This window comes from Cibotium barometz, chromosome 40 (genome assembly GCF_041138505.1).
Source record: "Cibotium barometz isolate CiBa-2024 chromosome 40, ASM4113850v1, whole genome shotgun sequence".
Lineage (NCBI taxonomy): Eukaryota > Viridiplantae > Streptophyta > Polypodiopsida > Cyatheales > Cibotiaceae > Cibotium > Cibotium barometz.
Genome location: NC_141085.1, coordinates 26,791,776 through 26,863,864, shown reverse-complemented (window position 1 = coordinate 26,863,864; position 72,089 = coordinate 26,791,776). Strand labels below are relative to the sequence as shown.

General features: G+C 42.7%; 1 protein-coding gene across 2 annotated transcripts; it reads left to right on the top strand.

The window, feature by feature from the left end:
- The first annotated feature begins 15,759 nt into the window (after positions 1 to 15,759).
- Positions 15,760 to 40,867, top strand: ELP2 (elongator protein 2). Of its 2 annotated transcripts, none has more exons than XM_086779452.1 (10): positions 15,760 to 15,964; positions 28,608 to 28,695; positions 34,456 to 34,544; positions 34,762 to 34,918; positions 35,013 to 35,173; positions 35,273 to 35,971; positions 36,356 to 36,689; positions 39,215 to 39,426; positions 39,576 to 39,753; positions 39,879 to 40,867. In XM_086779452.1, exons 1-10 carry the CDS (start codon positions 15,827 to 15,829, stop codon positions 40,445 to 40,447), a joined length of 2,625 nt encoding a protein of 874 aa, XP_086635578.1. In that variant the 5' UTR covers positions 15,760 to 15,826; the 3' UTR covers positions 40,448 to 40,867. The 2 variants fall into 2 exon arrangements, with proteins under 2 accessions (XP_086635578.1, XP_086635579.1); XM_086779453.1 differs by having other exon boundaries at positions 15,799 to 15,964; positions 28,612 to 28,695.
- Positions 40,868 to 72,089: the final 31,222 nt, after the last annotated feature.

Here is a 72,089-nt window from a genome sequence, read left to right as displayed (position 1 = left end):
AGCTTTGATTTAAAAAATCTTTCACTCTCAGACCAAGTATAAGTACTATTATTAAAATAGTTTTTTTGAAATAAACATAACAATTAAAACTTTAAAAATCTAAATAAAGATTAATATAGTTATAAGAAAAAACCTAGAATGTAAAAGCACCTAGGATAAAAACCTTTGAAATAGGAGAAGGAAATGAAAGAGGGGCTAGTAAATTCATATGTAAGAATGCGAGGGTCATGTGATTTTTATAATAGGAACATTATTTTGTAAATTTTTTTGGAAAGATTAAAAAACCCTACGGACCATCTAAGAGATGGATGTAATTTATAAACATTATTCGAGAGTCAGAAATACAAACAAAAACAAACATGCATAATGTCTCTTAAAAAAACCAGGTATAATCTTTAAAAAATATATTTTTAAGAGAGACTATACAACATATACTTTTTGTTTTGGCATGGGCTTAAATAATGATACCAAAGAAATCAGAATGTGCACATAAAACCCATAAGAGATTAAAATATGCACATAAAATGACATATACTTTTTGTTTTGGCATGGGCTTAAATAACGATACCAAAGAAATCAGAATGTGCACATAAAACCCATAAGAGATTAAAATATGCACATAAAATGACCCAGAAGAGATCAAAATGTGTGAAAATATTTATTTTTTAAAATCATAAAATACATCACAATGGAGTATATTATGTACAGTTAATGATATGGCCAAAATGTGATATGAATTAATTAATTATATATTTTTTACAAACTATATTTTATGCAAACTAATTCACAAGGGCTCTAGATGTGTGTACAAACAACACTATAGGAAATCAAAATGCAAAAACAACACTATAAGAAATGTTCCACAAGAAATGAGTTTATATATTTAAAATAAATATATTCACATACCAACTCACAAGAGATCACGATGTGTAACCCAAAAAGATGGGATATCTAACTAAATAATTTTTAAAAATAATACTCTAGTTTAAATTAGTTAATTTAAAAAGTAAAGAACTAATATTAAAATATCTGCTTGATAAAAAGGAAATAAAAAGATAAAAAAATGAAATGTAAAATTTTCAATAACTAAATCAAAAGAGAATTTTAAACTATAAATCTGAATTTTAAATTAAAAAGATTAAAAAATACTATTTTATTAAAATTAAATTTTAAAATTATTTTAATTAAAACTTGTTCTAATTACTATTATTAAAATAATAATTTACAATTGAACCATAAAATGATTTTTATGTCAAAACATTAAAAACTAAATAAATATTAAACTATTTTTAAAAAAATCTAGAAAGTAGAAGCACTAGGATAAAAAGCTACAAATAGAAGAAGAAAATGAAAGAAGAGGGGGGAGCAAGGCTAGCTAGTAAATTCATACAAAAGAATGCACACGGATTTTATAGCGAGAACATTCTCTTGTTCAAAAGAAATACTTGTACTAATATTTACATACGGTTTTTGGGCTAAATTTGGCAATCAAATTAAATTTGAGGAATTCACAAACTTTGAATAAGAATTTGACTTTTGAAATCATTTAAGCGAATAAATGTGCAAGCAAGAGTATCATTTATTTACCATGCATATTTATAGCTCTACCTACTGGCAATCCAATCATTCAAGCAAATAAATGTGCAAGCAAGAGTATCATTTACCATGCACATTTATAGCTCTACTCTTTCATGTGCTCCTATAATAGTGAGAGGATAAGGGAAATAAAGAATCATGCTCCTATAATAGTGAGAGGATTAAGGGAAATAAAGAATCATGTGACTCTTGTTAAGAGGACAACATGCGACATATACATGAGAGAACACTCACAAGAAGTATGATCTTTCACAAAGACAAAACTTCTAAACTCAAACAGCACAACAATAAAAGAGAAAGAGATGAGTACTACATTATTGAAGTGACACAAAAGATGGAAAAGCCCCACATTTGTGTGTCCTTGTGAAGGGAGCTTCGATGACTTATCCAAAATGGTTGTTATAGACAAGGTTGTATGCTAGTGAAGCTAGGGAGTAAACTCACAGGTTGCTCTTGTGGAAGGGAGCTTCGAAGGTTGAACCAAAATGGTGCTAAATATGAGGTTGTATGCTAGTAAAACTAGGGAGTAAACTCATAGTGATTGATTAACTGTGTAGAAAGGGTTGGTCATGTATCTATATAGGCTTTCATATGGGGGGCGGCCATGACATGACTCGGTCACATAGGTTCAGGATCATAGCTGGTGCCACCGTGTGCTCAATAATGGGTACTTCTCATAATGAGGGCCATACAAAAATGATAGCCGGTGCCTCGGCAATACAATATGAGGGCGGAGCATTGGTATCCAAAAACATCCATAGGTGTGACTCTTTATTATGGTGAGTGTATTATGGTGAGATGATGGAGTGTTTAAAGAGGTGAGAGTTACATGAGTAGGAACCTCTTAATAGCTTATGTTGAATTGACCCAAAGACAAGTAAAGTTTTTTATTTTATTTTTAAAGGTGGTAGTTTATTAAATCTATCTTCCCTATCATTCCTTCAAGTTATAGAGGGACTAGCTCTTTCTTAAACTACATGAAGAGGGGATCTTTCTTAAACTACATGATTATAACATGGCTTGCAACTTTTTAGGTCAGACAAATAGGCATTCCTTTATCCTTCCTTCAAATTATAGAGGAACTATACATGACGATAACATGCCTTGCAAACTATTTAGGTTAGAAAAATAGGCCTTCCTTTGTCCTTCCTTCAAATTATAGAGAGACTGTACATGATCATGCCTTGCAACTATTTAGGTGAGACAAATAGGCCTTCTTGTAATCACAACCAAGCAGAAAACCCTCTCATTTTAAAATTCTTGCTTTAAAATAAACCTCCCCTTTTAATTTCATTATTTCTTTAGTTAAGCAAAAAATTTCACAAGGAAAAGAATTCCTGCCTACTTATTAGTTTTTTTTCAACTTGGAATCCCCTCTTTTCTCTTAATTTTTAAAAAAACTTGGGAACCCCTCCCTTTTTTGTTATTATTTTTTCCAACTTGGAACCCCCCTTTTTCTACTATTTTTTAAAACCACATGTTTTTACATATTATTATCTCTCATAGATGACTATGTCTCTTTAAAAAAATTCAAAAGGAAAACAATTGCTCCCTATTTATCTCTTTTTTCAACTTGGAAACCCCCCCCTTTATTATTTTTTTAAAAAACCACATGTTTTTTACATAGTATTTTCTTTCATAGATGACTATGCCTCTTCTTCTAAAAAACCCAATATTATTTTCTCTTTATAGATGACTATGCCGCTTCTATTTTATTTAAATCAAAAAACAATGGGGAAAAATGAGTTAATAGAAAATAAAGAATAGACAATCCCCTTAAAAACTACTGAAAATTTAAAAATTTAAAATTAAATGAAAGAAATAAAAAATCCAAAAGCCCAAATGTAAATCAAATAAAAGCCCCCCCAAAAAATCAAAATTATCCCCTAACCCTAGATTCCCCCTAATCCTCATATGGGTAACATATTCCTCCTTCTTAAAGTCCCTTAATGTGTCACCCTAACCCCACCTCAAATCCTCAATCCCTACCCTAGTCTTTCTGATGGATAATCTCACTGGGAAACCTCCCCCTTCATTGTGCATCACCCTCCACCCTAAACCTCATATATTTGCCATTTTTTAAAAATGTGGTCAAAAAGTTGCATCTTTTGAAATGCATACTATTGTTGGCTACCTAGCTTTAATAATGTGAAGTTTCCCCCCTTTATTTAAGTCATTATCCTATAAATGCACCCAAAACTACAAAGAGTATTATGAGAGGATAATCATCTTTTCACAACATAGGAGGAAACAAAGATAAGGTGCTTTAGGGAGGAGGAATATTACAAAGGTGTCACTAAAATTTGGATTCCCAAGCGAAAGGAAGGGAAAAAAAAGAGTTGTTCTTGGAAAGAGATTATTCAAACATGAGAATGTAGATGGAGATGGATAGCTGGGTCCTCCACACTACGTCCCTCATCTTCACCATCTTTTTCGGCTATCACCTCCATCTTCACTATTCCATGGCCTTAATAGCCACTGCCGACTTCTCCAATCTCCTCGATCCCTCACCGTTGGTGCCCTACGACCTCTTCGGCTAGCCATATGCTAGTGCTCTACATGTAGCACCATATGACCTCTGTGAACTCTCCGATTACTCTGATCGCCATCTCTGCACTGATGCCCTCCAACCTCTCCAACTGCCCCATCACCACCTATGCTCTCCACCGCCTTCTGTGAGCTCTCTGGCTAGCTACCATTCACTGCCTCAGTGCCCTTTGAGCCCTCCGACCTCACTGTCTACCATCCCACAAGTGCGCTATGACGTCTCTAACTATTAACTCTACCACCGACCGTGTGCACTGATGACGTGCATGTATGTCTAGTAGACAAGCAGAGGGCTTGTAGTGAGCGATGAGACTAGTCATTGGGGGGTATACTTCCCAAAGGGAACCCCCAACTCCCTCCTCCAACTCCTTCTTCTTCCTTCTTGCATCTATATGTAGGAGAGCCGAGGCCAAGCGAGATCAGTGGAGTCATCTACATATAAAACAATAAAAATTTAGCGATCATGGTGGGACTCTCCTAGAGGTCAGGGACAATTCTCATTTTTTGTTTTGTGAGTAGTGTGCATGTCCTCGAAGATGTGGGACTCTCCTCTAGAGGTCAAGGACAGTTCTCATTTTTTGTTTTGTGAGTGTAGTGTATGTCCTCGAAGTTGTGAGACTCTCTTAGAGGTCAAGGATAGTTCTCATTTTTTGTTTTGTGAGTGTAGTGCATGTCCCGAAGACTCAAGCTTCTGGTGGCAAACTCACCTCTATTGCCTCCTCTTCAACTAGTCTCATAGGGTTCTTCCTCGCTCCCTTATTCTTACCCCATAATGTACTTCTCCTGCTCGGATCCACCAAGGCCAGAGCCCTTGGCTTTGTTCTTAGTCATGTACAATTAAATTTGCCAACCTTCAAAGGTGCTCTCACTAAAGATGTTGAAGACGATGGTGGTTTCTCACGATGTGCGACTCTCCTTGTGCAAATGCACATCTAGTCTTGTTCTCATTACATTGGAATCCCTGCCCAAGAAACTTCCAAAGTTACCCTAAGGTAGCAATTCTACCTTCTAGAGCTAGGGAACTATTAGGATCTCATCACCCAAGAGCTTAAAAAACTTTCCATGAAGGTGGGGAAACTTATCACGTGAGTGAAGGTGGTGGTAGCTTGGTTACCTAAAGACCCTGGAAATTACATGCTTTGACACAATGGGTGCTTCTGGTGGTATGCTTCAAATGTGGTGGAAGCGGATAGTACTAGTCATTTGTGTTTGGTGCTACTATTTCCCAAAGGCTCTCCACCAGAAATTACATGCTTTAACATAGTGGGTGCTTCTGGTGGTTTGCTTTAGATGTGGTGGGAGCGAGCAGGACTAGTCGTTATGTTTGGTTCTACTATTTCCCAAAGGCTCTCCACCCTTGCTCCATGCTTTCATTGCCTAAAGGCTCTCCACCATGCTTGCACTGTTTGAAAAGTAGAGATCACTACACTTGGGATTGCCCCAAACCCATTCCCGCCACCCCTCCAGTTAACATAGTGGAGGTAGCCCCTCTTAAGGTTCAATATGAGACTCTCATACTAGCGGTCTCTCTTAAGGTTAGTTATAAGAGGCAGTCCCTCTTCAAGTTCAATAAGAGCTAGTACCTCTTATGGAACCATAAAAGGTAGTCCCTCTTAAGGTTCACTAAAAGACTTCCATAGTGGCTCGGCAACATAGGTCGAAGGATTTTTGAGAGCCTTGACACCTCTCCCACTCTGAGGGGGGGCGTAAGTAGCTCTAAGCATGGCAGAATTAGAATAAGCGGAGGCAATGGAGGAGTTGCCACACTCCCCCCATTGTTATTGATGTTTCCCATCCCTTCCCTTCTCTCAAGCACCTTCTCAAACTTTAAAGCTATTATCCCACCCGAGCTCCTCTTCATCCTCAAAGGGATAGGAAGCCATATTGTCTATGGCAACAACTGTGGATATTTACCTCTCTTAGAGCTATGTGGATTGAGACTTGAGGGCTTGCAAGAATCTTCAAAGCTTGAAGTGGCTGGATCCCAATAGAATTCAAAGTGGAAGCTTGGTTATGAATTGGGTGGATCCTAATAGCATTCAAAGTGGAAGCTTGTCTAGTAGTGGTGGGTGATTATTTCACATCTCCTGAAGTAGTTGATCATTAAAGCCCCCAAGTGACTGTGTCCACTCAAAGGCTTGGACATCGTAATGAGACGACAATAGATTAGCATGCATGAACATCATGCCAAAGACAACTAGAAAAGCATTAAATGGAAATTCTATCGTTGGGAATGGTAAGTCATCTGCAATGTCCATGGGAGATGTCATATTAGACCTGCCTCTTCAGCCTCTAGTAGTATTCTCATCACAGGTACTAGGCCATGGTTGAAAGCGACCAAGGTAGTACATGATGATTAGGGTTAAGACATATACTCCCCCACTTGATTTGTGTACGAAGGGTGCCAACTTTACATGTAGACACATTTTTAGCTATAAAAACAAAGTTTCTAAAGCATATAAAAACATCTAACTTTGCTTTCAACAAATACACCCAAGTGTGCCTAGAGTTGTCATAAATAAAAGTAGAGACATCCCCCAATTGATGGTGTTGTCCTCATAGGACCACATATATCACTATACATAAGCTATAATTTAGCCATTACTCATCCGTCTTTTAGGAAGGATGCCTGTTGCATTTTGCTTTAAATGCATCCCTCACTAGTCAAAAATGCCAAGCCAATGTCCATGGCAGAAGCTGTTAGAATGGCAAAGGACTTTGCCAAAGCCTTCATCGTATAGAGATCCACTACGATTTTGTCAGAGAAGGTTTTGGAAGGAGACGTTGACCTTGTTTATGTTAGCACACAGGATCAAGTCGCTAACATCTTCACCAAAGCATTGGGTATAGAGAAGCTCCGCACATTCAGGGCTTCGCTTGGTGTACATGAGATGGAGTTGAGCTCGAGGGGGAGTGTTGAGATATCAAGCTCATCTAGCGAGGCGATGGACACTAATGACCCACCTGGGGGATAGGCCCCACACTTACTCCACTGGCATGGTTGGTGAGATCATGGGTGATATGAGGCCAGTGGGATGACAGGCTGTGTGACAGCCATTCTACTGGCATAGTTATAGCGCTAGCTCATTTAGTTGGGTTCACACTATAGAGAACCCTAGTATGTATTTGGTTGAGTACCTTTTCATATTGTGTGTACTCTTATCTTTGTATATGGTGTGTTGGTTGTTGTGTGAAGAAGAAGAAGAAGAAGAAGAAGAAGATTTTCAGCCTCTCACCTTGTGTGTTCTCTTTTAGGGTTTTGTGAGTGTGTGTGTTCTTGCAAGAGCTCAAGCTCTCTTCTCCCCTGAATCTTTTCAGGCAACACATAGTTGGATCTGCAAAGGGTATGCTTGCACCATCATTTGAAGGGTATCGCAAGCACCATAATGGTCCCATCAGACAATGGATGTGGTTTTGCCCTAATCACATGCTTCATTGCTATATTATAGACACCAACATAGACCCAAAGCCCAATTTGCCACCCAAGATATGGCCAATTGCTATGGGAACTAACCTCACAGACGAGGAGGTCTATTCATACGGAAAGGTGGACACTAGGTGGAGAGCAAGAATGCAAAAGGTGTCATGCCCACTCCACCTAGTAGCGTGGGGCTACAAGGTCCTTCACAAATAGCAACTACAATCACAAAGGTAGGTGGCTCAGGCATGCAAAATGGCATAAGAATCAAGTACTGCGTGTCGACAGAGGAAGTGGCAAAAACAAAGGCCACTTTGAAAATAAAAGCTAGGGTGGTAGAAGAAGTGTAGAGACTAGAGCATAAGCATGAAGTTTTTAAGATCGAATCACACGGGGATGATGCACACATTGGAAAATACGATGTGAATGTGAAAGACGAACCGTGTTGTACGTGTCCACATTTTGTGGATAGAGAATCCAAGAAGAACCCTTATCTTGCATGAAAGCACTTGTACTTCATATATTTGTGTGTTCTTGGCTTGAGCCAAAATGAGAATATGTTCTTATCTTTTTGGACTTGGAGCTTTATAATGCCTTGTCTCATAGGAGAACTTACCCTAATTTAGACCATTGAATGTATGGAATTTCACATGCTAAATTTTTTCTTATCCTATAGTATTTTGGGACTTCTGTAGCCTCATTGGAAGCAGCCTCATTGTAAAGGGTTTGATTATGCAATATCTTTCTCCCTTGCTCTCCCACTCTCTCTCTCTCTCCCTCTCCCTCTCTCTCTCTCTCAATTTGTATGAACTTTGCTATCCTGCTTCTAAACGAATTTTGTTAAGCTCTCATATTGTATTATGACACTAAAGTTGAGTTTTGTTGAATATTGTTAGTCCATTACATTTTCAAGTAGGTATTGCATTGCAGAACGTGGTCTTCTATTGAGATGAATGGTATTCGCATTACGAGCATTAAATGTTTAGAAATCTTAGGAAAATGAAAGGGGAAGAATGAGGAGGAGAGAGAAGCAAGGTGGGTCACAAATCTCATGAAGCCTTGAAACATGCAAGAAAGCTTTTTTGAAATTGCACGTACAAAAAGAAAAGATACATAGTCGCTCTTTCCCAAAAAATGGAAAGATGCCTTTATTATTGTGATCTAGAAAATGATGAAAGATGACTTTATTATTGTCATTAAAAAAGAAAGGTGTTTCTTTTTTTGCAAAAAGAAGACCAAAGTGATGGGCTTAATTGCGGTATGGTGAGCCCATGGTTTTATTGTCGATGATGCATTCGAGCATCTCTTGCTTGAGGAAGTGCAAAACGGATCAAATGTTGTTTGCTTACTTTGTGCATTCACCCCGAAGGACAAGCGACGAAGGCCATGGAAGTAAACAAGATTGTGTACTTCTTATTAGTATCTTGCATACCAACACTGAATAATAGTTGTGACTGAAGAGTTATATTTGGAAGTTGTATATGAATGAACCTGTTTTTATTTTCACTTGGTAGCAATAACCTCAATTTAGAGGATGTAATGTTGACATCTCTCTCTCTCTCTCTCTCTCTCTCTCATACACTCACACACACACACACACACTTAATGTTGACATGTCTCTCTCTCCCTCTCCCTCTGAATCTTTTCCTCCCTCTCTCTCTCAATGGAGGAAGGGAATCCTTTTGGAATCTGCTCGCCCGATTCCAAAAAAGCGCTTGCTAGAAAATGCACACAAAAAAAATCCCCCCTTCCTTGGCTGCACACCGACATGCATTATTTCATATAGTTTAATGTGTCAATACATACATGAAAGATCATATCCCATCTTGGAGCTCATAATATAGGTGTAGTAGCTAATGCTTATGTAAGGTTTTTGTAGGATTGCTATCATTCCTTACCCACTCAAGCATAATTAGCAATTTATATAAGGGATGGGCTAGATTCGCATAGAAGATATGAAACATCTATAATAGCCAACATGCCTCATAAACAATTGCATACCTTTGTAATTGGTTAGAAGTAATTATAAAATAAGTATAACCTTGTTTTCATTCATAGAATTGAAATCCTTGGAGATGATGTTTTGTCCCAAGACAACACCATATTTGACCCAATATTGACGGTTGAAAGGATTAAGAGAGGATCTATATAACCGACATCTCTCACGTAACTTTTGTAAGAATGCCATGTTAACACAAATGTCATCAATGAAAACTTCAAGGAAATCATCATGATGGCTAGATCAACTTTAAATCAATCTCTATACTAGTTGATCTAGCCATCATGTTAGATTCCTCAACAAGAAGCTAACCCGCTTATGAGATGTGCTTTCTAGTTAAAAAGGTTAAACTTTAGGTTAAATTTTAGAGTCTAATCCTTATTCTTTAGGTTTATATCCTAGCCATGCACAATGTAGCTTCTCCAAATGTAAGGTATCCAAGGATCACATCGCATTATCCTTGATGTCAGTGGAAGTTTATTGCAACATAAAGCTCATGATGACAAAATCTTGATTGTAAGCTCTCACAAATTTTCCATGGGCAACTTTACCATCAAATTAACTTTCTCCATGGGTGTAGTTTTCCTTAAGTCTCTTAGTAATTCTTGGGGACTATGTTGATACTAGCAACACAATCCAGGGCTCTTATGGAGACAAGATGTAGTATTGCATTGTTTTGTGATTTTTATAGTAATGTTCAAACTTATTGACATGTATCTTTGGTAACTTTTTTTTGGCACTTGTTTATTGTGACATTAAAGGTATGATTATGTTATACTTGTACGCTTCCATTTCCTTAGAAGTTAAAGCTTTGACTAATTCTTTTAGTCTCTCTCCTCTTCACTTACACTTGTGTGAGTACATTTAAAGGCATGATTATGTTTAAGCCTTTCTTAAGTGGTGGTATGAGAATCTTGTTGAGTTACAATTGTTACGGCTCTTAAGGCACAATCCTTATATAAATAATCCACACCACGGGCATGATTCACCATGAAAGCGTCTTAGGCATATTTTGTAGAACACTTGGCCATACTTTCTTTGGAATTGGCAATAATAACATTTCAATGGGTACCTCTTAGTGGTGTTGTTTATGTCCCGTTTCCATGGGGTTGTACACCTATCTAAAACACTCATATTAGAATATCATCATGTATAAGGATATGATAAAATTTTAATGGGCACCTCTTAGTAGTAGTGGCAATACTGATAACATTTCAAATGGGTACCTCTTAGTGGTGTTGTTTATGTCCCTTTTCCTTGGGGTTATACACCTATCTAGGCATGTATGTGCTTATACTATAGCTCTTGTGTGGTCCTTATGGTCTATATAGTCTATATAGGGTGGGAATGGGTTGGATATCATCTTTATATAGTTGTTACTATCCAAAACACTAATATATTAGAATTTCTGGTCTTATAGCCTATGTTTCAATGGCTTCAGAGTAAGCATAACAAACTTTGGATTCTTTGCATCCGACACCTCTTCCACCAAGACTTTGGATTCATAGGGGCAACCCTAGATCTTACAGCGGGGTGATAAGATTAAAGGAAATGAGGTGTAACATGTGTTCATAAGTGTGACTAGATTAGCCTAATTCAAGTTGCTAAATTAAAGTATGACTAGATTAAAGTTACTAAATTAGATTGTGCTAGATTAGCCTATTAATCCAACACTTGCATTTGCTCCTCCTAGCTTGGATTGTGTAGATCTAGCACCTAATGTCTGGATTATGAACATGAAACACGTTTTTATAAGTTCCTATGGTTAGACATAGACTGGTCATGGTTATTACTTTAGATACAAAAATAATATTATAAATATCATGAACTTACTAATATTGAGAATTTTCAAGAATTATCTAAGCCTCATTGGTGTGGGCTATGTCTATGTTGTTTTGGTTTGAACACCCTCTTAGTATGAACGCCCTCTTAGGTGTAGACGCCGTGTTAGGTGTCAAGGCCTAGTGCCTAATACATTGTACATGGTGTGAGTATTATAATTCATAATATAATCATTGTGTTCATGTGTAATCTCTCTCTCTCTCACTTGATTTCTATTGTATCTCTCTCTCTCTCACACTTGATTTCTATTCTCTCTCTCTCTCTCTCTCTCTCTCTCTCTCTCTCTCTCTCTTTGTAAATAGAAGATATATTACCAAAAATTTACTTTACAAATGGCCACATGGCCGCCATGTGATGTATTAGCTTTCCCTCACTAATTACTCCGAACCACACAAGTGTAACTCGGAGTACCCTCATCCAATATATAGCAATGTCATTCTCTACCAAATGAGCTAACCGCAAGGAAGGGACTTGCCACAATAGTAGCCCTTTTATAAAACCTATGTAAGCTGTAATACAAACTTTTGCATCAAATATGAAGGCATTCTGAGTTAGCCAGATATGCCACAAACTTGTCCACCTGAAAAAATGAAAGAAAACTGAATGTTCTAGGTTATCTGGCCCATTCGGAATCTTGCCAAAAGTCATGTCTTTAACCTTTACGAGTCTATCTGTTAATGGAGTCCATACGCGAGTAAGAAATCCCACACCTTCTTTGCCACACCGAACATGAAATAAAAAGTTACGGGCATGTTTCCAAGCGTGTAGTACAAAACACACAATTACCATAAGCAATCCGCTGCTTTTGCAATTGGTCCCCCGATGGTAGGCCTCCAACTAGCATGTAGTACAAAACACACAATTACCAGAAGCAATCCATTACTTTTGCAAAAACTGGTCCCCCAATGGTAGGTCTCCAACTAGCATGCGCCATAGGAACACCTTCCCTTGGTATGGAATCTTAGACCACTAGCCTAGTAAGATTACTTCCTTCGACCATGCCCTACTCTTCTTGATGTTCCATACCCTATTAGCCTTCTTAATGATCCAACGCTTATCTTTCACCATCATATGGTACACTTTATTTGTTGTACACTGGACAATGTCCTAAGGCTTTCTGAATGCCCAATCTAACCAAGGTTGCTGATCCTCCAACTGAGGAATATCACCAAACGGTGTAAGTGTTGCCCTCACCTTCTCTCATAATTGTACATATTCTCTCTCTCTATGTGTGTGTGTGTGTGTGTGTGTGTGTGTATCCATGTCCATGCTTCCACACATATATATATATGTGTGTGTGTGTGTGTGTGTATCCATGTCCATGCTTCCACACATGGCTTGATCTCTCCACCTCTCCTTCCACTCTCACTCACTCCCTCCTAGACTTGACCATGTTTCCAACACGGCATCAAAGCTAGGCTCCATTCCATCATCATGCTTCACTTTCTTCCCTTATTTTACATTTTGAGGGTTTATATTTTGTAGGATTTTGCATTTTTTGCCCTGGCCCATCAGCCTAAAAGGATGATCCAAGCATCTATTATGCTTGGAAATGTCACCCAAAAAGAATCTTCATAGACATATGTTCAAGGGGAGATCCTTCACCATCTTTTAGTCTTCTATTCTATGTTGAGTCAAGGGTTCTTTGCCTCAGTTGCCCCCCAAAATCTGAAATTTTGGATGTATTTTTGGAGTTTTTGTAATGCCTTGATGCTATAAAAGGCAAATATGTATTCTTATCCTAGTTACCAGTCGGGAGGAATGACTAAGCAATAATCTCAGCTTTGGTCATAAGTTGATTGAGGGAATCATTATGGCTAAGGAGGTGTGCATGGCTAGGTCGCCTCTCTCCAGCGATGCGATGGAGTTGGAGATTGGTTGCTTCTTTTCTGTTTGGGTCTCACCACCTTCGATCCAAAGGGGGGTGTTAGAATTATCTAAGCCTCAGTGTTGTGGGTTGTGTCTAGGTTGTTTTGGTGTGAATACCCCTTATTAAGGGTTCGGTCAAAAGATAAAGGGTTAGTGCCTACATTGTATATGGTGTGAGTACTATAATTTATAATACAATCATTTTGTTCATGTGCAATCTCTCTCTCACTTATATTCTATTGCATCTCTCTCTCTCTCTCTCTCTCTCTCTCTTCCATATCCAAGTCTGTGCTTCCACACATCATGGCTTGATCTCTTTACCTCTTTACCTCTCCTTCCACTCTCACTCCTAGACTTGGCCATGGTTTCAACAAGAATCATGTCCACGGGCACTCATGTAGTAATCAATGCATGTGACATGGAATATGTCATCAAGCTAAAGACCTATTCTTGAGATGAAAGGTATTATATTTCAAGCTTACACTCAAGATCTACATATTCCATGTCATCAAGAATATTCCATGTAGATCTTGTTGCATACTACCTAGACCTAGACTCTTACTACTTATAAGACTCCTACATGCAAACTAAATGCAAAGACATAAAACCAAGTGTAGACACATATCCACACTAATGCACATCTAGTTGTAATATACCCTAGGTAACCTAGTGCTATGATACTCCGAGGACTTTTAGAAAACTATAAATCCACACAAATTAGTCCTTTTAGCTTGGCTTAAGGCTATGGGGAAAAGAAGAGATACACGAGACTTCCCTTGAACTTACTACTATTAAAAATCATGTCCATGTGGCACTCTCACGTAGTAACTGATGCACGTGATATGGAGTATGTTGCATACTACCTAGAGCTAGAATATGCTCGTAGATATGGGAGACATGGAACATGTTATCAAGATAAAGACCTGTAATTGCCAATATGATAGGTATTATATTCCAAGCATACAATCAAGATCTACATATTTCATGTAGATCTTGTTGCATACAAGATCTACATGGAATATTATCAAGATAAAGACTTGTAATTGCCAATATGATAGGTATTATATTCCAAGCATACAATCAAGATCTACATATTTCATGTAGATCTTGTTGCGTACAAGATCTACATGGAATATTATCAAGATAAAGACCTGTAATTGCCAATATGATAGGTATTATATTCCAAGCATACAATCAAGATCTACATATTTCATGCCATCAAAATATTCCATGTAGATCTTGTTGCATACTACCTAGACACTAGACTCTTACTACTTTTAAGACTCCTACATGCAAACTAAATGCAAAGACCTATTTTATGAAACCCTATGTAGAGACCTATCCACACTAATGTGCATCTTGCTATATGCTACCCTAGGTGATGTAGTGCTTTGATGCTGTGAGGGATTTCAGAGAAGTAGAATCCACAAAATATGGCATATTACCTAGATCTATAATATGTTCTTGTAGATGGTAGACGTGGAATATGTTCTCATGCTAAAAACCTATTCCCGGTGTGATAAGTATTATATTCTAAGCATACTATCAAGATCTACATATTCAATGTCATTAGAAATATTCCATGTAGATCTTTTTCCATACTACCTAGATCTAGACTCTGACTATTTATAAGACTTCTATATGTAAACTAAATGCAAAGACCTATTACAAAACCCTATGTAGAGACCTATCCACACTAATGCACACGCTACCCTAAGTAATCTAGTCCTTTGATACTATGAGGGATTTTAGAAAAGCAAAAGTCCACATAAATTTTTCCTTTTAGCTTGGCTTGAGGCTATGGGAAAAAGAAGAAGAGATGCATGAGAATTTAAAAAGGCACAAACCTTTTATTCCTCTCTTTGTAAAGTTGTTCGCTTTACAAAATCTTGGTCTTCAAGCAAGTCATTGTTGAACACTTCATACTTGAACACTAGCCAATCATTGTTGAACACTTCGCCATAGAAATACTTGATCTTGATCCCTCTGGTCCATAATCCCTTGGAAACCATCCCAGTGAAATATATACATCTCAAAGTACTATGTAGAATACCTTTGTTGGCAAAGCTCTAAGAATGTATACCCTTAAGCTTTGTGACCTTGTACATCCAAGAATATCATCATGCACAAATCCTTAATAAGCATCTCATCATTTTTTCATGATTAGTTATATGACCCTTCAGTACCTTTATATCTGTGTCTCCAATGTCATTGGTGGCAACTTCATGAATTTGTCTATGAAGACTTTATCTAGAGCCTTTCATTATAGCACAGAATGTGGAGAGAAGTCATCCAAGACCTCATCTAGAAGTTCATCCTCATCAAAGATCCCCGTAAAGTGGTTCAACTTTTCATCTCCAAAAATGTCAACCAGTACATTCCAATAGTGAGATAATTGAATTAACAACACAAGTCATAGCACAAATATCCATACCAATACATCACATATGCCATCATGCTACGTTGGCATAAAGTGGAGGTCTAATAAAGACTTCTATTTAAGCCTACAACCTTAAATTCAGATGCAGAGAGAAAATTTTCAGCGATAAAAAAACATGGGTGAGCTCGATGTAGAGGTTGAGCCCGTCTTCATCAGCTGTGGGTGCAACAGGGTTGTGAATGCTGCTGCCTGGGGACCCTCCAACTTGGTTGCCTTTGGCGCCCACAACGCTGTGGCCATCTTTTGCCCAGAGGTATCCGCCCACAATTTGATCATATTTTGTTTATATCTTCTGTTAACAATTTTCTTTTTCCGTTGAAACTATTAGGGCTTCTATCCTTACATTTAATTAACACCACTTGTTTGTTTTGCTTGCCGAAAATATCATCACTACTGCGCTGCTCACTAAGTTGATTCCTTTTCCTAAAATTTTTGATTTACGTTATCATTTTTTCTTTCTCATCTTGTTAATTTTTGCTTTTTTTCTTGTTTTTTCAGCAATTTTTATATTTTGGGTCTAGTGAACAAATTTTTTAAAGCGATCTTGGATGGGTTAACAATGTGAAACATATGTTCTAGATATTCATTGATGGAAAAGCAAAACATGCCCAGATAGGTATTTTTTTTCAACATAACAAGGACCAAGCATGTGAAAAGAAAAGCTAAAAAAGCAAGTAGGTGTTGGGGTCAAGAGTCTTTCTTTTGGTTTTCGGTTGCCAACATAACAAGGACCAAGCATATCAAGCAAGAGTCTTTCTTCTTGGATAATCTAGTGTTGCTTTGCTACCTTTGGACCAACCTTCAATTGGTAGATCAGATTACAAGTTAGAAGTGTCAAAGAAAACACCAGATTTTGATGATTTATTAGACAATATTTCACGCGTTTCTAACCCCTCAACTTTTGAAACTTTTTGTTCCTATATGAAACACATTGTTCTTTTTTTTTTCCCGGAGAAAATGATCCTTCAATTAGTTAATGAAAAAACAGCCACAAATGGCTAAGTACAACCACGACGGGCTGGATACAACCTCACCTCATATAATGGCGGGAAACAAGTGATCATAAGGGGGAGAGATGTCAGAATACGCAGCGGAGATGATGACCAAATCTGGAAACACTAGAGTAAGAAGAGTGCAGAAAAACAGCACAAGAGAAGGAGAGAGTGAGGCGTGTAACTCTGCTCTATATACACAAGATCCCGGAATATACAAGATGAGAAATGGCAAGGGGTGTGGGGCCATTTTATATGGCTTCCAAGCAGCAGTCGGTCTGCTCCAAAGGTAGCCGACATCGGACAGTCGGCCAAGATAAAGGTCCTCCTGCCACTAGAAGACTGCCACCCAAGCCACAAAAAAATGGAAAAATATGGGGGAAAAATACGGGGAGTGAGGAAAAATGAGAAAACACCTACTATGGGCAGGCACACCCACAATAGAGGCCTTGGTGTCTAGGTAAAGACAGGAGATGACTTCTAACACCCCCTCTCAGCTCTTGGCTGCGAAACCAACCACAAGGAGCTGGGGTGCCGCCTGAGCAAAGTCTGAGATAGCGACTTCGTGAAGAGGTCTAGCATACTGTCCTCCGTCGAACAGAACTCTAGCAAGATGTCATCAGCAACGATCTGTTCACGAACAAAGTGCCTCTGGATGACCGTGGGTTCCTCCAGTGTAGAAACCCAAATCCTGCCCCCTGCAACCTCTGTAACCTCACCACCTCAGAAGCAGCACCACAGGCAGCCTGGTACTCTACCTTTGTCGACTACAAGGCAAAAGATGACTGCCTCTTACTACTCCAAAAAACTGCTCCTGGGCGTGAAGTAGATCTCCTCGTGTCTGGATCTCCTCCCCAATCTAAGTCACTCCAACCGTGGAGTCGGACTCCATCCATCAATCCCCCTCCTGTGTAAAAGAGACCAAGATCCTTCGCATGCTGCAGAAACCACAAGATACGCAATCCTGCCTCCCAAAGAGTCATCTGCAACCATGAGCTCAATAGCCTCATCAGGAAGCTCCCGTCCAATCTGGTATCCATCAACCAAATCAATGAACCATTCTGCTTCCGAGTCAAAGAGGCATCACACTGCTCACAAGGATCAACACCTGTTACGGTGGGAAGCCAAGTCCTGGAAACCTGCTGAAGACCACTCAAGGCCTTTGGAAACCTGTAACCAACCCCCTCTGAATCCGGAACCACAAAGCCTGGAGAATGTGCAACATCCACCTCCTTCTGCAAGTAATCAACTACCACCTGCCTGTCTTTCCAATAGGTCCCCGTGGAAAGAACTTCCGCATCTACAGGAGTTTCTTTGTCCCGAATACTACGAGACATTAGAGCATAAGTTACCTGTAAAGTTTCCTCTAACTGACGAACACAAGAACTACCAACATCTGTATTGGAAAGTTCTTGCCAACTGCTACCATCAACTGGCAAGCTATCCTCCATTTGGTCCCGAAAAGCCTGCACCTGCAGCATATCCACACTTAAGTGGCCATTACCAAACTGCCATTTATCACAAAACTGAGGACCTGGGAGAGAGAGTACTAAAAGTTTGTAAACTCCATTCTCCACTCCGCCTTCCCAAACTACCTGGCTTGTTGCCTTGTCCCGAGGAGCAACAAAATGCTCATCAAACTCCACCCGTATGCCAGTCTTGCAAACCCGATGCATTGACAACAGATGAAAACCAAGTGTGGGAACATACAACACTTGGGAGGAATGCTTCCCCCCTCTGCCGTTGGGAACTATCTCCAACCTGCTCTCACTGTGAATTGGGATAGTGGATGTATCCCCAGTAAGAATGTGACTAGAATACCTGCAGAGATCCTGTAAATCTAAACGGGAAGGAGTCATGTGCCTAGAAGCACCACTGTCTAGAATCCACTCCTAAGTATCCGTAGCGGCGAGTCCTCCAACCTCCTCCCTTCCCGAAGAAAATGAAACATCGGTGTCCATCACCTCCAGGTGCACAAAAGCTGGAGTCTTTACGATTGCTGCTAAGGATTCTTCACTCTTCTCGGTGTTCTGCTTGGGACACTGCCTCCAATAGTGGCCTTTCTCGCCACAATCATTATAGGTTCTCTTTGCCTTTAGTTTCTCGCAGTCAGCGTCGGACTTCTTCTCAAAAGACTTCTCCGATGAAGCCTTCCCTTTGCCCTTGTTACGGCCTTTCGATCGTTGGCCAGTTAAGGCCTCCGAATCTCCGCCCTGTGGAGGGTTCGAGAATCTTTCCTCCTGGTCCTTGACCATGGGCACAAGCTCCTCACAAAGATGGTGTTGAGCATGCAAAGATGAGTAAAATGCTGAGTACTGAGAGGGCAAATGCGACAGCAACGTTATGGCCATGTCCTCCGATGATATATATCTCCTTCCCAGCCTGAAGAACTTTCTGCTGAAGAGCCTGCAGCTTGTTAATATGCTCCCACATCGTCGGCGACTTTGCAGGGTTCATAACCCGCATCTGTACTTCCAAGGAAATCCTCTTCATGGGCGATACCCTGTTATAAAGAGAAGCTGAATGCTGCCATATACCTTTGGCCAGCGTCATATGCTTTACATGATTGATTACCTGCGGTGTGCAGTCGAGGAAGATAAATGAACGGACCCTGGCGTTGACAACTGTGCCTGTGCTTCCCAGTCCTTATGAATCGATGGTAACTCCCCTTTCTCTACTTCCGGCCGTGGAACCCCAACAACGATGAAATCAACAAGGTCGTAAGACTCCCGAACAGATTCCATCATAACCTTCCATATGCCGTAGTTGTTCCCGTCCAACTGACGGTCCCCCGAGAACATGGGGAGTGTAGGGATCTTCACATGCCTCTTAGCCATCTCTAACAAATCTGCCATTGCGGGGATGTAACTGAAAAAGGGTGGGTGGCTGGGAACAAAGAAGAACTTAACTTGCAAGTGGCTGTCCAGCAAATCAGCCCGCCGTCCTCTTGCTTCTCCTCTTCCCGAACAGTCCATCAATCAGCAACGCAACAATCCCCCTCTTGCTCACACAACTCCCAAGATCTATTAAGAGCCTAGGGCTTTGATACCATGTCAGAATACGCAGCGGAGATGATGACCAAATCTGGAAACACTAGAGCAAGAACAGTGTAGAAAAACAGCACAAGAGAAGGAGAGAGAGAGAGAGGCGTGTAAGTCTGCTCTATATACACAAGATCCTGGAATATACAAGATGAGAAATGACAAGGGGTGTGGAGCCATTTAATATGGCCCCCAAGCAGCAGTCGGCTTGCTCCAAAGGCAGCCGACAGGCCTATCTCTCCACGACCAGCATCTATACTGTTGGGGTAAAGGCATAATGCCCACCCTTATAGTGTGTACAAGCCCATAAGTTATAGTACATAGTACACTTAGTACTTTTAATGTACTAAGTGCACTATGTGTACTAGTGCAATATACATGTGTGATAGGGGAGTCACACACTCATGCCTCATGAGTTGACTTATCCCCACAACTCTCTCTCTCTCTCTCCCTTGTTGCTTCTCTGTGTATGTCTCCCACACATGAATTAACCTAACTCTAATTCTTCCTTCTCCCACACAACTGGTATCAGAGCCATCAACTGGAGCCATGGTCATTCTGCTGGTCGTACCCTGTGCTGGTTGTACCTTGTGACTGCTATCAGCTGGCTTAAGCAGTGCTGCTCTCCCAGGCGCAGGTGGAGAAGAAGGCGAATGCAGGGCTGTCAGCGCTGGGCAGCATACGTCAATACAACAGCAGGCGGGCGTCAACAGCGCGAATAGTGCAAGGCAGCGTTAAAGGCGAGGCGCCTGGCCACAAGGGAAGACACGCAGGCGGATAGGCGAAGGCGTAATCATTGGCGCCAGGCGTGAGCGAAGAAGCGTTGAGCGAAGGCGAGAAGTGTTGAGCGAAGGCGCAATCACTGGCCCTTCAGCGTGTAGCGAGCCACTGAAGCGAGCGTTGGCGAACAAACGCTGGGCGTAGACTGGCGCTAGGCGAAGCGGATGTGGAGGCGCTGCGCTGCTGTTGTCTGAACGACTCCTCCTGGTCTCGCCCGCCATCACCTTCTGATTCTCCCACACAACTGCTCACGCTTCCATACGTCATCGGCTAAAGCTCACACAACGCCTCCATCTCTGCCTCAACCTGTGCTTGAGAGATAAGCTCTCGCTTGTAGGCATGCGCATCTTCCTGCAACCCTTTGTTGCTGACCTGAGTCGAGTCAGACTTCTACAGCACGCCTGAAGAGCCCTCCATCTGCACAGTTTTCCAGCAGCAGCAGCAGCAGCATCAATACAACAGCAGCAAATTCAACGCCCCTTTTCTGCAGAAATTTCAGAGGTATTTGCTTCAATTTTTTATTTGGGATTTGCAATTGAGCAAGTACAGTAATCAATTGAGCAGGTACAGGTGCCCAATTGCTCAATTTTTGAGCAAAATTGGCAAAATTGGGTGACATTGGTCACAATCAGGATCAATTTGTAGGAAATTGGATGTCGAAATTTGGGGCTTTTGATGTAATTGTGCAATTAAGCACTCATACATGCTGTATGATGTGAGAAATCGCACATTTGGGCAAAATTGCAGCAAATTGCAGTGCAAATCAAGGGGCTTTTGTGTCGATTTGGTTGATTTGCATGCAGGCAATCGCATTTGATGCTGTGGATAATGTGTTGATGCCTTACAAGCACTCAATGTGCCTGTAAATCAAGGGGGTTTCATGTATTGGATGTATATGTGGCCAGGGGGAAGCATCGTGAACACTCTGGATGCCTTCATGTGCGTCAATGTACCATGTATGATCAGCAATTGAACTTAAATCAAGGGGCTTTTCAAGTTCGTATGCTTGTTGAGCTTGGCAAAGCAGCAGGCAAGACATTTATGCCTTGAGTCCTCAAAAATCAGCTTGCAGTCAAGGGGCTTTTGCCCAATTTCTGTTCGGAACTGTTGTATGCAGTGTTCGGGACTGTAAAAGTCTGATTTTCACTCATTTGGACAGCCAGGATAGCATTTATTGCTACTGTACCTGCTGGTACAGATTTGGTACAGTTTTGTACAAGTTTTGGCATGGCTGTACACTGTTTTGAGTGACCAAAAGGTTCAATTTCAGCTGCTGTACTTGCCGGTACAGGTTTGGTACATCATTGGTGAGCACTTGGTACTGCTGTACAGTACTTTGGAAGGGCAACAGAGCACATTTAAGGTGCTGTCCAAAATCTGCAGCAACCAGATTTTGGTGATGTCATCACAAACAGTGGGAGAAAAGTTGCATTCTTGCTTCCGCAGTGGGAGATAAAGCTTGGGAGAATAACTGTGAGCACTTTGTGTGCTTTTGGTGCAGTGTTTGCACATTTTGCAGGGAGTCAGGCATTGACAGGTTGCATATTGCTATGGCAACCACAGGTGAGAGCTCTTCATTGCTTCACATCAAGAAGCTTGAAGGCTCGCATAATTATGATATTTGGCAAACCCAGTGCTACAATGTGTTGCTCCAGAAAAAGCAGCACAAGCCTATCAAAGAAAGGGGTGTAATGCCCGCTTCTCTTACTGCTGAAGAGTGGGAAGATATGGATGAGCTGGCAAGATCTACTATCATGTTGTCTGTGTCAGACTCATTACTTTTCAGCATTCGTGAAGAGAAGACAGCTTGGGGAATGTGGCAGAGATTGCAGGACTTGTATGCCCAACAAAGTGCCTCAAGCAAAGTGTATTGGTTGAAGAAACTCATAGGTCTTCAGATGAAGGAAGGGGCGTCTATGACAGCCCATCTAAATGAGTTTAATGGTATTGTCAGCCAGGTCATTAATCAAAAGTTGGCAATGGACGATGAGTTCAAAGCCACTTTTCTGTTATGCACTTTGCCAGAGAGTTGGGACACATTCAGGACAGCCACTAGCAATTCGCATGCTATGCTGTCATATGCAGATGTTGAGGGTGCTCTTCTTCAAGAAGAGATGAACAGGAAAAACAACTCTGTTGGAAAGTCCAATGCAATGAATGCACGTGGGAGATCCCAACAAAGGGGAAAAAGCCAAGAACGGGGAAGGAGCAAGTCTCGCTCCAAAAAGGACTTGGAATGCCATTATTGTGGCAAAAAGGGACACATTAAAAAGCAATGCTACAAATGGAAAAATGATCAAAAAGAAAAGGGAAAAGGCAAAGACAAAGACAAAGCTGAAGCCAAAGATGTAAAGCCAAAGGGCAAAAGTGGAGTCAAGATTGAAGAAATCAATGTGTCACATGCAGGTGGCAGTGAGGATGAGGTCCTATTTACGTCTTCACTTGATGCCCATTCACTTCTTACAGGTGGTCATGGTATGCACTCATGGATCATTGATTCAGGTGCCTCCTTTCATGTCACAGGTTGCAGAGACTTGTTTGTCAGGTATACTGTTGGCAATGAAGGAGTGGTTTATTTGGGTGATAACCATGCATGCAAGATTCTTGGCAGAGGTGATGTGAGGCTTGTGTTTTCAGATGGCTCACAGCTTATGCTCCATGATGTCAGGCATGTGCCTGAGATCAAGAAGAATCTGCTTTCTACTGGACAGCTTGATGATGCTGATTATGTTACCACATTTGGTCGTGGAAAGTGGAAGATTAGTAAGGGTTCACTGGTTGTTGCCAGAGGCTCTAAGGTGGACACTCTTTACTTTATGCATGCAGGTGTTTGTCACCATGCTAATGTAAATGCAACCGAGCTGCCGGAAATTTCTATGTGGCATAGCCGGTTGGGACACATGAGTGTCAAAGGAATGGAGCAATTGTCTCGTTTGGGTTACTTGCCTTCTCTAAAATTTTCAAGTTTTCAGTTTTGTGAGCATTGTATGTATGGTAGGCAACTACAGTGCCCCCACAAGAAAGCTCTTGGACAGAAAGATGCTCAGTTAGAGCTTGTGCATACAGATGTATGTGAGATGCCTCAGCTTTCTTTGGGAGGGGCAAAATATTTTGTGTCTTTTATTGATGATGCCACACGCAAGGTGTGGGTTTATCCTCTTCGTTTGAAGAGTGATACATTCTCAGTGTTTCAGAAGTTTGTTGCTCTAGTTGAGAATCAAACTGGCAAAACACTGAAGGCTTTGCGTTCCGACAATGGTGGAGAGTACATGTCCAAACAGTTTCAGGACTTTTGTGATGCTAAAGGCATCAAGAGGGAGCTCTCTACTCCTTATGATCCTCCACAAAACGGGACAGCAGAGAGGATGAACAGGACCATTCAGGAGAAGGTCCGTTCTATGTTGTCACATGCTGCATTACCTCATGGTTTTTGGGCTGAAGCTGTTATGACAGCCGTTCACCTTATAAACAGGTCACCTAACACGAGGCTTGGTGGGAAAGTGCCAGAGGAAGTATGGACAAGGAAGCCTCCGTCATACAAGCACTTGAGAGTGTTTGGTTGCGTTGCGTACGTGCACATACGCAGGGAAATGCGCACCAAACTTGATCCTAAGTCTCACAAATGCATATTCCTAGGATACGGTGACAGAGGTGAAATGGGGTATAGACTTTGGGATCCCGTGAATAGAAAGATTATACGCAGCAATGATGTCATTTTTGATGAAACATGCATGTATAAGGAGCCTGCGAGGCAACAGGAGCCTGGCAGAGTCATCTTTGATGATGATGGACATCATGGACAACAACAAAGGGCTGTAAATCAGCCATTACAGCAAGAAAACCAGCCCTTAAATGGTGCTGAAAATGGTCCAAATGGACAGCCAGAGATGGCAGAAGATATCCCTATGGATATACCACAGTTAGAGGAGATACCGGGCATGATTTTTCAGCCTTATGGCATGGAACAGGAGCCACCAATGGGTGATATGCAGGCTGGACAGCAACCTGCAAATGATGGTCATTGGGTACGGAGGTCCACAAGACCCTCCAGAGCCCCTGACAGGTTTATTCCAGGGGTTGACTACTTGATGCTTACTGACTGTGGGGAGCCCTCATGTTATAAGGAGGCTTTACAGAGGGCAGACAAAGCTCTTTGGGAGCGTGCCATGAAGTCAGAGATGGATTCTCTGCATAAAAATGGAACATGGAAGTTGGTGCCTTTGCCTGCACGCAGGAAGGTTTTGCCATGCAAGTGGGTATACAGGCTCAAAGTTGCACCAGATGCAAAGCCAAGATACAAAGCCAGGTTAGTGGCTAAGGGCTTCAAGCAGGAATATGGTGTGGACTTTGATGAGATCTTCTCTCCAGTGGTCAAAATGACCACACTTAGAGCTGTGTTGGCTTTGGTTGCGCATGATGATCTGGACTTGATTCAGATGGATGTGAAGACTGCTTTTCTTCACGGTGATCTCCATGAGGAGATATATATGCAGCAGCCAGAGGGTTATGCAGTGAGTGGAAACGAGAAGCTTGTATGCAAGCTGAAAAAGAGTCTTTATGGGCTCAAACAGGCACCAAGAGAATGGTATCATAAATTTGATACATTCATGAAATCCCAGAAATTCAGGAGAAGTGACATAGATCACTGCTTGTACACCAAGAAAGCTTTGGATGGCAGTCTATTGATCCTCATCTTGTATGTTGATGATATGTTGATTGCCGGGAAATCTCGTAAGGAGATGGATGCCTTGAAGCAGAGGCTGCATCAAACCTTTGATATGAAGGATTTGGGTGATGCAAATCACATCTTGGGTATGCGGATACTTCGGCACACAAATCAGCATGTGTTGTATTTGTCTCAGAAGGAATATATTGGCAAAGTTTTGCAGAGGTTCAATATGGACGGGGGGAAGAAGACTAGTACTCCTTTGCCTCCATATGTGAAACTCAGTGCTATGGACAGCCCACAGTCGGATAGTGACAGGGCTGATATGGCCAAGATTCCGTATGCTTCAGCTTGTGGCAGTCTCATGTATGCCATGGTTGCTACTAGGCCGGACATTGCATTTGCAGTGGGAGTGGTTTCTAGATATATGGCCAACCCTGGCAAGAAGCATTGGGAAGCAGTGAAAGGTGTCATGAGATACCTGAAGGGCACACAGGATATGTGCATATGTTTTGGCAAACAGGATGCATTAGTGCATGGTTACACGGATTCGGATTATGCCGGTCATCTAGATAACCGGAAGTCTACTACCGGTTATGTGTTTACATTCACAGGAGGTGCTGTGTCATGGATATCCAGGATGCAGAAGTGCATAGCCTTATCTACTACAGAGGCCGAGTATATTGCAGCCACAGAGGCTTGCAAGGAGGCATTATGGCTATCTCGGTTAGTGGTTGATTTGGGTTATACAGGGGATATTCCATTGTTGCATTGTGACAGTCAGAGTGCCATTCAGTTGGCAAAGAACCCTGTTTTTCATGCAAAGACGAAGCATGTGGATGTGAAGTATCACTTCATCAGAGAGGTGATAGAGAACAAGCAAATTCAGCTTGTTAAGATTCATACGGATGACAACCCGGCTGATCTGTTGACAAAGAGTTTGCCTCCGGAGCGGTTTGCTCATTGCAGACACTTGATGGGCATTGGATGATGAGGCCATTTTCAGCCTTGATATGGCCTTGTATATTATCATGTACATGCTGATTTTTTCTTTTCCTTTACTTAAGGGCACTTTGCCTTTAAGTGGGAGGTTGTTGGGGTAAAGGCATAATGCCCACCCTTATAGTGTGTACAAGCCCATAAGTTATAGTACATAGTACACTTAGTACTTTTAATGTACTAAGTGCACTATGTGTACTAGTGCAATATACATGTGTGATAGGGGAGTCACACACTCATGCCTCATGAGTTGACTTATCCCCACAACTCTCTCTCTCTCTCTCTCCCTTGTTGCTTCTCTGTGTATGTCTCCCACACATGAATTAACCTAACTCTAATTCTTCTCTTCTCCCACACATATACCAATCGGCTAGAACTATGCACTGTCGGCCTGCACCAGAAAGGTGTCCACACACAGTCGGGTACAGTCGGCCAAGATAAAGGTCCTCCTGCCACTAGAAGACTGCCACCCAAGCCACAGAAAAATGGAAAAATATGGGGAAAAATACGGGGAGTGAGGAAAAATGAGAAAACACCTACAATGGGCCACAACAGAGGCCCTGGTGTCTAGGTAAAGACAGGAGATGACTTCTAACAAGAGATGCTTCTCCTCCGGTTGGCCGCTCTAACAAGAGATGCTTCTCCTCCGGTTGGCCGCTCTATGAGGAGAAGGCTATCTCATAGGGGGGGGGGTGCGGGGAACAACCACACAGGTTGTCTGTAGTGCCAAATGGGGTCACTGCCTCTATCTGTGAGGAAAGGGCTAGGCCTCCAAAGTCTCAAGAAGGTTTCCCACCGCTTCCGCATGCGGTCAGAACCTCCCTGTATTTTCCCCCACTGACCGCAGAGGGTGTGAATGATATCAAGCCATATACTCCTGATGGGTACCCTTGATGGCGTCACTGCATCTAGCATGATAGATGTGTCAAGCTGCTATGCTACTGCAAATCTCCCATCTCTGGCATGAGCTTGGTTGCCAGTCACCTGTCGGTGGGGCTGTGACTGGTACTGCTGCAATAAGATGGTGGGTGACCTGAAGGGCTAGTCCTCCCCCATCCTCCTCATAAGTCCTGACCACTCTAGCCTCAGTGGCCCAAGCGACAGTACCCCAAGTGATGATCCGGGTCGATGCCCTGTCAATAGCGAAGATGCAGAGAATTTGCTGAGCCTTAAGGCAATCCCAAAGGCAATGTTGTTGAGACTCTTGGGGGTGGCCGCACCGCGGGCAAGCTGTTGACCGACCTCCAACTGCCAGCCAAGTACCGACTGCCAAACTCCTGTGTGCCATTAGCCAAAGAAAGCGAGTGATCTTCCTCGACCAAAAACTCTCCCAAGGCCTCTTCCAGAAATCTGAAAGGAAGTGCTGTGATAGGCCTTGAGACTGCCAGCGTGTTGCTGCTGTCGGATCTTGGAAGGACAACGCTGAAGACCACTGCTGAAATGCTGACTTCAGATGCGATGATGGACTGAATGTGATGTGTGGCTGAACTGCTGCTCCCAAGGCTTCCTGGAGGAGAAACGATGGAGAACACTTTGCTGAAAATGGACTTGTGGTGCTGAATGGAGAGGCGCCTGTTTATATATGAGTGAGGGCTGCTGGTCGGCCAGCCTACCTGCTGTCGGCCAGATGCAAATGCTCACGACTGGCATAAATGCCTTTATCTGCATGTCGGCTGCCCCAAAAATGTGCCTAAAAATTGCATAAAATAAACCATGTGATGCAGATGATGTTTACACTGTTGTAGGTGCCATTCCAGCCCAATACAATGATGTACAAACTGAAATAAATGCTTTTAATGCTTGATAAATCATACATAAATATCTGATAAATATTTGATGATGATTCTGATGCTAGAAATGATGCCATGTCACTGTACACCTGAAGGGTGTGCACGTGCCATTTGTCTCCACTCCAACAAGAAATGGGTGCTGGGGAGTAGAGTTGGATGGTGTAGTGTGGGTGTTAGGCAGCTGGTCAGGGTTCTAGTAACTGGGCAGGCTTCAGAAATGGGCGGCCGAGTCGCTTTGGCCAGCTCAACTGGCCATTTATGTCGGCAGGCCGACCTGGTTCGATTAGCAGCAGTCGGGGGCCTTGGTAGCTTATGATTAGGTCTATGCCTGCTCCCTTTTTCCATCACTCAGCATCGAGGTCCCCAGTAATTGGAGAGACGCACAAGAGCAAAGGCAACTTGCATCCATGGGTTTGTCCCAAAGCAGCAGCAGATGTAGTTTCTTGTTCAGCCTGCATGTAGCTGCAAAACTGATATCTTGGCTTTATAACAAATATTTGCTTATTTATTCAACAGTATATATATGGGTTTCTTAACAGCTTTTCAACTTCTTTTTGTTCTATTTGATCTCATTTTCCACTGTTCTCTGCAGTGTCTCTCACATGTAGCCTTTTCTGTTTCTTTATAGACAGCTAAAATTGTTCAGACTCTTCCTGGTCACAAAGATCTGGTAAATTGCATTGAATGGCTGCCCAAATGTCAAATACATCAGGAAGGTAATTGAAGAATTACACTATTTTATGGAATTTTTGTTTTGTATAGGTTCTTTTCTCTTTCAACATTGAAAGTTTGTTTTTATCAAGCGAAAAAATTATTAATCAAAATTGGACTTGAAATACCCAATGAGGGATCTAATGGCAGACAGCAAGCAGGGTGTGGTGAAGGGGCAGCAGATTTGGCACCAAATGAAGTCCCTATGTTTGGGGAGTCAAGACTGAGCAAGCATCAGCAGGTGGCTACAGTGAGGTTGTGGGGAGCAGTGGGCTGGCTGCATATGGGCAGCAACTGGGCGCCCCTGGGGCAGCAAATGATCCACTAGGAGAGGGGGGCAACCAGCAATTGCCTGTTGGGTAGCAGGCCGGCAGTCAGCCTTGTCAGATTGTTTGCTGAGGCGGATTTGAAGTCCTAGGCCTGGCTCCTTACCCACTTTATCCTGCAAATGACAGAAGGTTGTTGGGGGTAGTGGGCTGCATTTTAGCTGCATGTGGGTCCTCTGGGACAGCAATGATCCCCTGGGAGAAGGGCCCCCCAGATGAGCAGCAATTGCGTGTTGTGTAGCAGGCCAGCACTCGGCCTTGTCAGATTGCTTGCTGAGGCGGATTTGAAGTCCTAGCCCTGCCTCCTTTTCCACTTTATCCTCCAATTCTGCCAATCATTGCAGGCAGCCTTCCTCATCTCTTTATTCTGTTGTGCATCTCAGGGTGCATTGTCTACTATGTGGAAGGATCCTTTTGTGCTAGTGTGAGGTGGTCATACCACCAAGTTTATCTTTTCCCAGGGAGTTAATGATACGAGTGTATGGAGTTAAGATTTCATGCACTCTGGTTTTTGTTGGCCTTTGAGGGCCAATGGATATATGTAGTTGTCCATACGGGATTGAGGGTGGGGTTGTCTGCAAGGTTGGGTGGCAAAAAGATGCTACTTCTATTTATATGATGTTTGGATGCTGGTCGGCTAGCAGATTTGTCCTCTAACATAACATGTGTTACTTAAAATGCCGAACTCTTCACCATAATTATTGATAAATGCTGCCGACTCTCACACAATGCTGTCGACTGATATTCTACTGCTGCTGACCTGATATGTGTGTGCTGAATTGCTACGACCTGATGCATGCTGATGAAGATGCCCTAAATGCCTCGAATATTGTTGCCTAATGAGGGATATGATTAGGGATTAGACATGGCACTGCCTTGTGCATGTGACATATAAGTGGAACTTGGTCATAGGTGATGGAGCAAGAGCCAAGGGAAGATGTCCCTGAGGTATCTGTCAGGCAATGGAATAAAAGAGTTAGGCAAATGTTTCATCACATATCCGTTAGTGTATTCTATGATTGGTCTCATACAGTATGCTCAAATTCCCAAAAATGCATAGTTTTGAGTAAAGTTTTAATGAGTTTAAGTGAACTATGAAGGTCTTGATGGGTTTGGGCATCCATGCTGGAGAGACCAATGTATCAAGTACAAGCCATTGAAAATGGAGAAAAGTGCCTTAAAAAAATGCATCATTTTGCATAGGATCTTGACATGTTTTACCACTCATGTAATGGCCATATGGGCCCGGGAATGCGTGGAATCACCCCCATGGGCCTTGATGCTGGTAAGATGTGTATTTGACTCATGATTGTCCATGTGATGAGGTGATAAAACACATTCATGTGTTTCACTGCATCCTTGGTGTTCCGAACTCCTCTGCTCTCACAGTCCACTATATACAATTCTATTTACAGCAAAGGCATCATCCATCACTTCATCATCCCCCTGGCTCAAAGGGGTAGAAAACCAGCCTCCAAAGCCATCCAATTGAACTGATCCACCCTCTTGGATCAAAAAGAATAATAGCCTCAACATATATACTTTCCTTGCATATCTTGGCTCCACTTGGATCAAATGGCATCTCAAACATGCCCAACCCAGTGCTACATATAGGAGAAATACCCAAAATCATTCACATGTCTACAAACATTATCCCATTTCAGTAAATTAAAACACATAGCAGGGATCTCCCACTCCACTTGTGAAAACGTTTTAAACATCTCATCAATATTACTATCCACAAAAGAGTTTCCTGGCATCCCAAAAGACACAACCTGCATATCCAGCATCAGTCCAGAACTTGAATCACCTCCCATCTCATCCTTGATCACCTGCGCAATCATATGCACCTGCATATCCTTATCAAAACTCACATCATCACCAGTCTGACAAATAGTCTCTCCATAATCACAAGCCTTAGCTGACACTCTTTTCTATGAGCATCTTAAACCAAAAGATCATCTAAAACTTCATCCAATAGGTTGCCATCATCATTAGAATCTGCCGCATCATATCCTTGAGTATTATTACATGGAGGTGTCTTCCTCTTACTTTCATATGCTACCAAGTCCTGCAATGCCTCATCTAGAAACATATCCAAGTCTTGGTCAATTTCCACATCTGATGTATTTGCATCAAGTTCACCTGGGCACTTATGCATGTCATCACACACAATAGCAACGTGCAACTCACTTAACTCCTTGCATGCAACCTCGGCATCTCCATATTCATCAAGTATACCATGCAATCCACCATCAAACATATCTTCATACTCAAAACATGCATTTGAAGCATTTGTGGCTACTAACTCACCATCTTTTGTTGGATATGTGGACCAACACATTGCAAGATCATCAACCACACTTACTCCTTTATCCTCAGTCACGTGCTTTTGCTCCAAAAAAACCCTTCTTCATTTTTCACATTTAGACTTTGTCTTCTAGCACGCTTCTTCCTCTTCAAGATTACTTGCTCTTGGTAACATGCATGATGTACTGCCTCCGCATATGTATGGCATCGTTGATGCAACACCCTGTCCTGCAACTTGTCATTCAAGCTTTGAATGAAGCTAACTAATTGAAGCATCTCATGCACATGATCTATCTCGTCAAAGAAAGAAACATAATCGAGCCAAAGCTCCTCAAATCTGATTATAAAGTCGTTGACAGGTTCACCAGCTTCCTGGATCAAGTTTTCCACATCCAACCATGTTGTATACTGATCATCACTAACTTCAAACATACATATGGGACCTTCGGATAGAAGCCTCAAGCTACATTTGATCTCAACATGTAAGTCTCGCCACCACAAGAGGGCATACTTCTTCAAACCTTGTGCAAGGAAGAGTGCTTTCCTCCTATCATCCTTCGAGCTACGTCTGTTGTCAACATATTGAAATGCATGGACATTCTCATGTCCATCACCATGAAAATACCAAACATTTTCCATGCTCACTAAGGCTTGAGTCAAACTTGAGATGGATAGAGCCTTGTTGATCCTCAATGGGGCCACCAAATGATGTGTGGTGGTTGGGTGATGGCCTCTACTACACCACCAGTAGGCACACAAGAAAGAAAAGTAAAGGGATCAGAATTGGGGGATACTTAAATCTCAGCTCCAAGGGCTCCAACCAGACCTCACATGTCCTCTTACCTCAACTGACTCCTCTGGATACCTCAACACCCTCCCAACCTCCCTATCAGTCTTAGCTGCCTTCTCCAGCTGTCCTCCAAGGTCAGTCCTCACCTCCAAAAGCTTTGATCTTTCACCTATAAGCCTCTCCTGACCACAACTGACACCCAGCTGACCAAAACAAGTCCGAGCTAACACAGAACAGTCTGATTTTGCCTCTGAATGCCTCCACTAGTCCCCAGTCAGAAATCACCTCCATAGTCCTCTATCATCAGCTGACTTCACATCCACATCCCGAGGGTCTACTTGGACACTCTGCCGACCCTCTTCTGACCCTTGTCTGATTGAACCAGACTGAATTCTGCCTCAGCAATCTGACACAGAACCGTCTGACTTAGAAGTCTTTGTTAAAATAGAATCTTCCTCAAGTGTCCTCTGGTATCCGTAGGCCCACATGCTACACTAATCTCAACAAGATATCATACTATTGGTTCCCTGCTGACAGCTGCAAGCTCACAGCTGACTCCAACCTCTCAAGGACGGCTAAATTGACTCAGCTGATGCAGGATTCCTCTTTTCTGCGTCCGCTGAGACCTCAAGACACTCTGAACACTCAAACTACACTAGTATCCATCATATTAGACACTCGGTTGACAGCAGTTGACTCACAGCTGCCACATAAATATCACCAGACCTCTAACCCTTCTGACTGATGATAGCTGATAGTCCCCAGACTGTTAGACTTGATACAAAACCACCTCCCTCCAACCCATACAAACTAAAGCAAAGCCATTACACCTTTAGATGATAGATCTGATGCTCAGCTTTCACCTAGCTAACACTATACCTTTCCAACAAATTCTGACTGAGTTAGAACCGGTTCAGAATCTGTCCCCAGTCATCAGATTGACACCCTCAGGGGTTCACCTCCTCAAACTGTATCAAATCAACTCATTCATCATAGCATAAACCTTAAAACACTCTGCTTTCATCAGATAGGCAAAAACATATCATTGTCTCAACAACCTTGAGATTCGAGTTCAAACAAAAGATGAAAACACCAAGAAAACGGGGAAAGTCTCTGCAGCCAGACACTGGAGGTCTCCACCTTCAAATACAGCAAGGAACAGTTGAGCAAAACATTGAACTGGTCCAAGTCTCTAACAGAGCTGCATCTCAGGGATCCTAGGAAACACACCTCCTACAAGATCCTCTGCTTCTCCTTCACCCTCTGCTGTAGACGACTCCACGCTTCCTCACACTGTACTACCCCTTTGTTTGCAAAACTTCAACAACTGTAGGAACTCTAGCCTGCTAACTACAACCAAACAAGATTGACCTGTAGAAACTCACTTCGCTGCAGCTTGACTCCGGTGGTCTCTCAAGCCTACCCCTTGCATTTGTCCTCTTGAAATTATCTTTTTTCGCTGTCTTGAGCTCGTCGGCGTCCTTGATTATTCTGGAACGCATCACCGCCCGACTTACTTGGTCTCCCATATCCTTTCTATTTTCATTTTACGCATGCGCTCTTATCCATTTAGCCACCATGTTTTTTGTCACTTGGATTGATCACATACCATCATACATACATTTTACTTATCTACACACCATGTTTGGGAGGGGTCATGGATTCACCTCACAACGGTCAGAACCACCCTGAAGCTTCCCCCGCTGGTCGCGGACATTAACTTGACCTTATACTCATAACCTGAGTTTTCAAGTGAGGACGCAGAGGATTATCTTGCAGGAGCCATTGGTAAATGTAGAGGTCCACATTAGAGGTGTAGGATGGTGAGGCAAACATTGGTCTATCTTGGAGAGTTTGGATCTTCAAAATGCTTTATCAGAGATTTTCTGGTGAGTGGGGTCGGATTGATATGATCACTCCCTACTTTGTCCATACTGTCATTATGAGTGGTTGATGGAAGTATTTTACTGCTTCCTCTTGGGTCCCCACTAGGGGACTCATAGGGAGAATCACTGTTTCAATAGAGCCATGCAGGCTGCTTTTGGAGGAGGCTATGGAATTCTGATAGAAGTTGGAAGGGTACACTAATCTTGCTGATAGTCCATGATGGACTGCGTGCCAACTAGCAGAGATTAGTGATGTCGGACATGCATAGAGGCCTAGAGAGTATACAACACAGGATTGCATTGCTTAGGCCACCATACTACTTAACCTTGGGAGCAGTTGTGTAGCTAATTTTTTCTCAGGATTCTAGATGTAATACTATTGTGATTGTCCTGAAAAACCATTGCATTGTCTAAGGTCATGGTATTGTTGCTAACTTGGGGGATTTTTGACAGGTGAACCCACTCTTAAGGAACAATATCTTCTGTCTGGAAGTGCTGATGGGGTTATTATTTTGTGGGCTTATAATCACAGTAAGAACAAGGTATGGTATATCATCTTCATGGACCCAGGGAATTACAACACACCCTCCCCAACCCCCCCCCTCCCTCCCTCCCCCCCCCCCCCCCCCCCGCCCCCGCCTCCCCCAAACACACACACACACACACACACACGTGCACATGCATGTACTTGCTCTTCCCCTCTTTCTTCCGCCTTTTTGATTTTTTTAACACCTAACTTGATTTTGCTCTTGTTTGCAGTGGAGAAATGTCATGCAGGTTCCGAATTCACATGAGAAAGCTGTTTCCTGTATTGCAGGAGTTATGCTGTCATCATGGGAAGCTCTTTTTATCTCTAGTTCTTCTGATTGCACAGTGCACCTATGGAATGCATTATTACCCTCAGCAGAGGCTGAAGGTATTCTGACAAAATTCTCTGCTAAATTTATCTGGCTTTAACTCTATATAAGAGCATTGTTGGAATCATCATCTCTACATGTTTCTGCTGTTAGGAGAGTGTAAGCTATCCTTTCTTCAAAGCATTTCAACTGGCTTGAGAGCTGTCGTAGCTGTCGCTTTGGCTCTACTTCCAGGCTCTACACATGATGTTTTATTGGCAATGGGTGGGCTTGATAATCATATCCGTCTTTTCTGCGGGATGAGACATGGACAGGTACCCTTGTTTAGCATTAAGTGTGCTTTTGCTGACAGTGTACACTTGCTTATGCCTGTGTTTATGACTCACTGGTTGTGTTTTGTCATGTTGATATAGTTTGTACCTGCATGCATCTTAAAAGGTCACCAGGACTGGGTTCGCTCCTTGGACTTTTCACACACTATACCGGATGGAGCCAAACAGGCCATTTATCTGGCAAGCTCTGGACAAGATAGAAATATAAGAATATGGAAGATTGGCTCTAGAAGTCATGGTGTGGGCAGTGGTGCAAGTGACGATTTGAAAAAGCAAGGCCTCAGCATAAAGATGTATATTGAAGGGCCCGTTTTCAAAGCAGGATCGATTCTATGGCAAGCTTCCATGGAGTCTTTGTTAACTGGTCACGATGACTGGGTTTATTCGGTGCGATGGCAATGGCCTCTGTTCGAGTGGGCAGAAGATTCTACCGGGAAGAGGCATGCAAGGAAAGTTCAGCCAGTGAGCATTCTGTCAGCTTCTATGGATAGAACTATGATGATTTGGCGACCTGATCCAACAACCGGGCTGTGGGTGAACGAAGTGACTGTAGGAGAACTGGGTCATACTGCACTTGGGTTTTATGGAGGCTCATGGAGTCCATCTGGAGATGCCATCTTAGCTCATGCATTTGGCGGGTCTTTCCACCTGTGGCGGGATGTTGGAAAGAAAATACCTGATTGGCAGCCTCAACTTGTACCTTCAGGACATTCAGGTCCTGTGGCCGATGTTGCCTGGGCAAAAAACGGCCAGTTTCTACTCTCAACAAGTCATGATCAGGTGCAGGAAGAGGTCTTTTATAAATAGTCATCATCCGGTAGGTACTGGCCCATTGGGTATGGTACTGAATATTCTTCATCAGTGAAGACCTACAACATAGCACATCCTCTTTCTAACACATGCTAAGTCTTATCCCCCTCATGTGATGGTTTATCTTTGTTGACAGTGTATGTTGTGTTTTACGTTGTGGTGTATTTCATTGGCTATGGCTTTTCTACCTTTCTGTTGTCTCTTTAGAAAACTTTCATACTCTCATATACCTCTTTCTGTCATGTTATCATTGTGCTTGGCACAGGTTTATCCATGCGTAGCTAGTGACATAGTTTTCATCAAGGTATTAAGTTATCAAGATACTTATGCTGACTTATTTACTTTCTTTGGCAGACTACTCGTCTCTTTGCACCATGGGATTGGAGCAAGCTGGATGAGGCAAGGAAGACAAACTCATGGCATGAGATAGCTCGTCCTCAAGTTCATGGACATGATTTGAATTGCCTCGCTGTACTGAAGGGTATGGGCAACCACCAGTATGTAAGTGGGGCAGAGGAGAAGGTCGCAAGGGTTTTTGAAGCTCCAGCTTCTTTTCTCAAGACTCTAGAGCATATTGAAGGGTACACATATTATGCTAGCCAAGAATCTGTCAGACCGGAAGACATTAAAGTTCTTGGAGCTAACATGTCTGCTCTAGGCTTGTCACAGAAACCGATATATTCTTCAGGTTTTTATCATCTCATGCCCCACATGTATCATGCATTTGAAATAAATCTCTATGATCATCTTCCACATCAAAGGCAGACCACTTAGCCACTGGTTTCTTAACTTAGATAAAATTGAAATCCTCACCTTAGTGATGGGATTATCTCAGGCATTCTTTGCCTTTGCATGTGGGCTGCCATCCCATGAGACAATAACTATTACAGACTAGTCTCTATACCTGACTGCACAACATAGTTATTAGGAGTTTATGGTTCACCTCCACTAGCCTGCCCACATGCGAAGGTGCTCAAAGGAGTAATTTTTTTGATGGTAACGAATGAGCATTATGACTGGATAGATCTAGAAATTCTGGAGTGTCCCTCATTCCTCTTCTCCCTTCTTCCCCATCCCCCCCTTTTCCCCTTCTCCTCCTCCTCTTTTTTCATCTCTTCTTCTCCTATTTCTTTTTCTTCCTAAGTCTCTATCTTCTTCATCTCCTTATTCAAGAATCAATTATTTCATAAATTATGATCACAAATTCAGATACACTTTAAATGCCTATATCTTCTTTTAACTTCTGAAATATGGAATGTGGATGCTATCACTCTAAATGCTTGAAGTTTCCTCTTAATTTGTGTGTTTTTCTATCAGCTTAGTGATCACACTATGCTTCCTAGTAGTCTCTTATATATATCCTTACATCCATGCATGTATGTATGTGTGTATGGATATGTATTATTATTATATGTATAATGAAACCTCGGGATTTTTTTTAGCGAGGGACGAAACATTTCGAAACAAAACTCCAAAAGCCTTGAAATGTCAAAAACGTTGAAAAGTTTTGTGTCTGGAACTTCTGGGCAGCAAGAAATGGTGCTAACAGCTTTATGGGCAGTGTAGGTAGGTGTACAACAGCTTTGGGTAGTATGTGGGCACTGGGCAGAGGTGTATGGAGTAGAGTAGCCTGTATGGAGCAGGTACAAAGGATGTACGGGAGTCAATCAAAGTTACGGGTGTTGTTGGGTATTTTGGAGTCTCTATGTGTGTAACCATCATGTACGTGTACCCCTGTCTATGTCTGTGTATGAACATTCCTTGCATGTGTGTGTGAACCACCTCTTATAGCCGTTTTTGTGTGAATGTGATAAGCAGTGATGTCATTGGCCTAGCCAAGTGTCATTGCCTCCTTTCATGTGATGTGATGTGTCAAAGATAAGTATGTACGTGTACCCTTGTCTATGTCTGTGTGTGAACATCCCTTGTATGTGTGTGTGAACACTCACTAAGTATGTGTGTGTGAACAACCTCTTATAGCTGTTTTGTGTGTGAATGTGATAAGCAGTGATGTCATTGGCCTATCCAAGTGTCATTGCCTCCTTTCATGTGATGTGTCAAAGATAAGGCTTTCTAGCCTATAAAAGCGTGTACTTGATACAAGGTTTCATGGCTTCACGCCGACATGTATAGGGTATGGGTAGGGTCATGGTTAGGAATTAACCCGTCTTGTGAGCCCTATCATCTAGAAAGGGACAAAAGCGGCTGTGTGAATGCCGTTACTGATTAATTCAAGTTAATGCGCCCAACGCAAATTGATGCAAATTTAGCTGACTTAGTTGGCCTAAAGGAACCTTCTCCTCATTCTAAACATCTTCTACAAGCCTTTTGGGAGTAAGCAAGAAAGAGAGAAGGTCAAGTCAAGAAGAGTTGCAGATTCAGCCCAAACATCAGCAATAAATTCAAATCAGTTCAAGGCTTTCAATTCAGTAGAGTGGAAGAAGGGTTTCTTGCTCTTTTTGGAGAGAAGTTAGGAAGAAGTTTAGTTTCCAGTAGGTCTAGTAAGATGCAGTGTAGATATTTTTGGTTTTGTAATATAGAGTAGCTGAGGTTGAGAAATCCAGTCTTTTGCTGCCATTTCCTTTCCTCTTTTTTTATTCTTTGTATATTTTCAGTTTTGTGCTTTTAAGTAGTTTGAAGAATCACACTTTGGTTAGTGCTATTTTGACACTCCTTGAAAAAGAGAAAGTATTTGAAGCTAGGAACAGTTGGATGGGGCAATTAGGTCATTGTGCTGATGAGTGCCTAGCATAACTGGGAATGATGGTTGTTGCACCAATGAGTTGGCAGTTATTAACCATCTCTTTATAATGGTGCTTGATGACATGAGTGCCTAATGCAGCACCTCAAGCATTTGAGACCTTAGCATAGGGACTTGGCTGTCCTGTGGCATCAAAGCTTATGAGTGGGCCAACGTGGATAGTTCCTTTAATGACTCATATAATTGGTGCAATACGGAACCTTCCATAGATGTACTCGTAAATTCCCAACTCTGAGTTTATGGACTTCATTGTTTTGTGCTTAATCTTAATTAATCATCAGTTGCATAAGATGTAACCTCTGTCCATGAAGGTAGGTTATGTTTAGTTACCTGTGTAAACGGTGGGCTATGACCTTATGCTTGCAAAAAAGAAGCCCAAACTGAAGTAAACAGTTATTTTGCAATATTTTTCTCTTTGTTATTTACATGTCTGTTTAATGCCTTTCCGATAGGAGGTCAAAGTACCAGAGGTGTTGGTTTGAATGTCGAGAACATAGAAACAGTTCCTGATGCATTACCAGCTGTGCTTACCAAACCACCGCTCGAGGAACATCTTGGCTGGAATACATTATGGCCGGAGTCTCACAAACTTTATGGTCATGGAAACGAGCTGTTTTCAATGTGCTGTGATCACCATGGACATATTTTGGCTACGGCTTGCAAGGTATTTGGGGGTTATGTGCCACTTGGTGCCCATCTTGACATGGTGGTAGCTGGGAACCCATCTTGACATGTTAATGTTGTGAGATTTTCTTTCAAAAAATCTTGAGAGAGAATGATGAACATCTCATGCGCCCCCTGATTTCTTGGCAGGCACAATCGGCAAATGTCGCAGAGATATGGCTTTGGCAAGTGGGCTCTTGGAGAGCTGTTGGGCAACTACGTTCCCACACCCTGACTGTAACGCAGATGGAATTTTCACATAATGACAGGTTTCTCTTATCGGTCTCGAGGGATCGCCATTTCTCTCTCTTCCGAGCAACAAGAACAAGTAAGAGAAATATACTCCGTGTGCATACAGAGTGTGTCCGGTGGCCTGACTGTTTGTTGTACGTGTGCTGGAAGTGTCGCTTTGCCTCTGTATCAAAGTTAATTGCCCTCATTTTCCTTTTGTAGATGAGAAGGGTTCAGATGAGCAGTCTGCGTATGAGCTTGTGTGCAGGGTGGAGGCCCACAAACGCATCATATGGGCATGTTCTTGGAGTCCTTGTGATAGATTCTTTGCTACAGGTTCAAGAGATAAGAGCGTGAAAATATGGGTTGTGTGGGATGGCGAAGGTATTTGTATAGCAAAGCAGATGGAGATTTTGCCCCCGTTGAAGAGCAGTGTGACAGCATTGGCTTGGGCTCCAGGTACTCTTGGTAAAGGTTATCTGCTTTGCGTAGGAATGGAAGACGGGCTTCTTGAGATTTGGAAAGTAAAACCTGTTTTGGCAAGTACAGTAGACGGAAAGAGCACCCCACACACATGTACGGACAGAATAGAGGGATTCGAAAGTAGTCGTTTCCTTCAGTTTGATGCATTTTCGTGCCATGTTGCGAGCATCAACCGCCTAGCTTGGAATGAGCAGTCCTGCGGCCAGCATGAGAAGCAGGGAGATGGAGCTCCAGTTTTGCAACACATGCAACTGGCTTCTTGTGGAGCAGATCATACTGTAAGGTTGTTCAGTCTCACGTGCAGATGACAGTGTAATCTTAATGGGTGATCATGGTTGCGTGAGATGACAAAGAGGCCTAGTTTTACAGGGTTACTACTCCGTTTTGGTTCTAAGGCAATCCAAGAGCTTTGTAAACAAAAGGCTATAGAACTCTTTGTAGATTATGAGTAGCTCCTTTTATGATATCAAGCACTGTGCAAGGGGTGGGCTTGGAGGGTGGTTGCTTATGAGCTGGTAGTTTCTTAATGCAAATCTCAAAGTGGTGGTATGCTATCACATGAAACTTCAGTAATCATGTAGGCCTTTTTTGGCTTTCAGCACGCTAAGGCTGGCTGCACAACACTTGCCTGGATGAGCTCTATCTGACAGGAAGTGCACTGTTGTAGCACCGAAATTGTGTTGGGGTTGAGATTGGCTTCAATCAGTAGCTCGACGCAACTTTGTGAAGCCAGCTTTTTAGTCACTTTCCATTTTGACCGGAACATCGTCATCATGCTAGCATATCAATGAATCAACAAAAAAAAAAGAAAAACCAAGTTTCCTGTTAGCAATTAATGTGAGCAAATAGACCCATATAGCCACATTTGAAGATTATTGAGTCGGCACATCAACAAAAGTTAAAGTAGTGTAGAAGCCGTAGCACAAAATCTAGGAAGAGCAAGGGGCTTACCTTTGAATGTGACTTTGGAGTTGAGTAAATGGTGCTTCCTTGTGTGTGCGAGTACTAAGACTTGTAATATCTCGTGCACCTTTCTTGCACAACCTTGATAGAATAGGTGGCTTGTTGTGCCTCTGAGAAGTGTGTTAAGAATATTGCACCTCTCCCTCTAGAGGGGAAAGTAGTGTGCTGCGGGGACGGGTTGGGGGGGGGGGGGGGTTGTTTGGGGTACCTCCATCGTTGGCTGTTCTGCAAGGGAGATTACATACGAGGGAGTGGGAGGAAGAGTCACACTGGGGGCTTGTGGGCATCGTGAGATCCCATCCTGGTCTCTAGATAGCAAGGTCCCACAAGTGCCACTGGCAATGGTGATATGGCCTTGCCGATGAAGCTGGATCTGACTTGCAAGGTGGGCCGAGTAAAAGAAGGGAAGGGTGTATGAAGGGTTCAGTTGGGACAGGGGTGGGTTCTTCCAAATCCAAGAGGAGTTTGCCGATACCACCACAGGAGAGGGGTCGGTATGCAAGTGTGGCTGTGGAAGTACAGTCACCCACTTATGCATGTGGTCCTGTTTAGAAGACTATAGGGGGATCCTCATCTTGAATGCCTAATGTCACAAATGGAGGTGATGACATGGGAGAGGACGATTTATTGGATTCATCCACTCTCTGGAAATGGATTGCGTGCGACCAAAACCTCACTGCCTCCATTGCTATCATCTCCATATGGTACACAAACGTTACTGCGTTATTGTAAGTTCGGAGAATTGGCTAGAAGCAAATGGACTCGGCAGGGCCAGTATCTAGGTACCCCTAGAAATGTAGGAACGTGGGCTCAGCTGGTGGCCAAAAGGAAACATACCAGCAGTTTCAAATCGATGGTCTCTTTTCCTATGTGCTGGGAGGCCTTAGAGAGAGCTGGTCTGAGCTTGTCCTAGGCTCACATGAGGCTAGCTGCAAACGTGGAGGATGAAGGATTGGGATGGCAGACCCGACTTCTGGTGTCTAGGGCCTACCCTGTCTGGGAGCGCAATCTGCTATGGGAGTGGCAAGGAATGTTTTCAGTCTAGATTCTACTCTCAACCTCTTGGTTGATGATACCTAAGCCCACATGATGTAAGAGGGTAGGATGATGATGTTGCAGGAGACACTGGCATGTGGTTGTTGCTGCTGTCTTCTTCTGACCTAAGTCAAATCTAGATCAGGCTCCAAATCTGGCCAATGCAGGAGTGGGAAGAACAACAGAAGGTAACATGGTGAGGAGACCTGAGACTATGGTTTCTGGTAGTAGTCGAGCGCGACTGACACACCCCGCCCCCCTTTCGCGCATCATCCCCCCCCCCCCCCCCTTCTCCCTCTGCGCGTTCCTACGCTGCCCCTCCCTCTCTGCGCCCCCCCTCCTTCGCCCCCCCCTCTTTGCGCCCCCCCTCTCTTCTGCCCTTCGCGCCTGCCGCCCTGCCCACCTCCCCTTTCCCTTTGTGTCTCCTGTTCCTCCCGACCCTGTCTTCCCTCTCCTTCGCCCCCGTCTTCCCTTTCCCTTTGTGTCTCCTGTTCCTCCCGACCCTGTCTTCCCTCCCCCCCCCCCCCCCCCCCCCCCCCCCCCCCCCCCTCTTTCCGTCCTCCATGTTAGTTTTCAGCCTTCTTTCCTTTTCCCCTCCCGCGCAGGTTGAGCTATCAGTTTCTTCAGGGTTTTACGCTCATTTCGGCAAGTTTCAGCCTATTCTGGTCTTCACCCTCAGGAGGACTCCATGGCAGCTGCTCCGTCATCCATCCCTGACTAAGGCTGCCATTGCTTGCATTTCCTTTTCCGAAGCGGATCTTCAGACTCTCGCCACGACTGTTGCTACATTAGAGGCCTCTACCTGGTTTGCAAAATTGTTGGTAGCCGCCTTGCGCGCGGACAGGTCATGGGTCTTTTACAGGCGAGCCTCATTGGTGAGCCTGCAAAGATCACAGATATTCACCCTCTGGGGCGTGGATACTACCAGGTGGAGTTCGACTTGCCAACGGCGTCAAATTGAGTCATGCAGCTGAGCCCCCTTGCATTGCGTATGGCGCATACCTTCTTTGCGCGGTGGCAGCACAGCTCGATCATGCGTCTAACCCTTTGGCTGGCATTTCGGGCTTCCTAGTGTGACAGTTTGTTTCCTAGGCCTTTGGAAGAAATACCTTCCCCTTCTCCCAGTGATTGGTGGTGCCGGAGCCCCCCCCCCCCCCTTCTCTACCTTGGCCCTCGCACGAGCAGTTGGGATTCCATCCCTTCGCATCTGTGTTGCCTCGCTGGATTTTGTGCCGCATTGTATATCTATTCCTAGCCTCTGGGGTGACCCCATCCAGCAGCGTGTGGAGTATTCAGGCCTTCCTGGTCAATGCTTCATTTGCAAGCGGATGGGTCATGTAGCCAGAGCGTGCTCTCGGCGGCAGTCCAAGAGACCGCATCCGGTGGTTCCTACCCCCGTTCCTTGTTCAGATCCTCACTAGGGGGTAGAGAGAGAGCCAGGTCCTCAGGCAGCGGAGCATCAGGCCTCGACGACATACGACCCAGCTGCCGGCGAGTGGCGGACGGTTGGCCCGAGCCCAGGCCCCCAGCCGACCACTAGAACCAAGCGCTGCTGTTGCGTGCACCAAGCTGGCAGAGCTCAAGAGGATTCGGTTCTATTGTAGAGAACCGTTTTGAGCATTTATCTTAGCACCTTCCCGTTGGCGATGTGCCCCGTCTTGTCACGGAGTGGTCCCCTCCGGCCCCACCGGTTTGGCGGCTGATCCCTCATCGAGATCCCCCCTGCGGGGCCCTCAATGCCCTGTGAGGTCGGCTGACCTCTTTGAGCCCTTGGCAGGCCCCTGCCCTCCCAGCAGCCTACCTCTATGATGGATCTCTCACAGCAGCACCCCTCTCCGCCCCTCCGCCCCCCCCCCCCCCCTCCCCCCCTCAATCCTCGAAACCGACTCTACCGGCATCAGTTCACTCTGCCCCGTCATCCTCATCCAAGCCCCCCCTGCCTCTTTAGAGCACTTCTATCGCCCCCAGCAGCCCCTGACCTTGAGCGGAGGTAGCCGGTGAGTTCCGTCCGTCGCTTGATTCACTGCTTTTTTGAGGTGGTTGAGATGACCATTGTCACCTCCTCGGTGAGGGCTCCCCCGCTAGAGTCCCCAAGTGGGGCCCCTAGGATCTTGGGGTACCCTGTGGATTATAGTTTATTCCGATGTCTGCCCGGCAGAAGGGACATATATGTTTGAGGAGTCAGTAGTCACCATTCGGGTATGTGTGGTTTTTTACCACTCTAGACCCTCTACGCTAGATAATGGGGCAATGCTTTCCCATTGAGTGTAGCCCCGGGGACGGAGTGGGATTTAGAGTTGGTGGAATCTGCCATCCAGGGACAGGTAGTTGACCTCTCCCACCATCTCCACAATCTTTGCATCACCGACATTCTCACCCATTTTTGGCCTTTGGCTAGGATGGAGCTTGGAGGCTCAGCCCATCGAGACCAGGACGGGGAGATGGTGGCCTCTAGCCTGGAGGTTTTGCTTTTTGTATTCATGCATACTTCTGCGGCAATACCTCTTCCCCCTTCTTACAGATACCTCCATTGTGATCGATGGTGTCCGGAGTATGCATACGCTCGCGCTCGGACAGAGTGGTGTCACATGGAGGACAGGATTGGTGCCCACCTGGCGCGCCTTCGTCCCCGAACGGATTGTGACTATTCCCCATCTAAACCCTCGCCCAAGACTCTTTGAGTGGAGGGCATTTCCGCTAGTGTCACATCACACAGAGATTGATATGCGGATTGTATCATGGAACATTCAGTGTTTAGGGGGGCCTTAGTGCTTGCAGAGACGAGGCGTCCTCAGAGGCGAGCTTCATAGAGCCATAGTTGGGGGACCCATCGACATTCTATTCCTCCAAGAGCATCACCTTTCTGACCCACTGATGCGGGAACATTCTTCCAGGCAAGAGTTACACTTTCTAGTCTCCATCCTTCGGCCCCTCGGGGACGTAGGGAGAGGTGTGTTTCTGTCAGTGAGTAGCTTTTGCTGGCAGTGACAGGCCCAAGAGTCATAGTCCCAGGACGTGCACGGTGGATTACTATACTGATCGGAGAGGATAGCGTTGGCTTACTCAATGTTTATGCTCCGAACGTCGCTACAGGTAGAGCCCTCTTTTGGAGCATAGTAGCTTTTGCCGGCAGTTACAGACTCAAGAGTCATAGTCCCGGGGCATGCACAGTGGATTACCATACTGATCGGAGAGGATAGCGTTGGCTTACTAAATGTTTATGCTTTGAACGTTGCTGCTGCAGGTAGAGTCCTCTTTTGGAGCATAGTCTGGTAGACCTCCCCCTAGGCTGACTTTTGGTGCTTGGGTAGTGACTTCAACACGACTTCAACATGATAGAGGTAGCAGAGGACAGACTTGGAGGTGGCACGGCCATAGTTTCAGGAGCAGAGTATTCGGCTTGGGAGGAGATGATTCTAGTACTTAGGGGACATGACACTTGGCATCTTCCAGAGTTTGGGCGTAGCCGTGGGAGTCTTAGCTTCTCGAGATCACATAGGAGGAGGTCGGCCCCACCTCTCTAAACTAGATAGGTTTTATGTTGGTGAGTGGGCTTGTAGCCGTGGGAGCATGATCGGTATCCTAGCAAGCACTATTTTTTATGATCACGCCCCGATGATTCTGTTCTTAGAGGACCCTCGGAGGCATGACAAGCATGTGAGCTCCAGGATTCCGGACATCCTCATTCAGGACTCCGAGATATGTAGTAGGAAAGAGTAGATATGGGCGGGATTGGACTTTATTTTAGGCTCTGTTGCGTGCACATTGGATGTGGGCCTAGGAGAGATCAACAGTTTCTTGCAGGAGGCAGCCCAGAGCCGATTGGAGGGATTCCGGGAACAAGAGAGGAGTCTGAGGAGTCGTCTAGCCTCTTTACAGCGGCTTCAAGACAGATCCCTCGATAGCTAGTGGATCGAGAGTCAGCTTGCTACCATAGCAGCCAGGTACGGGATGGGACGTATAATACGGCAAAGTATAATACGTGTATAATACGTCGTTTTTATCAAGCCAAAATAAAAAACGCCATTTTTTTAATAATAAAAAACGTGTGTGTGTGTGTGTGTGTGTGTGTGTGTGTGTATATATATATATATATATATATATATATATATATATATATATAATGTATGTACATACATACATACATACACACACACACATATATACATACATACATACATACACACACACATATATATATATAGAGACACACACACACACACACACACACACATACATATATATATATGTGCGCGTGTGTGTGTACATACATATATGTACACACACACACACACACACACACATGTATATATACACATGTGCATATACAAATATATGTACATATAGACATAGGTGTTAACATGCATACATACATGAAAAAAATCAAAAAAGGTAGATAGCCTTCTCCTCACAGAGCGGCCAGCCGGAGGGGAAGTGTCTCTTCCCCTTTTGATCATTTGATTCCCGCCCTTAAATGAGGCGAGTTTGTATTTAGCCCTTCGTGGTTGTATCTAGCCCTTTGTGGCTGTTTTTTCATTAACTAATAGAAGAATCTTTTTCCCGGGAAAAAAAAACATGGTGAGGAGATCCACCATGGTGTTGCCATCCTAGGATAGATGAGTTGTGCTTCAAAACATGAGTTTCTTTTGCATGCTTGCAAGAAGGGGGCCCTTCTGTTGCTGTGTTGACACATGCATTCCCACATGGCAAGCAGTGCACGTGCATGATTGGAGTGCCCCTAGGATCACTGAAGACCCAACCTTTGCTTTCTCGGTTGGTAAACAAATACCTGCTCGTTCAAAAGCGACGGAAATTTCTTCAATCGATTTTAGCACCTGAGTGAGACTGTAAATTTTTATGGCTGCTGTAAATCTCAAGTTACCTTGGCCACCTGCGTAAACACTGGGAGGGATTAGTAATGTAGAATTGTCCACGTTTGGGACCAAGAGTACCGAAGAGCTATGCAGATGTGTATCAGTGCACTGATGTCTGGCTGAGATATCACCTGGGTTGGAAACCACTGTGAGTAGTCAACTCGGCAGCCCACTCCAATCTGGGAGGAGTTCTCTGAACTTGAAGGGGGAGAGGCCTGATCTCTTGATTGGTGAGGGCACCTAGAGGAGCTCCAGGGTGTGTGCATGTGCCTTATCTGGCTACTGTTTAGAGAGTCCCTAAAATGTGAAGCGCCAAATTAAGGCAAGTCATCCCGCCATGGGATAGAAACATGCTGTGGGAGCCTTTTTGAAGAGGGTACAATTAGCTTGAAAGATGAAATCATGGCCGCGCGTGCAAGGGTGAATGATGCGGTCTACAGAGTACTCCAACACTGAGCCTTGCTGATGGTGTGTCAATTTTCCATGCGCCTTTGTGTGCGCACACATGAAGGCAGAAAGAGATGGATTGTCATAGCATTTTATGGCCGGGACAGATTATTCAGCACACTGACATTGTTTGACTCTCGGAATATCCATTAGGTTGGAATATGTCTCATCGAACTGCGACTGATTGGGTCATGCATAAACTGGAAGTCAAATTGGATTAATGGCACTTCTCTACTTGGCCTCTTCATGTGCGACTCAGAATTATGCAGTCCATTCTTATGGCTTACATTCAGTTCTTACCGCTTTTAATATGGTCAAAACAACAAATTTCTACCTTTATGTCAAAGACCATGGAGGTCTTACGGCAAACAAAACATTATCAGAAAGCACTGTGCCTTCTAAGATTTGAAAGAAGATGGAGTTTGGGTATACATTACATTGACCAGAATGCAAAGGCAATGATGAAACTTATGTAATGGGACCTGAAACTCAAAGAGGATCTAAGAAACAAGGGTGTTTTCCCGACGATGACGGCAAAAATATTATGGGCTACTACACCTCCAAGAAGAAACTCAATGCATTCACCTTTGGAAAGAGCAATAGAACATAACTGTCGTAGGACACTTACCAATGCTTCGAGCTCGCGTCCCTTGAGGTCTCTAAGTTCACTTGACTGATTGGGTCATGCATAAACTGCAAGTCAAATTGGATTAATGGCACTTCTCTACTTGGCCTCTTCATGTGCGACTCAGAATTATGCAGTCCATTCTTATGGCTTACATTCAGTTCTTACCGCTTTTAATATGGTCAAAACAACAAATTTCTACCTTTATGTCAACGACCATGGAGGTCTTACGGCAAACAAAACATCATCAGAAAGCACTGCGTGTCACCATTTGGTCCATCTCCATTTGTGGAGCCACTTCTATGGGACTTTCACTCCATAGAGTGGTCAGATTTGTGCCATGTTCACATGGGGCCAGGCCAGTGTCCCATGTGAAAGGGTGAGTTTTATGGTGTCACATGGACGGGAGCCAGATCAGTGCCACCCGTGTGCGACCAATGCTGCGTCACATGGACAGGAACCAGTTTCGTGTCACCCGTGTGATTTGCTTCGTGCTATATGGACGGGAGCCTGTTGGTGCCACCCGTGTATAGCCAGGATGGTGTGTTACCTATGGGAGTGTCACTCCATAGGAAGACCAGGACATATTTATTTATATTTGTCGCGTCAGTTTTGTGCCCGATAGGAACCTCTTATACAAGTTTCATGAAAGGGAGATTTCGTCCACTATTTGTGCACATGCATTTATGCCTGCATGCATAAATTTGTTTTTGCATGACTTGTTTGCGTGTTTGCTTGTTATGTCGTGCCAGTACACTGGACGGGGACGTCCCTTAGTTGTACTTGCTTGCAGGGCTGTCCACGCCTGTACCTACTTGTGTACCTACTGGCTGTCCACACGTACTTGTTGGCTGTCCATATGTACCCGTTGTACTTGACTGTACCTGCTTGTTGAATTCATTGTACTAGTTGTACAAACAGTACCTGTTGTACCTGCACACATGTGAAGTTCTTGATGTGCTAGATTGTACCTGCTATAAATTGTACCGGTTGTATCTGGATTGTACTCACCGTACCAGGTGCTCTCATACTTTTCTACCGGTTGTATCTGGATTGTACTCACCATACCAATCTCATACTTTTCTCATTTGAATAAATCTGAAATTTGTAAATTTAAATTCAGAGAATGCTTTAAGTTGTGTAGTGCAAGAGAAAAGTATGTATATGCTGACCATGCTCAGGAATGTTCTTCCTGGTGTGGTCAGTATATTTCCTTGTGTGGTTGTTAACCGCGCTCTCAGAGCTTCTGAGAGCCAGTGAAGGTTAGACTCACCAGGGAATTTGGGAGCAAAGCTCATTGGGGAGAACCAGGCCACGTTCCCTCCGCGGTGTTCTCCTTGGCTTACGTTAGTACGGGCGTGCCTGTTGGTGCACAGTCTCGGAAGACCAGTGAAAGGCAGGTGTCCACCCAGTGAAGGTGGGAATGAGCTTGTGATTTGGGGCTACTCCGACCAACACCTCTTCATCGACTTGAACCAGTTTTATTTGGTTGTTTTCACTCCCTTATGGAGAAATCTAGCCAATCAGGTCCGTGACACTTGTACAAATATAAATACTCCAAGAAATACAAAAAGTATTGAGGGGGGAGGTCAGCCCTTTCCGGCCCCAGTGCTGGTGTCATTTGTATTTTCAGTATTTCGAGTATTTGTGTTGCTGATGTTGTTTCCATTGTTTAATAACAGTTAAATTAAGTGTTCTAAATATGTGTATATTGTCTTCCGATCTGTAGGCCTCCTGTAGGGAGCGGTCACACTGCGCCTTCTAAGATTTGAAAGAAGATGGAGTTTGGGTATACATTACATTGCCTTTGCACTACCAGAATGCAAAGGCAATGATGAAACTTATGTAATGGGAGGTGAAACTCAAAGAGGATGGAAGAAACAAAGATGTTTTCCCGACGACGACGCCAAAAATGTTATGGGCTACCACATCTCCAAGAAGAAACTCAATGCATTCACCTTTGGAAAGAGCAATAGAACACAACTTATCAATGCTTCGAGCTCATGTTCCTTGAGGTCTCCAAGTTCACTTGAGAAGCTTCAATCCTCCAAGCTCCACCTCCACGCTATCACCGTAGAGTCGCTCACACCACCACACAAGGCAATTACTCTCTCTCACTCCTCCATACAAGCATACAACATACAAGTATAAAGAAGGCACATGTGCTAGAATGCTCTCTCTCAATCTCTCTCTCAAGACAAAAGCAAGAACTCTCATAGCACAAAGGGGGATTGTGTCCATTCATTATGAGAAAATGCCTTACACTTGGATGTCCAAAAATTACTTAACTAAGGCCTTGGGTGGTCAATATCTCATAATGTATAACTTTTATAGTGCCTTTGCATGACACTTATTAATGACTTCAAATGGAGGAGCATATTTGTTAATCCAAAATGGGATTAACAATTTCTAATTTTCATCTCTTTGGAGGGAGATGAGGCTTGGGGTTGTCGAAGAGACGCTACTTCATAAGATGGGATAAGGCTAGGTGAGGCACATGGGGTGGAAGCTTGCCAATGGTAAGATAGAGGAATTTTGTCAGCATGTGGGCACAATGTGTGCCTTGCATGTTGGATTCTCGCAAGAGCCTTGGAGTTCACTAGTAAATGCCTTGCCTTAATTTGCTGGTTACAGCAAGTAAGAAGCTCAGCTAGAATGGAGAGCGATGCTGTGTTGTGTTGGTCCCTAGCCTTTTTATAAGTGAGGAAAGTGAGCACTCTAGCCAAGGGCACTAATTATGGAACCATGATGTCATCAAACTCGGCCCCATTGGAGTTGAGGCCTTCTTTGGTGACTAGATGTCGAACTTCTGTCCATGGCTCCTTTCTCGCTATCGAATTTTGTTGAGATGGCTGATTGACGTCCAGTTGTGTTAGTGGCGTTTTGTTGAGTGAGGAAAGCGAGCACTCTAGCCAGGGGAACCAATTCTGGGACTATGTCGTCTTCAAATTTGGCCCCATTGGACTTGAGGACTACTTTGTTGGTGACCAGATGCCAAACTTTAGCCATGGCTCCTTTCTCGTAGTAAAATTTGTTGAGACGGTTGGGAGATATAGGGCTCTCCTAATGAGATTATTAGTGAGAGTACTCTTATGTTGCGACCCATCCAACATCTCTACCTATCGAATTATTTGTGTTGTGGGAGGACTCGCAATGAAGTGGAGGGTGAGAGGGAGATATGGACTCCATGACGGTTATTTTCAGAAGGCATTGAGACTGACCTTCTCAAGGTGGGGGGATACTTTGGCGAGTTGAAAGATGGCATGACATTTTGCTGATGGCGACCCTAAAGTGATTTCTGAGGGTGGTCTTGACTTGTGCATGAATGAGGGTTGTTCCTTGGACTTTGCAGAGCATTTTGGGGTCGAGGGAGTATGAATCATCACTAACGGTGACTTCCTTTTTGACAAATGGATCATGAAGATTTAGAGGCCAATTTTTGTAGGTTCCCCAAAAGAGTGGGGATGAGGTGAAAGTGGTGCCATCAGCCATGGTGCCTTCTCTAAACCTGCCTTGTGCAAGGATTAAGTCCTTAGTTTCAATATGTGTGCAATGTTTTTGTATGAAATGCAACATGGGGAATAGGAAAGACTCCATGAAGAAGAGGGGGCTATGTTAGAAAAAAGATTGCAATGCGATAAAAAGATTGGTGCGGGTTTCTTGTGATCTTGGAATGAGGTAGGTGTAGTATGCATGCTCGGGAATGTGGGGGTTGGGTAAATTGGAATTTTCGATGATCCATGTAGGCTTTGGTGTAGGTTCTTGGAATTTTCGGTTAGAAGAAGGGTACCCACAAGATAATCTAGGTGTACATGGTCTACCCACTCAGTGTGGGGAGCCAAATAAGAAGGTACCAGGTGTACCTTCTCTACCCACTTAATGTGGGGAGCCAAATAAGCAAGAAGGCTGGGGAAAACTTCGCTTTCCTCTCGGTTCATCTTCCATTTTTTTGCTCTTTGCTTGTTTGGGTCCTTGTTTGATTCTTTCTTGCACTTTGGTTCCTCTCGGTTCTTCCTCTTCTTCTTGCCTTCTCATCTTCTTTTGCTTTCCGGATTGCTTTTTCTTTCTGGTCGGTTGGGTTGGCTTCTCTTCTTCCTCGCCTTCTTTCTTCTTTCGTTATGCCCGGCCTTACTTTCTCTTCCCAATCTCCGCTACTTTATGACCCTTGTTTCTTGTTGTGAACCAATGGGGGTGTGCTTTCTTTCACTTCACTTTTCTCTTGCCACCTTTGCCTCTACTTTCTTCACCTTTTCCCGCTTTCTCCTTCATGGCATAGGAGCCAGGGATAGTCTCACACGAGGGTCTGCAGCTCTGGCCATGCTAGAGAGACAGTGTCACCGGGCACACTTCCAGGAGCCCCACACGAAGGGGTGGTTGTTTGACACACTAGTCACCCCTGCTTTGATGTATGCTGAGCAATATGGGCACCTGGGCTCACCACCTCCACATGGTCTCAGATAGAGAGGCCTCAGATTCTCATGCTCTCACGGATGATCCGTAGCAAACCCTCCGTCCCACATGACATTGTCCGGACGGAGTTTGCTGCACCTCCTATGCTAGTAGAGGCCCTCTTCCAGACGATCTGCTTCATACAGAGGATCAGAGATATGCCATCAGATCGACTCTCACATAGAGCTTTTGAGGCGTCCAGGCAGCTCGCAGAGAGTGGAGATAGGAGATCATGGTATTCACAGATGATACAGTGGCTCACTCAGCATGGTCTCGACATAGATCACCTGCCACCTTTCCAGTATGATATACATGCACCACACATCCAGCTCTCACAGTGAGAGGAACAAAGTCCTTCGGCAGGATTTATGGTGGCAACGATACACTCAAGAGACTTGGATTACACCCAGTCAGCCTTTACCGCCGAAGATGCTATACTACAGAGATCAATTTATGCGTATCTCAGCGGATGGATTCATAGAGACCTGGATACATGGATGTGTACATGCCTCACAGTGCCCGAGTGGCGATTGGCCAGCTCAGAGTGTCGTCACACCAGCTTGAGATTGAGGCAGGTAGGGCAGCACGGATCCCCAGAGAGAGGATATGCAGACTATGCCAGGAGGAGGTTGAGAGTGAGGAACATTATGTATGCAGATGCAGAGCATATAGTGTCATTAGAGAGAGATACACCACCATCTTCAGTGGACATCCCTCACTCCGCCAGATCATTGAGTCTGCAGACTAGCATAGATTTGGCCAGCTCTTGCTAGAGATAGCGCCACAGAGACACTGATACGGACTCATACCACAGGGAGAGGTGGGCGACAGCTCCAGCTCACTGATTTCTTCCAGAGATCTATTCCAGTGCCTACCCTGACACATGAGGGGGTTACACTTCAACGCGCTGTGGACCTCCAAGCCAGACGAAGACCGAGAGCACCAGGCTACTAGACTGCCAGACCACATCAGAGAGAGCACAGAGATATGGGCTCGACATCAGCACCATATCTAGGAGCGGCTACTCTGAGGTATTTTTGCCTCGCCATCGCCTATGTATCACATATTACACCCCCATTATGGTACTGGTAGTTGGAGCTAGACAGATCTGCATTGCATTCTTGTATACCCTACGCATATAGGTTGCATACTGAGCCTCTAGCAGTAGTGCTCCACCCATCACACCCCCCCACTAGCTCAGTACTTTCATAGTTTATTTCATGTTCATTTTGTCCTTTTTTTTTCTGGACATCCAGAAGACATTGACAGTTGTACATTGATTTGTCTCATAGGTCGAGTTCGGCCTCTAGTAGATGTTAATACAGCTCTCTCTCTCTCTCTCTCTCTCTCTCTCTCTCTCTCTCTCTCAGCAACCACCTTTTGGTTAGAAACCTACCAATAAGCATAAATCTACCAACTCAAGCTCTACCCTAGTAACCACCTTTTGGTTAGAAGCCTACCAATAAGCATAAATCTACCAACTCAAGCTCTACCCTTCGGAGATCATACTCTGAGGTATTTTTGCCTCGCCATCGCCTATGTATCACATATTACACCCCCATTATGGTACTGGTTGGAGCTAGACAGATCTGCATTGCATTCTTGTATACCCTACGCATATAGGTTGTATACTGAGCCTCTAGCAGTAGTGCTCCACCCATCACCCCCCCCCCCCCCACTAGCTCAGTGCTTTGATAGTTTATTTCATGTTCATTTTGTCCTTTTTTTTTCTGGACATCCAGAAGACATTGACAGTTGTACATTGATTTGTCTCATAGGTCGAGTTCGGCCTCTAGTAGATGTTAATACAGCTCTCTCTCTCTCTCTCGCTCTCTCGCTCTCTCGCTCTCTTAGTCTCTCAGCAACCACCTTTTGGTTAGAAACCTACCAATAAGCATAAATCTACCAACTCAAGCTCTACCCTAGCAACCACCTTTTGGTTAGAAGCCTACCAATAAGCATAAATCTACCAACTCAAGCTCTACCCTTAACTTGAGCCTTGGTGGATCCCTACGCTATAAAGGTGTTAGAAGCACAAGGGAAACCCTTTTGTCTAAGTCCCAAAAAGCATGCTGCGTTTGCACCACAACCCCCTAAGCCAAAGAGAGATAAGTGATGGCCTCAACACCCAATGCCATCCCAATAGTCAACACTTTAATGGATCCCATCAGAGCTCAAGGCTTCTTTGAAGGGAATCCCCTACATTTGGGTCATGAGATCAAGGAAATCTATACCACAAACCTCAACAGTAACTACACCATTAAAATTAAACCAAAGACAAAGTGGAGACCTAAGGTTGTGCCTTCAATGCCACCCCCAAAGTCTAAGTAGAAGTGGGGCCTCCACTCAACCCACATGCCGACACCACCTTTGAACCAGTTGGAAGAGTCCTTAGATATATCACCAAAGCCATATGCGGTGGGTGGCCATACCCTTGTCAATTCAAATCAAAGTTTAAGGAGTGAAGAGCAGTGGCATCGACCTTGACCCAAGTGTCGACACCACTTCAAAGCAGTCACAAGAGTAGTTTATGTGCAGTCAATTCAAATCAAAGAAGAGTCATCCATAAGATCAAAACCCCAAGAGAGTCGCACAAATAATCCCTTGGCACCACCAAGCAACCCCAAGCAACCCGAAGGTTCAAAGGGATCACCATGGTCCCACAACACCCTCGTGTACTATGCTGCACAACACTAACTGATGAGCTCAAGGGCCAAAGTTTTCAAGTGCACTAGTAAAGCCGTCGAAGGTGGTGCCAAAGCTTTTGTCATGGATGGGCAAGTGATTTTCCACCTTCATTGATTGAGCCTACAGGGTAAGCTGAAAACCTTAAACCCCAATTATACATATTTAACGTAGCACCTCCTATTGATTGTACAGACACATATACTTGGGAATAATTGAAAACTTAAGTTTAAAAACAAAAAAAAACAAAAAAAAGCAACAAACAACAAAATTATCCACACCAACATCCACCCCATGTGCATACCCTCTCTAAACACATAAACACATGGACCCACATGTGCACACTTTTAATACATATCTACACACACACACATACATACAAACAAAACAACACGTGCACCCTCCTCTATCCACATGTGTGCACACTCTCTAAACACGCACACCCCCTATATCCGCATACACACACCTTTTTGAATAACCCCCTGGCCCCTCCCCCCTCTCTCGTGTGCCCGCCCCCCTTTTTTCAAACCTCTCCTACTGTTTATTTTTTCATTAAAAATATAATAAAAATCCCTTTTTTTTCTCTAAAAAACATCTTGTGAGATGGAAGCTTCAACAAAGTTGAGATTTGCCTTATGAAGATGGGGTTCAAGAGTCACATTGGTGTGTTGGCATGTTTTCATATTGACTATTAATGTGTTGAGTGAATGTTGTACATTGACCATGCTTAAGAAGTTACCATGATTAAATCTGTCTTTTTCACACAAGAAGCTAGCATGATTAATGCGTTGATAGAGTCAATGTTGTACAATGACCATGCTTAAGAAGTTAGCATGATTAAATCTCATTCTTTTTCACACAAGAAGCTTTTACAGTAGGTTTCATACATGTTAAAAAGTGTTTGGATGAATGCTTGTCAAGGGTTGACTCCTTTCATCCTTGAAAGCTTGCTCTTTCTCCCCATAAAGCAATGTTTGTAATCCTAAATAAGTGGTGTGACCTACGTAGGATTGATGGTAGGTTGCTTCCCTCATTCATAAAGCAATGTTTGTAAGCCTAAATAAGTGGTGTGACCTACGTAGGATTGATGGTAGGTTGCTTCCCTCATTCATATAAGCATGTATTTCTTGAAGCTTTATGGTTTGAATGGGGGTGTTGAGTTAGGTGACTTAAAGTCTCATGCTATGTTTATATGAAATTTTGTGTTATGTTGCCCATAGCACATAATACCATCATAAGACGATTCAAAGTCATTCAAATAGCATATAATAGCATCTATACTCATCAAGTAAACTCAATGCTATCTCATAAGATAATTAGAAGTCATTCAAACAGGGTGATTAATTATGTTGCCCATAGCATATAATAGCATCATAAGATGACTAGACGTCATACAAATAGCATATAATAGCATCTATACTCATCATCAAGTAAAGTCAATGCTATCTCATAAGAGGATTAGAAGTCATTCAAATAGGGTGTGATTGATTATGTTGCCCATAGCATATAATAGCATCTATGCTTATCAAATAAACTCAATGCTATCTCATATGATGATTAGAAATCATTCAAATAGGGTGTGGTTGATTTCATTTTATAAAGTGATACTCGTTTTTTATTTAATCTATACAAAAGTCTTGATGCTTAATAAGTGTTGTTTAAAGCTTGTATAGGTGCCTGGACCTAACAACCCAGGGTCTTTCCCCATTGAGGGATGGAAGCTCTTAAGTGTTTAGGACTCTTTTATAAGCATAGGAGGTGTTTTATTATTCATTGAAGTATTGGCAAAAATGCTTGGTTGAAGGCATGGTTTGGTGGTCCCAAAAGGAGTGTCATTGACACTCCTTTTAAAGTGGTGAAAGGAGTGGGAAATCATTTGGTAACAAAGAGAATGTCACTACCACATAAAAAAGGAGTTCAATTTGAAGTCAGGCCACCACCACTACTCACATACTATCTTGTAACTGCTTCAGTAAGTGTGCACATGAGAATCTCCCTTCCCTCCCTTCGTTCTTTCCTCCATCCTCCCTCTTTCATTCCATCTCTAGCTCTTTTGTGAAACCTGCTCAGCTACTATGGAAGGCCAAGGTGAGCTATCGAGTGACTGCCTCTCTCTCTCTCTCTCTCTCTCTCTCTATATATATATATATATATATATATATATATATATATATATATATATATGGGCGGGGTTCAGGAGGGGATGCTCTACCCTAGATCACATTTGTACGCTTTGGGCCATCATCGAGGGGAAGACAGAGCTCATGGGAGGAGAGTATATTGTTGCTTTGTGAATTTCCGCAAGGCCTCTGACACAGTACTACGAGGGAGGTTGATGGAGAGGCTACACGACATGGGGGTGCTCGTTGAGATGAGATGGGGAGTCTTAGCATTGTATGAGTCAGTGTCAGGTCCAGACTCCGGGAGGGATATTAGAGGAGATTACTAGCACTATTGGGGTGAAGAAGGGTTGCCCACTATCACCCACACTCTTCGGGCTATACATTGATGAGATCTCCGACTACATTGAGAGACTAGGAGGACTTGGAGCTGGCTTGGGAGGAGTGTTGATCCTTCTATTGCTATATGCCGATGACATTGCACTTATCTCAGATACACCAGAGGGGTTGCAGAGACACTTGGATGCATTACATACCTTTTGCCAAGATAGGGACCTTACAGTAAGACCAAGGTAATGGTGTTTAACACCTCTTAACAATGGGCCGACTGGTTGCCTGAGTTTACCTATGGTGGGGAGACAATACAGAGAGTCAGGAGATATGTCTACCTAGGGGTCACTTTTGCTGGACCGCGCTTTACCATGAGGAGGGCAGCAGAGGACAGATTGACTAGAGGATATGCTGCACTCGGAGCCTTGGAGAGCCAATGTGCACATATCTAGTTTCATGAGCCTTGGACGAAGCTCTGGTTATTTGACACATTGGTTACACCAATGCTTTTATACAGCGCTCCCATTTGGGGGTCGAGTCTCTATCACAGGCGGAGGAATGGATCTACAGCAGAGCACCCAACCAAGAGTGGAGGGGAGTTTTATGATGGGTGGGAGCAAATGGAGAGACCACTAGTGATGATGATCTCCCACATGATTAGGAGTAAATCATTAGTACCACATGAGATAGTCCGGACAGAGATGGGAGCCCCATCGATCGTAGAGCCGAGGTCCTCTTCCAAACGGTCACTTTCATACATAGGCTATGGAGCCTCTCCAGGCACAGATACTCTAGACTCACGCTAGAGTCGTCCAGATAGCTTGCATCATAGGGCGACATGAAGTGCTGGTATGCCCAGACTAGCACATGGTTATAGCTACATGGTATGCATATGGACCACCTTTCACCTTTATATTATAGCTTGGACTCCCCCTTCCTAGAGTTGAGGCGGAGTGAGCTTAACAAGATCATCAGGATGGATATCATTTAGCTACACATAGCATGCACATGGATCACACCGGTTGAGCCACTAGGGACGAAGATGGCTTTCTACCAAGAGCATCTTCTCCACTTATCCCCTGATCGTTTTGTTGTTCGCTCGAGGTACATGGACATTCACCTCTCTCATGGAGTCAGATGTGCTATTGGCCAGATCCGCAGTCTTCACACATCAGCTCAAGATAGAGACCGATCGATATGGAGCCGTCTCCCTTGCCCGTGAGGATCGGATTTGCTAGCTCTGTCAGTTGGAGCTAGAGACTAAGGAGCACTACATATGTCGGTGCCCAGTGTACTACGAGATCTGGGGGTGCTTTCATTATCTCTTCCGAGATGGATTTAGGCCATTGTCTAGAGTGATGGATTACTCAGACCAGCGTTGCCTTGGAATTTTTCTTTTCGAGCTATGTAGACACCGAGACCACATCCTACGCTCTAGAAAGGGGGGACATGTCCGAGACACAAGCCAGCACACCCTTACCGACTTCTTTAGAGCAGCAGTAGTAGCGACCCCGCACACTGTTGACCATGAGTCGACTGGGCCCACACGGCCACCTCGAGGAGTCACTCTGGACAGAGCTAGAGAGCTATGTAGAGCAACGGTGTCCACGACCCGTTGGGCCGCGGCCCCAGTCGAGACATTATTAGAGGATACAAGCGATATTGGCATGACGTCGTGCGGCACGACCTCGGTGCTTCAACCTGTCTGTGTTGGATCGACCTATGCGAGACATTATGGGATGAGTCTATCTCAGTGGCTTCCCATAGCCTACCATTTTTCCAGTTCCACACTTTTATCAGATATGCCTTTTTCTAGCAGTTGGATTAGGCCACTAGTTCCTCTTTGGCCATGTGTTATAGCTAGTTGTTTTTCAGTTTATGCTTTTCATTTTCTACTCGAGACATTTTGTTTCCTTGAGTTTTGGATATATTGGTACTTTTGTCTCATAGGCCACTTTGGCCTCTTGTAGATGTTAATCTCTCTCTCTCTCTCTCTCTCTCTCTCTCTCTCTCTCAAGCTTGTACACACATACAAGCACACACTGACACACTCACGTTTAATTACCAGCTATTTTGTAACTCCAGGTGAGAACATGGAGCAAGTCATGGGAGAAAGTTAGCCTATGGAAGGAGGTTAGACTATGGGAGGAGGTCAGCGTATGTAGAATCAGGGTGAACAGAGCATCGTTCTGTATGGACACACCATGGGAGAAGGAGATCCTATTTAGAATTCGGGTGCACAGACTATCGACCTTGGATCCGAAGATACCAAGAAAGTGCAAAAGTATTGGGATTTGAAGCAAAGGGAGCATCGAGATAAAATCAAGGCGCAGAAAATGCCCAAGGAGAACAGATCCGTCAATGAGAAGGAAAAGAAAAAAATATGTAGTGTGGTTGCGAAGTCTTGGTGCGAGCAAATAGAAGAGATATACTTATGCACTAGAATGCAAATTTTCTAGGAGCTCTTACTCCATCCCAATTTAAGGGATTTACAATCGAAAGCTTTTGGTGTATTTGTCAGCATTCGCAACATGTTGATGTAGTTAAAGGTGCCCCATCATCAGATGAGCTCTTCTTTTAAGAGAGTAGCTATAATGATGCTTCTCAATGGTGCTACAGAACCCATAACTTTTAGAAAAGCAGTTGAGTTTTTGGTTGTCCATATAGAAGAAACCTTCGTGTAGGGAACTCTTGCCTGCTCTTTGAAGAGGATGGCGTGTTACCCTTGCATACATGCCAAAGACAACCAACACAAAGTACTATCATCACATAGGAGATCAAAGACCTCGTGTTTGCCTTCTGGATATCAGAGACACGTGTCTCCCCCTAACAAAAAAGACGTCTGTCGAAAGAGGATAGGGCAAAAAGCGCATGTGAAGCAACCAATACATTTGCTTGATGAGCCCCAAGTGATTGACATTACTTGCCACTTTAAATTTTAGAGTATTAGTACTTCTTTACTAGAGCCTCAAAATACTTAGGGTATCCAAGAAATACTTGAAAGTGCTTTCAAGTTCTCTCGGATGTTCCAAGTGCTCTCAAACCAATCACTTAATATTTTAAAGTGCATTAAAAGTAGTTTGATAGTGCATTGAAAGTACATTCAAATACTCTTTGATGTTACAAGTACTAGTAAACAAATCACATAGTATTTTAAAGTGCTTTAAAAGTAGTTTGACAATGCATTGAAAGTACATTCAAATACTCTTGATGTTCCAAGTACTCGTAAACCAATCACATAGCACTTTGAAGTATGCAAGTACTGCATCACTAGGGCCTTAAGGTACCTCAAAATTACTCAAGTGGTACTTTCAAAGTTCGTCCAAGTACTCTTATTTGTTTCAAGTACTCCCAAGTTCTTTTAAGTACCATTATTTGTTTTAAGTACTTTGAAAGTTCTTTCAAGTACTCTCATTTGATAGTACTAAGGAAGTACTTTGACAATATTTTGAAAACTATGAAGTACTTTTAAATCCATTAAAAGTTCTTTCAAGTACTTTTAACTACTCACAAGCACTTTAGCAAGTTTAAATTACTTGAAACTACATAAAAGTACTTACAAAGTTCTTGAAACTACATGAAAGTACTCTTATTTGATAGTACTAATAAGGAAGTACTCTCATTTGATAGTAATAAGGAAGAACTTTGACAATACTTTGAAAACTATGAAGTACTTTTAAATGAATTAAAAGTTATTTCATGTATTTTTAACTACTCACAACACTTTAACAAGTTTAAAGTACTTGAAACTACATAAAAGTACTTACAAAGTACTTGAAACTACATGAAAGTACTTCCAAAGCACTTGTAGTGGTAGTAGTAGTCCCACAATACTTGTAGTGGTACATGGAGCTCTATTGCTTGATATTTAATCCCCGTGGCAACTTTGTGTTTGCTTTGGCAGGTGGAGTTTTACAAAAGATTTAAGGATCGATATCTGGAGGTGAAAAATTCACTAAGATGCTTCGAAGGCTTAAAGCACTTTTTTCTGCCCAAGTTGAAGGATTGGTACACTTGTTGCTATATTGTACATGTGCAAATGATGTTTTTGAAGGATGTATTCAATCGCAGCGTCATACCCAATTTGGCATTCATGGGATGTTGTGCATATGCACTTGTTTTATTTATGTTCCGAGAGAGACATAAATTGCTGTTTGCATGGCTCCTCAGAACTTTTACAATAGCGTCATGAATTTGGGAATCTCTCCTATGTGCAAAACATGCGGACTCAGAGTTTCATGTGCATGAATGTTTGATGGGATTGTGTGGAAGCTATGGTCCTGCAAGGATGATGCTATGTCCTTACGAGACTGTAACAAATAACTTGTTGCTTCCAATAAAGGTATTTGTAGATATAGAGACATGTAACAAATAACTTGCTGCTTCCAATAAAGGTATTTGCAGATATAGAGACATGCAAAGTTGATGATGTGGGAGTGAAAAAGAAGAGAAAGGATATTGTGATTTCGCAGATGCAATGCAAGGAATTCATATCCTTGTTCCCCAAAAACACCTTGCTAGTTTCATCAAGCATAACTTCATCTATAGATAGCAAGCCCAACAGTTTAAAGACTATGTTTCAAAATTTCCAGATGATGTGGTGGTTTCGGTAGTTGATTTTGTCGATAATTTTTCTTTTAAAGAGCAGAACGAAATTCAATCCATGCACTGGTATTGCAATCAAGTGACTATCTTGGTGCATATATCATATTTTTGGTTGCCTTTAGGTGATATTGAGAAAAGCATGCATTTCTATATCTCCGATGAGATAAGACGCAAAACACATTGTTCGTGCAACATTGCTTCCTCTTGCATGACAAGTGGCTTAAAGATCAAGGTCTTAAATTAAAATGACATTGGGTGTGTTCCAATGGAGTTCCCTCATAATTCAAGGTAAAGTGCCCATTCTATTTCGTTGGCGCCGGGGTAGTGATTAAGAGAACACTTACACAGGAGCAACTAAAACCACATTGAAGTGTAAGGTTGATGTGACGAGTTTTCGAAGAGCCAAGTTTAATGGTGGAGCTCATTGGCACGTCATCTAAGAGCAGAGAAGTGCATAGGGTCTTTTGGGAGATCAAGGAGGGTGAAGTATAGAGAGTTGCTACATGGGATTGCAAACGTGTTATCAATTTACGCTCTTACCATTCTGTGAATGGATACTCCATCATAGACAAATGTGCTTTGAGGTGTAGACTACTTTCTTGCTTTTGTGACTTTGCTACATAGGGACGTTGGAGAAGATACAAGAATAGTGTTCATGTACAGTGTTGGGAGTATCAGATTATTGTCTTGCTGGGGAAAAATGAATCAACAGATGATTGCTCAAGTGATGAAGAGGGCAGTGACGTTCCTTTGTATGCCAAGGACCACATTGAATGTAGGAGATAACTATGGAATTATCGTAGACAAGGAAGGTGTCAATTTTTACATATTGAAGCGTTCTACCTCTAAGGAGGTGACGACCAGGGCTCGGAGGCATGGATGGGGCAATTCTATTCTTGCAAGGACTTACGTGGTTCAGGGGTACTGATACAACAAAGTGTTCAGTGATGTGTATAAGCTCCTTGATAACATGCTAGTTGCTATCGTGTACTCACAATTGGTTAGGGCCATTACATTTCATATGAAACCCATTGAAGATAAGGATAATCGTTATAGTTTATGCCTTGAAACATACGAGAACATTTACAATAGCATGCCCTATGTATGATCTCAACACGTAAATTCTTGCTTAGCAAGTACTTGGTTGTGAATTCTTGCCTAACAAGTACTGCTTTCTTGCGGCCTAATAAGCACTTTCTTTTGCCTAACAAATACTTTTTTTGCATAACAAGTTTTTTTGCTTGTATAACAAGTTTTTTCTTGCTTAAAAAGTACTTTTTTCTATAAAACAAGTACTTTTTTAACCTAGGAAGTTATTTTAAAAACAAGTACTTTTTTGCCTAGGAAGTTATTTTAAAAACAAGTACTTTTTTGCCTAGGAAGTTATTTTAAAAACAAGTACTTTTTTGCCTAGGAAGTTATTTTCATAACAAGTACTTTTTCTTATGCAAAAAGTACTTTTTTGCATAACACGTACTTTTTCTTATGTAAGAAATGCTTTTTTGCATAACAAATTCTTTTTCTTATGGAACAAGTAGTTTTTCCTCTATAACAAGTGCTTTTTGTTATAAAAGAAGTACTTTTTTGCATGACCAATTTTTTTTTTCTTATGCAACAAGTACTTTTTCCTCCATAAAAGAAACTTTTTCTTGCCTAACAAGTACTTTTTCTTTCCAAACAAGTACTTTCTTCAGCTTTTAACTACCTTACAAGCACCTACAAGTTGGAATTATAGTATCTAACTCATTGTAGGCCTCTATTGGAAATAAAGAAACATAAAAGACGTGCCTAGGATGTTCATCGAGCATCTATATAGAGTGTCGTCTAGCAAGTAGCGTGTTAGATGCATTGGAAGTTGGAACTCTGGTGCTTAAAAAAGATTGGAAATCCACCAGGGTTTTTGAAGGTGGCCACTTGGCAAAGCTCCCATCCACACCAGCTTGCAATATACTTCTTTGCTATTGGAAAGTATTTTTCAATGTAACGCTCAACGGTGTGATGTTGCCAACAACTCTCCAAATCCTTACCGATGCAGGCAAGCTAGCCATGATGAGGAAAGCCTTTGCATCCTTGTGGACATATCATTTCACCCCCATCTTGTACTATATAGAAGTCATTGAAACTCACATCCGGTGCTTGCTCGTTGGAGTTTGGGTACCAAGAGTGCATTAGCATCCCTTACATGTCCACAACGAGCATTAGACACTCCTTAATCTGGGCACGAATTGCTTGCGTGGCTCCAGTTTGGGCAATTCTCTCTCTACATATTCTACCACCACCTCCATTGAGGGCTATTCTTGCTTTGGCCTAGTTCCTACACACCCAAGTCCCCTTAGAGTGGTTTACTTCTACCACCACCTCCATTGAGGGCTATTCTTGCTTTGGCCTAGTTCCTACACACCCAAGTCCCCTTAGAGTGGTTTACTTCTTACTACAATTACAAAACAACATAACTTAGGGATAATGAAAGAGACTTCATGAGAATGAAGCAAGAACAACGATAATGGACGAGATAAAAAAGAACATTTTTCATTAAGTGAAAATTGTACAACACATGAGGAGGCATGCAACCAAAAAGGGCTAGAAAATGAAAGAGACTTCATGAGAATGAAGCAACAACAACGATAATGGACGAGATAAAAAAGAACATGTTTCATTAAGTGAAAATTGTACAACGCATGAGGAGGCATGCAACCAAAAAGGGCTAGAAAATAGTTGCAGTTTGGCTTCTCTACAGTTTTTTACATGCACGGGGCATAGAGGGTGCTATAGGGTCAGTCGATGTAGTACTCTTTTACTTCTTGGTTGGATCAGTAGGTGCGCCTAACGGAGTTGCCTCCTGGTGTCGTCGGCTTAGTGGGTCTCCTGGTGTCGTCGGCTTAGTGGGTGCCTCTCTCTTTTGCTTCCTGTGGTTGGATCAGTGCTTGCATAGGCGCCTCATGGTACCATTGGGTCAGTGGGTGGCTCACTCTTTTAGTTTCCTGGTCGGATCAGTATAGGTGCCTACGAGTTGCCTCCTGGTGCCATCGGGTCAATGGGTGCCTCACTCTTTTTCTTTTTGGGTAGGTTGCCTCCTTGTGGTGCGGGTTGCCCACCTGCTGCAACATGCAAAAAGAAATTAAGATAATGCCATACATGTTAACTAACAAGCAAACTAACAATTTGATAGGCTAAAGAATTATCATATCACATTTTTTGTGGAGTTTTGCAGCCAATGTGTCTAGGGTATCACCATTAGACATCACGGACACTGTTGCTAAACCATCTTTTTAGGCATCCTCCATGTCTGCCTATTGTCTCTGCCTCTATCTTACAGCCTCCTTGGTTTTCTCTGCATACTTCTCTGTGTCCACACTCTTGTACATAATGCTAGATGACTCATCATCAACCCCCACATCAGAGACATCTAGGGTAACTACATCTTGACAGCACCCCTAAGATTGTTGTCCATATCCACGGCTAACGACATAGACTTGATATCATCAAATAGGCAGGGGTGTTCCCTAGACTGGTGATGCTTTGTTCTCTCCCTTTCAGGTGGACGTGTAACCAAAAGCAAAGAGTCAACCCTAAACGGGTGTACTGCACATAGATTATTAACACTAATATTACAAGTAATGCATGCAAAGAAATATACCTCCTTCCCTCGCCATAATGCGAGCATGCCTAGATAGCCATTGCCTTGCTATATTAGGAATTGCTAGTGTGCACTCATGTTTTGCATGGTGTAGGCTCCTGGCACTCTCATCGTCATTGCAAATCACATGAGGTGGTACTTGTGTCTCCATGAACGCATGTACATCCCGATAACCTTTACAACTGCCGTCGCCAATGATAAATCGTATCCAATGTAGTCGCCCAAGAAAAATACAATGGATGGTGATGTGCACTTCTCATGAGGGGTAGGGAGTATGGTGAATGTCTCACCCCGCTTCAACTCCTATACCAAATCATTGACGAACTAGCAACAATGATGTGAGAAGCTTCTTTCTCCTCAACTAAGAGTGTATCATGCCTACTCTAAATAATAAATATTTTTAATCATCATCAACCTTATCGTACATAGAAACTACTTGAAAACAAAAAAGTATCCAACAACAAACAAGCACTCTCAGTACTTGTAGGAAGTACTCAAAGCACTAGTAAAAGTACATACGGTACTTTCAAAAGTATTCAAAGTACTTGTGGCAGTACTTATATAATTAATATAACATTAAAGTACTGATACTTTAAATAAAAAAGCATATAAAATACTTGCAAATGTTCTCAGAGTATTTGCAAAAACCCAAGTACTTGCAGTGCTTGCAAAAGCACTCAGAGTACTTGTAGAAGTACTCAAAGTACTTGTAGACGTACTCAAAGTACTCGTAGACATACTCAGTATTTTTAGAAAAACCCAAAGTACTTGTAGAAGTATTGAAAGTACTTGTAGAAGTACTCAAAGTACTTGCAGATAAACTTAAAGTACTTGGGGAAGTACTCAAAGTACTTGTAAAACTACTCAAAGTACATGTAAAAGTATTCAAAAGACTTACAGTGGTACTCAAAGTACTTGTAGAAAAACTCAAAGTACTTGTAAAAGTACATAAGTAAAAGTACTTGCGAAAGTATTCAAAGTACTTGTCGAAGTACTCAAAGTTTTTGCAGAAGTATGCAAAGTACTTGCAAAAAAACTGGAACAAAAAAACTGGAAGTACTTGAGGAAGTACTCAAAGGACTTGCAAAGAGTTTAAAGAACTGGCTAAAGAACTTAAAGCACTTGAGAAAGTACTTAAAGTGCCTGAAAAAATTATCAAAGTTCTTGAAAAAGTACTCGAAGCACTTGCAAAAGTACTTAAAGTATTTGTAAAAATACTCAAAGAGCTTGCAGAAGTACTCAAAATTCTTGCAAAAGTACTTAAAGCACTTGCAAAAGTACTCAAAGCACTTGCAAAAGTACTCATAAACTTTTGAAAGTGCTTAAAACTCAAAACACTTGCAAAAATACTCAAAGTACTGAAAAGAGAATAGAGGGGAACATAGGAACCATAGTTACTCTCATTTCATCAACACACGCCAAGTAGAGAAGCTCCATAGCTTTCTTTCATTGCACTCCACAAAACACATCACATTTCTTGATGATAAGTTCACATTGAAATAACCTAAAGCTAATGTCCACACCCTTGACCATCTGGACACGGCCATTATTGTCCACACACACACACACACATTGCTAAACTAGTGTCCACATGCTACCGCTATCCACCAGATCCCGATGAGCTTGCATTCTCAACACTCCCCCTCAAGTTCACCATATGCATCTCATGTACTCCAAGCTTGTCTCTAAAGTACTCAAACTTCTCTTTACCAACAAGTGGTTTGGTAAAGATATCTGCAACCTGCTCTTTGGTCTTCTATCAACTTTACCAACAAGTGGTTTGATAAAGATATATGCAACCTGCTCTTTGGTCTTCTATCAACTTTATCTGTCCATCCAACACTTTCTCCTTGATGAATGATAGTGGACCTCTATGTGTTTGGTCCTCATGATAACCGGATTGCTTGCCAACTGTATGCTGTTCATGTTGTCACAATGTATGACAACTTTCCCATCACATTGTTGTCCCAAATCTTTGAGTAGCTTTTTCAGCCACACCACCTCACATGCAGCCATAGCTATTCCTCTATACTCTGCCTCTATGTTAGATAAAGCAACTGTGGGTTTCTTTTTGCTACTCTAACTTACCATTGCACTTCCTAATGTGAAAGCATAGCCACTAGTAGATCTTCTATCATAAGAACTACCTACCTAATCATGTCTATACCCATGAAGATCCATAGCTTTGCCATACTCATAAAAGAGTCCATAATGTGTTGTAGCTTTCACGTATCTCAATATTCTTCTCTTCACTACCTCAAAATGTGGTTTCCTTGGGCTTTGCATAAACTGACTCACAAGCCAACTACATAGCATAAATCCGATCTAGTGATAGTCATGTGTATCAAACTACCAACCATCTTTCTATACATTGTGACATCCTTAATATCTTCACCACCATCTTTCTATACATTGTGACGTCCTTAATATCTTCACCACAACCAATCCTTAGCTTCACATTTTTCTCCAATGGTGTGGTCATTAGCTTACAACCTATCATGCCATATTTTGCTAGCATATTCAATGCATACTGCCTTTGAACCAACCAAATGCCTTTCTTTGTTTTCATAACTTCAATGCCAAGAAAGTTTCTTAGTTCTTCCAAGTCTTTCATGTCAAATTTACCACATAATGAAGCTTTCACATCATCAATATCCTTGCTTGAATCACCTGTCTTCTTGCAATCAAGTTATCTACATAGATGACAATCACCACAATACCATGTGCTATCTTCTTTGCATATAGTGATGAATTTGATGTTCCCAAACGGAAACCAATACTTATGAGCTACATTCTTATCTTCTCTCTAAGCTCGTGGTGCTTACTTCTGGGATGCACATAACCTTCCGCTGCTCCATAAATACCTCTTCTTGTAATTCACCATTTAGAAATGCATTCTTTACATTCATTTGATGCATTTCCCAACCATTTGATATAGCCAATGCAATCACAGATCTCATTGTTCCCATCTTAGAATCATGGCTAAATGTTTCATCATAATCCAAACCATGTGTCTATGTATATTCCCTTGCGACCAGCCTTGCTTTATGCCTTTCTATTGATCCATCCATCTTACTTTTCACTTTATACACCCATTTGCAACCAATGACATTCTTTCCACTTGGTAATGCAACCAAGTCACATGTATCATTGTGTACCAAGGCATTAATTTCTTCGTCCATTGCTTTCTCCCATACATGCTTTCCCCCCAATAGCTTCTCCAAAACATGATGGTTCCACATGCTTCACCATTGATGTCATGTACACATAGTGCATCGCATACCCATCATATGTCAATCTCTCCACTGGATACATTGTCCTTTGTGACCTTCTCAGAACCTGTGGATCACTTTGTACACCCTACACTCTAGCATGTGGAGGAACATATCTTTCTTGCCTTACACCTGGAGTATGTAAGGCTGGGATGCCAAGTTCTTTATCTAGAATTTTTGAACTGAATGACTCATAACTTGTTATAAAAATTCCTTTAACCTTCTTTTTGCCTATGTCAAAAACACTTCCACTTGTGCTCACACTACCATGTCTCAATCTTCTTGACCACAGACACTTACATTATCACTTGCACTAGATGTTTCACCTGGCCAAATAATGAAGTAGAACTCTCTTTTGGCAAGTTCATATGCACATTTGCATCTATGGCATCAACCATAACATCATCTTTGTTTTTGTACCAACTTGCCAACTCATCAAACACCACATCTCTTAAAATGAGCACCTGTTTAGTTTTCGGATTATAACATTTGAAAGCATTTCTGTCTTGTGCATAACCAATGAATATGCACTTCTCAGCCTTTGAGTCCAACTTCTCTTCTCATCCAGCACATGTACATAGATAATACATTGGCCTAAAACCTGTCATTCTCATCTTAAGAGAGTACTCTCAAGTATGGCAGTTATAGGTGTTTTATTGAAGATGTTTACCACTGGTAGCACATGCTTCTGCACAATAATACAAATGCATACTCTTATCATTCATCAATGCTCTTGCCACTTCACCTATCACTTGATTCTTCCTCTCAGCATCCCCATTTTGCTGAGGAGTATACCTGTTGCCATCTAATACCATGGTCTCTCAAGAATGCATCAAATGCATGTGAGATGCACTCACCACCACCATTTGTCCTCAAACATTTAATACAATGACCATATTGCTTTTCCACAAGTGCTTTAAATTCTTTGAATTTCCCAATGCTTCACTCTTCTCTTTCAAAAAATAAATCCATGTCATCTGTCAGGAAAAATCTGGTAAAGGTGTTTTGGGCTTGTGTACATATGGGATGCATGGCATGTAAAAAGACTTGGCCCTGAATGCCGTGGCAGATGTACAGAGTGGGTGGTTTGGTAGTAAGCTAGTACATGCATGGTTTTTTTTGAAAGCAGGTGCTTGAGGTTGGAAGTTTTTTTCATTGTAGCTGTGTGTGGCCTTGAGGAAGGTTGGTCTCCAATGTGCGGAAGGCTTGCGGAAGGTCTTCGAGGTTGGTAGTGTATGGGTAGTGGCCATATTTGGTAAATTATGATATAGCTGATCGAGAGCTTGTGGCAGCTCTTGTGTTCATTTTGGAAAGGTGCTGGCATCGCACATGTATGTATGATTGTTTGATTTGATTGGTTGTTATACTCAGTGCACATTGTGTATAACAAGATGAGTAACGGTTCAAACAAGATTTTTGGGGAAAATCTTGATAGAAATAACTTCTGGATTTGGAAGTATCGCATGAAAAACTTTCTAAAAGGCAAAGGACTTTGGAATTTGGTGACATGTGAGGAGATGGAGCCAAGGGCTCCACTAGTGAATGCAACACCTACCCAGCTTACAACACATAGGAATTGGACGGAGAGGACATTCAAAGTGCTACATTATTTCTTGATTTTTGTGTCACAGATAGGATGCTATGCCATATGCCATATTGAGGACATAGATAATCCCAAGAATACATTGGACACATTGGTGAAGTTGTATAATACAACTACTCAACCAAAAAGATGCAGTTAAAGCAAAGGATACATAATGTGACTTGAAAAAATAGGAGTGCAAGTGATTAAAGGATGTGCAAATGCACTTTGGTGCCCCCATGGAAGATGATGATTTGGTTGCCATTACATTGAATGGTTTGGGAAAAGACTACGAGGCATTTGAAACCTTTATTATCAGGCCACCACAAAAACAATAGGATTCACAACCATAATTTGGTGCATGTGGTGGAAGAGGTTTTTGCTCACAAGCTAGAGGGAGATCTAGATCTCATGGTGGTAGAGGTCATTGGCAACCACAACAGCAGAATATGCATGGCATTGAGTGTCATTATTGTGGTAAACTTGGACATATGGCTAGAGATTGCTACAAAAAGAAAAATGATGTTCGTGGTGGTAGAGTGGAACATGGAAATTGTGCATCTTCTAGTGATGAAGGACATACATATCAGTTTTTTGTCATGAAGCATGTGATAGGCACTATGACATCTCACAAAGAGAGCGATTGGTATATGGATTCAAGTGGTGCATCAAACCACATGACATGTCATGGAGAGTGGTTTAATAACATGATGCATACAGGTGATGATACTCATCATCCTATTACACATGTTGGTAGTGTGCCATTGAGGATGCATGATGACAGAGTGAAAACTATGTCTGAGATGTTGTATGTGCCATCTATCCCACAAAGAGTTAGCATCAATTGGAAAAATGGTAGGATAAGGATTACAGAGGAGATTTAACAAGCATGGATGTTTTTTCAAAGACTTTGATCACCAATGCTATCCACAAATTCCACAATTTTTATGTGGCAACAAAATCCGGGACTCAAAACCACTCTTTGCTTAAATAAGCCAAAAATCACTTGGTGCCACTCAAAAATTTTAAAAAACACATCCAAAAAAATCCTCCACTTTCCAAAACACTCCAATGTACTCACACGAGCTCAATCTTAATGCTTTACATCCATTTGTTCACATACATCCACTATCTAATACAAACTGTCCAATATAGCTTGTAATTCTTCACAATACCAAGCTCATTAATGTACCAAATCATTGGGAGATGATCCAATTGAGTGTATAATATATGCCTTTACATCCATACATGCTCCACGTTGCATATAAGCATCATTTCATCATTTCAGGTCACCAAGTGTCAAATACATGCCAAAAATAGGTCTCA

Excerpts from the sequence above, each read along its gene's own strand:
- ELP2 (XM_086779452.1), top strand. The coding sequence starts at position 15,827 with ATGGGTGAGCTCGATGTAGAGGTTGAGCCCGTCTTCATCAGCTGTGGG. Across the intron at positions 35,972-36,355 it reads TCTCAACAAGTCATGATCAG|ACTACTCGTCTCTTTGCACC; the intron begins GTGCAGGAAGAG and ends TTTCTTTGGCAG. Across the intron at positions 36,690-39,214 it reads GAAACCGATATATTCTTCAG|GAGGTCAAAGTACCAGAGGT; the intron begins GTTTTTATCATC and ends CCTTTCCGATAG.